General features: G+C 55.2%; 3 protein-coding genes across 3 annotated transcripts in view; 1 reads left to right on the top strand and 2 right to left on the bottom strand.

Moving 5' to 3' along the window:
• The window catches only part of LOC134154508 (olfactory receptor 14C36-like), a 951-nt gene extending 65 nt beyond the window's left edge, over positions 1–886 (top strand). The window contains exon 1 of the mRNA XM_062601182.1: positions 1–886. This exon is cut by the window's left edge and continues 65 nt beyond it. Coding sequence (XP_062457166.1) covers positions 1–886 — 886 coding nt within the window.
• An 8,745-nt stretch (positions 887–9,631) lies between these two features.
• On the bottom strand, positions 9,632–50,186 carry LOC134154507 (adenylate cyclase type 10-like). Its single transcript, XM_062601181.1, has 45 exons — positions 50,177–50,186; positions 45,096–45,205; positions 44,408–44,536; positions 44,046–44,200; positions 43,503–43,650; positions 42,874–43,061; positions 42,648–42,785; positions 41,816–41,930; positions 41,207–41,344; positions 40,447–40,623; positions 39,610–39,711; positions 38,481–38,572; positions 31,907–32,070; positions 31,283–31,387; positions 30,847–30,885; positions 30,176–30,319; positions 29,468–29,673; positions 28,922–29,018; positions 28,501–28,589; positions 27,796–27,987; positions 27,428–27,549; positions 27,104–27,180; positions 26,595–26,784; positions 25,766–25,818; positions 25,125–25,278; positions 24,153–24,345; positions 23,632–23,718; positions 22,920–23,203; positions 22,182–22,318; positions 20,735–20,860; positions 19,518–19,772; positions 18,456–18,800; positions 17,920–17,971; positions 16,707–16,929; positions 16,187–16,294; positions 15,639–15,817; positions 14,939–15,095; positions 14,248–14,452; positions 14,073–14,169; positions 13,728–13,843; positions 12,703–12,820; positions 11,574–11,769; positions 10,877–11,065; positions 10,233–10,336; positions 9,632–9,680 (listed from the first exon to the last, which is right to left on the bottom strand). Exons 1-45 carry the CDS (start codon positions 50,184–50,186, stop codon positions 9,632–9,634), a joined length of 6,354 nt encoding a protein of 2,117 aa, XP_062457165.1.
• A 2,203-nt stretch (positions 50,187–52,389) lies between these two features.
• Positions 52,390–53,325, bottom strand: LOC134154506 (olfactory receptor 14A16-like). Its single transcript, XM_062601178.1, has one exon. It carries the CDS (start codon positions 53,323–53,325, stop codon positions 52,390–52,392), a length of 936 nt encoding a protein of 311 aa, XP_062457162.1.
• Between the last annotated feature and the right edge of the window lie 15,939 nt (positions 53,326–69,264).

The following is a 69,264-nucleotide window of genomic DNA, read 5'->3' as shown; positions in this document are numbered from 1 at the left end:
CACACAGGAGCTGCAGCTCTTGCACTTCTCTCTCTTCCTGGGCATCTACCTGGCTGCCTTCCTGGGCAATGGCCTCATCATCACAGCTGTAGCATGTGACCACCATCTCCACACTCCCATGTATTTCTTCCTCCTCAACCTCTCCATCCTCGACCTTGGCTCCATCTCCACCACTGTCCCCAAATCCATGGCCATTTCCCTGAGGAACACCAGGGCCATTTCCTACTCTGGATGTGTTGCCCAGGTCTTTCTGGTTGTCTTCTTGCTTTCAGCAGAACATTTTCTCCTCACTGTCATGGCCTATGACCGTTTTGTTGCCATCTGCAAACCCCTGCACTATGGCACAATCATGGGCAGCAGAGCTTGTGCCAGAATGGCAGCAGCTGTCTGGGCCAGTGGCTTTATCTATTCTCTCCTGCACACTGGAAATACATTTTCACTACCCCTCTGCCAAGGCAATGCTGTGGACCAGTTCTTCTGTGAAATCCCCCAGATCCTCAAGCTCTCCTGCGCAGATTCTTACCTCAGGGAAGTTGGGCTTATTGTGGTTAGTGTCTTTTTAGTCTTTGGGTGTTTCATTTTCATTGTGCTGTCCTATGTGCAGATCTTCACTGTTGTGCTGAGGATCCCCTCCGAGCAGGGCCGACACAAAACCTTTTCCATGTGCCTCCCTCACCTGGCTGTTGTCTCCCTGTTTGTCAGCACTACAGCATTTGCCTACCTGAAGCCCCCCACCATCTCCTCCCCATCTCTGGATCTGGTGGTGACTGTTCTGTACTCAGTGGTGCCTCCAACACTCAACTCGCTCCTCTACAGCATGAGGAACAAGGAGCTCCAGGAGGCAGTGAGGAAACTATTCCAGCTGGTGCAAGCTCAGCAGCAATGAGCTGCCCATGTCTCCTCACAAGCAATTTACAGTTTATCTCAAGAAACTTTGTGCTCTGGGAGTTCTGTCTGTGATAGTCCTATTTGTGCACAAATATCTGAATTCATTCCATTTCTGCTGGAGCACAAATCCCATCTCTCTGACCCAGAAGCCTTCTGCATATCTGCCTATCTCTGTGTCAGACTTGATCTCCCAAGTAGCAATTCTGTAATAAAAGGGGATCTCTGTGCCTGAAGGCTGGGCTCTTCCTCCCAAGTTGGAGCCAAGAATGTGCTCAGGGAAATGCACCCAAAAGGATCCTGTTGTTGTGCTTGGGTTTTCTGTGGATAAAGGGGCATGAACTCTTTTGAGTGACACGTGAGGGAAAGAGGGCTGTATTCATCTGTCACTTGTGGGTGCCCAGTGTCCCTCGAGAGGATGAGTGGTCAAAGAGGTCTCTTCTGGGGACTGTGCCACATATTGGAGGGCTGATAAAAGATGCCCATTTTTCTGAAGGGGGTTTGGAGCCACCCAGAGAGCACAGGACATCTCCAGGGACAGTGTGTGCCTGGGATGTACAGTAACTAGAGACTCTCACAAACAAGTTAAGTCAACCAAAGGAAAGCATCAAATCAGGGCTCTTCATTCTCAGGAGAAGGAGTGGGCTGGGTCTAATGACACCCCCAAACATGCCCTGGGCAGTGTGAAATTCTGCCCCCACAGATAAAGAAGAACTTCTCTACTGCAGGATTGGCAGAGCTCTGGAACAGGTTGCCCAGAGAGGTCGTGGAGTCTCTGTCTCTGGAGATATTCAATATCTGCCTCAACATGATCCTGTCTAACATGCAACAGTTGACTCTGCTTTAGCAGGGAGGTTGGACTAGATATCTCCAGAGGTCCCTTCCAACTGCAGCCATTCTGTGCTTCTGTGTGATTCTGTGAAATGCCCTGTCACTTCTCTGTCCATCCCACCATAACAGATTGAGGGAGGGGGGAGGAGTTGTCAGGAGCAATGATACTGGTCCAGCTGGCTCTGGTATGACCAGCAAGGCCAGTGTGCAGTTACTGTGCAGACCCACGGAAAAGGCAGCTGCCTTGGACACCCCCAGGCATATCCTTGCAGGCTGCCATGCTGAGCATGCAGTCAGCCTGCTGGCAGGCAGAAACCTACTGGACTTTGCCAGCACTTCTCACTGGCTTCTCAGCAGCTCCAGGCAGTCAGGCAGAGGCTTTCAAGGCCAGCGTCATGGCTCAGCTGTGCACCTTTGTGAGGATGTGTGCCCAGGAGCCTTGTACATCAGGCAGTCAAGGCAGCCTGCGCCTTCGCTGGGAGCAAGCTGGGCTCTGGCTGTACTGCACTGCTGCGGGCAGCTGCTTCTGGACCACTTGTGGACAGGAGGACCCACAGGGTGAAGGTCGTTGTGTTGGAACAAGATAATATTAGCCTTTCTGCTAATATTCTGGAGAAACATATTTCAGCAAGAACTGTCTGTGAAAAAATAGAGGAAGTCGGATTTCCTCCAGAAAAAGACTGTACTTGCACACTGTTTCCACAATGAAGGCAGCCCATAAATCCTCTAGAAAAAGAAGAAGAAAACCGGGAAGAAAACAAAGGCAGAGCAAAGTACAAGGGAATCTGAATACACAAAAGTACTCTTTAAGGAACTGGAAGCCTCCGCAGGAGAGTCGAGTTACAACATGCAAACCCTGTCACGTTCCTTTTTCAAGAAAACATAGTAAGCCCACACCTTTTCATGGTTAGAAAAGCCTGAGAGCTTCCACTTTTAGCCCCTTCTAGTTTGGAATGCTCGTACTTCAGCATAAGCCAAAAAAGGGCATATTACACAAGTCAGACCAAGCTCATTGTTAGAGATTTCCTTGAGGTTATCAACATTTAACCAGTATCATTCAGTTAAACTGCATCACAAAATTCTGGGCATCCTGCAGTCATTTGGAGCTGTTCCCTATGCCTTCCCTTCCCCTTCCCCTTTCCCTTTCCCTTCCCCTTCCCCTTCCCCTCCCCCTTTTCCTTTCCTTTCTGTCCCTTTCACAGAAGCACAGAATCGGTTAGCTTGGAAGGGACCTCTGCAGATCATCTAGTCCAACGCCCCTGCTCAAGCAGGCTCACCTAGAACACGTTAGACAGGGTTGCATCCAGGTGGCCTTTGAATATCTCCAGAGAAGGAGACTCCATGACCTCTCTGGGCAACCTCTTCCAGTGCTCTGTCACTCTCACAGTGCAGAAATTCCTCCTCACGTTCAGGCGCAACTTCCTGTGGTTCAGTTTTTGCCCTTTGCCTCTAGTGCTTTCGCATGGGACAGCTGAAAAGCCTTTGTCCCCATCCCCTTGACACCCTCCCTTCAGATACTTACACACATTGATAAGATCCCCCCTCAGTCTTCCCTTCTCCAGGCTAAACAGGCCCAGCTCTCGCAGTTGGTCCTCGTAGGGCAGGTGCTGCAGCCCCCTGATCATCCTCGTAGCCCTACGCTGGACTCTCTGCAGTAGCTCCATGTCTCTGTTGTACTGGGGAGCCCAAAACTGGATGCAGGACTTGAGATGTGGCCTCACCAGAGCTGAGTAGGGGGGCAGGATCACCTCCATTGACCTGCTGGCAGCACTCTTCCTAATGCACCCAAGGATACCGTTGGCCTTCCTGGCCACAAGGGCACATTGCTGGCTCAGAGTCAATTTGTCATCCACCAGCACTCCCAGGTCCTACTCTGTAGAGCTGCTTTCTAGCAGGTCAGCCCCCAGCTTGTACTGGTGCCTAGGGTTATTTCTCCCTAGGTGCAGGACTCTGCACTTGCCCTTCTTGAACCTCGTGAGCGCTCTCTGAGTGGCAGCACAGCCCTCAGGTGTATCAGCCACTCCTCCCAGCTTGGTATCGCCAGCAAACCTGCTGAGGAGGCACTGTGTCCCTTTGTCCAGGTCATTTCCTTTCCTTTTGCTTCCTAAAGAAACAAGGAAGTTTCTTTGCTATCTGCTGACCTTCCAGCTTGTAAAGCGTAGGAAAAAAAACAGTGCAGAGGGAGGCAGCAGAAGGCATTTGTGGAGGCCTTAAAGTGCTGGAAGTGCCTGCAGAAAAGTGTTGTGTTGTCAGTGCTCCAGGGGAGGCTGGGCCCCAGCACAGGGAGTTGCTCAGCTCTGCTTAGTGCCTCTTCCGAGGAAGGTGCAAGTCGGAGGAAGCTTGCTAGGCCAGAGTGGCCTCTTACTGTCCTGATCTTAATTGTGTCTGGGTCCATCTGAAAGCCTTCTCCGTGAGGTTTCCTCCCCTGCAGCCCCTTCCAGGGAGAGTTCTCCCAGGCCTGTGCAAGTGAAAAAGAACCGCTTGGGAGCTCGGCTTGGTCTCTGCCCTCAGAGTGCTAGGAAGGTTTCTTGTGCCCTCTTCCCTAAAACAGCCTCCAAGCTGAGGAAGCATTTTGGATCGCTCAGGAACTTGGTGTGGCTGGAGTGCAGGAGTCAGAGCTGGCTTGCTCATGCCTCCCCACATGCTGCCTCCATGACTAGGCCAGGACAACAGAAAAGTGTGTCCCAGCGGTGAGAGACTGGGCAGACAGCAAATGGGCTTTTTCCGGAGGCCTTTTTTAGAGTTCTCTAAAATGCCTGGACAGCTCTGAAAGTATTGATGTTCATAACCCTCCCGTCCACGTCCCAGAGGAGATCCTCAGTGTCATACATTGGCCTGGAAATGGGAGTTTCCAAGGGCCGTGTACTGATGTTTGCCATCTGTACTGCATGCTTAGGAGTCACCGTTGAAAATGCAGATGCCGAGTGGCTGAGGCAGCAGGCGATGGCTCTGCTGTTTGCAGGTAGGTTACAACGGGCCTGAACAGAGCTCCAGAGGTTAGGGAGGACTTGAGAGGCCAAGCAGCAGCCTGTCAAAGTCCTTGTGCAAGGTGACCCGGCCTAGAGCAAATTCACGTATGGAGGAGAAGGGACTGCCACAGCCCCCGCTGGCCTGGGGAAGCTGTCCGCCTCCTGCTGCCCCACGCTGCCCCACAATCAGAGTTCCTTCCCCTGGCAGGCCCCGCAGCGAGCCTGGGCCTGGGCTCCCTGTCCTGGGACTGGTGTCACCTCCGCCCTCCCCTGAGTCACTGCAGATCTCTGGGGACTGCCGAGCAATGGGAACCCTTCAACACGGCAGGCAGCAGCTGAGGTCCTGCGTGACAGCTGGCCAGAAGAAACACTGGGAAATTAAGATCAGAAAGCTCAGTAGTGCAAGGCCTTAGGGAAGGGGAAGCGATAGTGATTTACAGACTCCCCAGATGAGGCGCTCCGGCCTGCTCCCCCCGGGCTCTACAGGGTTTAGCCGCTCTCACCCATGTGCTCCCAAGCACCAGGACATCTCTGCCCAGGGACCCTCATGTGCCACAGAGAGGATACAGGACACTGGTCATCGAGGCCTCATCTGCTCTGCAGGGGTCCCACTGACTGGCAACTAAAGACTAGTTTTGGGGTGGACCTTGTGTGCCCTTCGGGGTCCTTAGCTGTTAAGAGATGGGCTTTTGCCTTGGGATCTTGCTTACATCAGCGCCCACCAGCTCGAGGGCCAGCTGCTGCCCTGGCAGGTTTTCCTTGTTTGTTTGAAATCGGTGTGCATTTCCCTGCAAGGCTAAAAGGACAAGGCCTGGCGGGGGGGGGGGGGCACTAGCAAGCCTACAAAGCAAGGAGATTTCCAAACCTGGGAGCTGTTGCTTGAAAGTGTCTTTTGGGAAAGAAAAAACTTGCAGTTCTGAGCAGAAGCAAAACATACCTGAGAAGGAATGGCTGCTTGCCGTAGTTGGGGGAGAAGTCTCCTTTCCAAATGCCTCCCGAACCAGCTCGGAAGGAAAGCATTTCCTGATGCCATCTTTGGGCAGTGTCTCCTGGCATGTTGGCCATTCAGCAGCCTTCCTGCATTCCCCTCCACTCGAAATAGCTGATCAGGAAAGAGAAGCATCCACAGAGCCTTTCAGCGGCTGTGGGAGATACCTAGAGAGGCTGGGAAATGAGGCTGGGCAGAGCCAGCCCTGAGCAGCAGGCAGCAGTCTGGGCTGAGGGGCTGGGAGGAAGGAGAGACGTGCGCAGCCCCAGGAGCGGGTGAGGTGGGCAAAGGCGACCCAGGCGGGCGCAGGGCCAAGGGAGACCTATGGGATTTCAAGGGATAGAAATGCCATTTTTCTGTTAGTTTGGCCAAGTGCAGGCCTACCAAGTGCTACTGAAAAGTATTTTGCATTCTCTTGATGGGGTTCAGGAGGAGTGAAAAATCACCTTGCAAGGTGGCTGTGTTTTCTCAGCTCTGCTGGAAAGAGACGTCTCGTCTAAGAGACGCCCTTCCCCTCAGCAGTTTGGGCCAGATTGCTTTCCCCAAACTGGGTTCTGTTTCCCGGTATGCAAGCAACCAGTAGGCATAGAGCAAGGTCGAGATAGAGCCTTAATGAACTTACAGGCAGCTCCGGCTAATTCTGCTATTCTGGTCTTCTCTGCCCCTCACATTCTTCACAGTGTTGTGCTTTCCTCGAGGTTATTCGTCTGGAGCTGGTGGTCCTTTGCAATACTGATTTACGATACCCTCTCTCCCTTGTCCTTGAGTCCTGGCAGCTATTTGCAGGGTTTCCACAACATCGTTCCAGCAATTCTGCCCTTTGAGACTTGATAATATCACTTACCTAGCAAGTCTCATTAAACAACTTCAGTAGTTCCCGTATGGATGTTAAGTTAGGTCTAAGTGTCTCCCACGGCATGGGTGGTCTGGCAGATTTGGGAATAGGCAAGCAAGCAATAATCTGAGACATGCTATGGACTTTCCAAAGGCCTGTATAAGCTGCACAGTCAGGTTAGTTGTAGCAAAGGGCATGCATAACAAAAATTAACACTGTCCTCATTTTCCATCTGATTAGCTCCCTGAAAAGGATTAAACAAATCAGTATTCCTATAAATCAGTCCTATTATTATAAATAATAATGGTATCAGAACGTGAAATAACACCAATAACCCCTGAGAGCAGTCCACTTCAATGTAAGAGAGTTCCATTTCCCAGGTAGAATTCATCGATTTTGTAACTTCTGAGTGACTCAGTCTGGAGAGAGCAGCTCCCTCGGTGCCAGGGCAGCAGGGAGCTCCAGCAGCATCTTGCTGATGCTCCTTTCACAGCTCCTTTCTACAGTTCCTGCCGCAGCACCGGCCTGCAGCTGTGCACAGCACTGCCAGAAAACACCTGGATTTGGGGAGAAGCTTTCCACTCCTACCTGTAACTCAGATCAGCACCAGCACACAACCTGCTGCTGCAAGCAAAGGCAACCCCCTCTGGAGCCGCCCACTCCGGGGGCTGTACCGTGTTGAGCTCTCGGTTCTTGCCACCATGAGCCAGTCACAGTGGCTGTGGTTGGAGAGGAAGGCAGCACTGTGCACCAAGATGAAGGTGGACACAACCATCTGGGACAACCGCGCTGCCCTCCTGCAGAGCACCGCAGCCACCATGGGCACCCAGAGCCCATGCAGGTGGACCCCATGAAGGAGGAGGAGGGGAGACTCTGGAGGTGGATGCTGTGAGGGGGCGGCCTGTCTGATGCCCCAAGGCCGTGCTCTGGAGCCTAAGAAGGAGGAGGAGGAGGTGCTAGTCCAGCAGGAGGCCCCCGCTGCCCACCAGCCAGGGCACGGCCTCCCCCCAGCAAGACCAGGCTGGTGCTGGCACCTAGCCAGGGGAAGACGAGCCCAAGGCACCGGGCTTGGAGGTGCAGAGAGCTGCTGTGCGGCCCCTCCTCCCAGACTCCCTTCCACCTCCCCTGCAGCACGGACACAGTGCCCGCGATCACCTCCCACCACTCCGCCACAGCTCTCCTTGGACTGTAGGATATGTAATTGGATAGGACGGGTTATTTAGGATAAGCATTAGTCGGATTACAGTATTACGATAGCGTGGCGTTGGTTATTGAATTCTTAGCGTGTAGTTACTCTTAGTCACAGTTAGGTAGAAGGGACAAATAGGGCATAGCTATTTGTCTTCCTGAGGACAGGTGTTAGTTACAGTTAGTATGAGTGATATTAGCATTATTAGTGTTGCTATTAGTTATTAGGATCCAGAGTTTGGTGTTGGTTACAGTAGCCTTGGTGTGTAGGTGGTTACAGTAGTCTTAGGGCAGTTACAGTTGAGAGTTTGTTCTCTTCTTCCCGGTGTAGAGTTAGTGTCTCTGTATCCGTAGTGAGAGAGGGACTAACCTGGGCCAGACCCTCACCAAGGCTGGGCTTGCGAAAGATCCTGTAGCCCAGAGGCAGCAGCACTGCCACCGAGGACCGTCACACGCACACATGCATGGGGTCCCAAGGCCACTCGCAGCTGGTGGTAGGACTGAGGCCCCCAAACCATCCTCTTTGCCTCTAGGGAAGGCAGCAGGACTCTGGCATCTCTTTCACAGGGACATGAGACCAAGGCAGTTCACCAAAGATGTGCCTAACGCCAGGATTTACGTCCTGGAGCACGTCCCTCGCAAAGTGACCGTGGCCACAAGTGTGCGCTTCATCCCTGCCTTCCTAAGAAACCTCCTGCGGTTTCTTAGGCACAAAGAGCAGGAACCTGACTTCATGCCTCTCCTGAAGGCTTGCACCTCCTGAGTTGCTGTGGAGCTCTGCAGCGTGCAGGAATAGGACGACACAACGTGGCTGCAGACAGACAATTTCAGCAGGTGCCACCCCCAGGGCCCCCACCTGCTGCTCCTGCAAATTCACTCCAAGGTCACAGCACAGACACAAAGGACTTTGGCCCCTTCTCTGCTGGAGCCCCCCTGCCCCCTCTCACAACTGGTTGATTTTGCCTGTCTTCACAGCATTTCCTGATTCTCTCTGCAGTGGACACGGAGGATTTCTTCTGCTACTCAAGACCTGTGGCAACAGTCTGGGAGCTGATGAGTCAGCAGGTGTCACAGCTTGCAGGCAAGAGTGGGCCTCCTGGATAGCACAGCCCCGATCCCAGCAGCATGCGCTGGTGCCTCCCACCAGCGGGCAACCTCTGGGGCGCCTACGGCTTGAGGCACCACACTGCAGGGCTGTGACGGAAGGGAGTGATGAGAGATGAGATGGCACTGCAGAAACTCTCACTGCTGGTAGAACAGTGGGGAACTGAGTGATCGAAAGGAAACCAAGGCAGTTGTAGGCAAGACTGAATCCTGACTGGATCAACAGATGATTGGGCTTGCAATTGGTTTAAGCTGTGACTTCTGGGGAGAACAACAGTGCGAACTATGAAAGATTAATGCCACCCCCAAGGTGTGGACCCTGCTCTGGGCAGTGGGACTTCCCCCAAGATTCCACCCAGTGAGAAGTGGATACCTGCATCGCGATTCCCCCGTGACCGATGGGGCATCTTAATTCAGCCAGCTGGGAACAGGAAATTTGTCCTTTGGCTTCTAATGGGTCTGCAATCATGTATGTGGGATGCTTCACTTATATTTCTTTATTAATCATGGACGACTGCAGCAGCAAGGTACTCCCCAATTAAGGGAGGGCCCTGTGGCAGCTTACAGGGAGTTTATACAGGATGCCTTTAACCAGAGAATGTTACTTTAAAAAAAAAAAAAAAAAAAAAAAAAAAAAAAAAAACAACACCCACCATTTCATTAGTCAGGGACACGAGTACATAATACTCTTACCAACTTCCCTGCTTTGGTGGCTGTAAACTATGTCTTTATTTTAAAATGTTCTCTCTGCCAAGGACCTAACATCTGTGTCTTCTTAAGAAACACCTGCTGCAGGACATGAGTTCCACCAAGGACATGCATTTTGCTGTACTAACTTATCACAAAGGTGTAACCCTTGACATCCCCTTGTGCATAAAACCTGCAGAGAGAACAGAAGTTGCATTGTGCCTACCACCCCCAATCCCGTGGGGCTGCAGCAAGGAGAAACTCCAACAGGAGAACCAAACTGGCAAAGAGCTGGGCAGAGATGGCCTAAAATGGCCCGATGCATTACCTCTACCCAGGAGAACGGATACTACTTGGGAACTACTATATTACTATAGGAATTAACTAACCCCCCAGAGCTTTACCTTCTCTGGAGCGCTTTGTGCCTTATTTATCATATTCCTCACTTGATGGAAGCCTAAATGCTAAGTTCTTCAGAATGCTCACACTGTTTTGGTTTTTTTTGGTTTTTGTTCTGAGTATTGACCTTAGTAATTGTGTAGGTGTTGGTTCAGTTTGACTCAGGTTGTGCAAACATTGTTGTGGGAAAGGAGAGAACGAGGCAGAATACAAGCAGGGGGCCAAAGAATGATGCTGAGTATATTAAAGGAAGAAGGAAAGGAAGAAGTGCTTGGACTAGCAGTGTCAGAATTTAATTCCCGGAGAAGAATCCTCCCTTTGCAGTGCTGGCAGCTTCAGCAGGTACCTGGAGCTACAGACCTCTGGCTTTGCTTGGTTCAGGTGGGGAAAATGTGGGGCTGTCTTCAGCCACAAATCTCCCAGGGGGCCTTTTCCAGTGAACCAGCACTCCTAAAGGAAGGGGGGAAAAAAGGCACAGTGAGAGCTGAGAAGAGCACGTGACCTCCAGAGCCATGACTTCTGCCTGGGAAGGCAACTAAGGCCTCTCTCAGCAGCTTGTTCCATCCATCAGCCAATGAGCCATGCTGCCAAAACCCCTCAGCGAGCAGAAGGAGAGGCAAGGCCAATTCAGACTCAGCACACGTTGACCCTGGCCTCCCAGAGCTGCCTTAAGGAGCAGGGAAAGATTCCACTTCACCACCACTCTGCCAAGCAGAGATGCTGCAAAGGAGCAGCTGCAGGGCATACTGCTTCCTCACGTACCAGTCCAGCCCCACTTGGCAGAGAAGGATCACAGCTGCTCTCTACCTTCCTCTTGAGCGGGGCTGAGAGCACCTACCAGCTCTCACAGGACTTTGAGCACATGCCCCTGAAGCTCTCGGGGGGCTCTCTCTGGGGCTACCTGCCACAGTACAGTGCGGCCCACCTTCTGCTACAGCAGGCTCAACTTCTGCCCAGAAAGCAACTCAAAGGCACAGGTGAGCAACTTACAGTGCTCATCTCCAGCCAAGTCTTCTCCAGCAGGTTGCCATGGTCTTCACAGGCTTGGAGGCCCTGATTGAGGCACAGCAGGCTCTGCTCTTCATTCCCCAGCATCAGCAAAATGTAGGCTTTCAGGTGGTAGACTCTGGGGTGGAAGACGGGGCTTGTGGAGCACCGAGAGAAAACCTCTTCGGCGAGCTGCCGAGAAAACAGCAGAGAGGTACATCAGGACAAGTCAGAGAGCCCAGCAATGGCTTGGCACAGAGAAGGGCGTCAAATCCCCAAAGAGAAAAACCAGCCACAAAGAAAGGAGGCGTGCACAGCTAGCAAGGCTGAGGTACCACACAAACCTCTCCTGAGCCCTAACACCTCCTATGGAGCAGGCATTTCAGCAGGGCTCACTAGCTCATGGCTGAGCAAGGCTCTTCTCCTCTCCTGTTTGGGCCAAGCAGTCCCACAAGGGAATTCTCATGCGCCCAGGAAGACTGCCTTCACCTGACTGCCTTCTCGTCCCCCTCTTGCTGACACCTCTGTTACAGGAGTCTTTAGCCACGTTGCTCCCTAAGCCGCTACCCTCTGGCACTACCCTGACTCCATCCTGCCGTGGCTGCTTCTACCTGCACAGGTCAACCCACAGCTGCTAGCAACACAGCTTTCCCCAGAGGGCCCTTGCAGCATGCCCCTCCCCTTCCTCCACATCCCTCACCCTTAGAGCCCTGCGGCAGCTCTCACGGGCCCTCCACGAGCCGTGCTCCATGTCCTTTTTCAGCACCAGGCTATGGCACTCCAGGAGCCGGCTGCACGCTTGGCTGGCCACAAGGCAGGCGCCAGTGCTCTTCAGCAGCCTCTTGGCCTTTTCAAAGGGCTTCTGGAAGTTGTCCCACTGCCCGAGCCTTGCAAACCTACATTGTCCAGAGGAAGAAAGGAAGCACATACAAACACACACTCAGGCACATTTTGTAGAGATGAGCAAGTAACCAAGAGGTCTCCTAGGCCATAGGCTCCAGCCCCAACCTGGCTTCCAGAGGCAATGCATCCTCTAGGACAAGGAAGCTACTGGGGGTGTACTGGGGGGCTGAACCGCAGCGTGTTGTAGCTGCTCCTGATAAGCATCACTGAGAGCACTGTATTGTAATCAGGCAGCAGTAGCTCAATTCCTTCTCTCCCGCGTGAACTTGGTGTTCTTGTCTCCCTGCTACATCACAGCTGAGCAGGAATCTACTGCTGTCCCTCCCAACAGGGTTCTCTCCGCTCCCCTTCCCTCCAGTTTGCTTGACCTGTTTATAAACGTGTGCGCATGCGTGTGTGTTTGTGAGCCAGCGGCACTCAGCACTCCCCCACAGTGATGAGCGAGACCACAGGGAAACTGCAAGGACTGGAACCCAGTCCCTTGCAGGCACCCAGGAGACACAAGCCATGCTAGGCAGGAGACTGGGACAACGGCTGCCTTCTCCCACAAACACAGCATTGCTCCAGGCCCTCGTGCCCTCCCCGAGCCAAGCTCTTGCACTTAGGCAGCATTCAGCCTGCATCGCTTTCCTGCGCTGAGAGAGAGCCACACCAGTCCGTCCCCAACATTCAAGGGGAAAAGGAAGGCTGTGGCTGTATGCCGCCAAGGCATCCTTCCCTGGCAGGGCTCCACAGCAGCACAACCTGGGGCTCCTTGCCACCTTGCTCATCCTGCGTGGCCCCCTGGCCCCTTTCACCATCATGCTCCAGAAGCAGCCGCCTTGGTGGACACGGGATGGGGGCATGTGATGAACGCAGAGCTCCCCCTTTCCCGGCCACAACCACTGCCTGGGCCTCTCCCCACTCAAAGCAAGTCTCCAACTTACCAAAGAGCCAGAGACGAATACAGTCCAAGCAAGATGCTGCTCTGCGCCTGGAGAAGGCAGTTGGCTTCGTTCTGCTCCACGAACCTCCTGCACTCTTCAAAGGACTTATACTGCCACCCTGCAATACAAATGTCTCTCAGAGAAGCAGCGAAGCAGCACCTCCCTCCCTGGCCTCACCGTGCCTCAGGCATTCAGAGCAGCAGAAAGCTCCAGCACAGGCGGCAAAGTTCTTGGCAGGCAAAGCACTCACAGAGCAACAAACCTCACAGGAAGCATGCAAGGGCTGCACTTCTACCCTAGCTCCTCAGGGCTGCTCAAGTGCATGGAACTGCCCTTGAACGCAAGGGCAGAGAACATCAGGAAGGAAACAAGAGAACTCCCAGCTCCCCTGACACCATGTCTTACCCTTGAGAAATCTGCAGCTTTCTAGCACTGCACAAAGGCACGCTGCCACTGAGCAGCAAGGACAGCGACCCCAGAGCACAGGCTCTTAGGTGCCTCCTGCTCAGGCACATGCCAGCACTGCTAGCCCTGCTTCCTGGGGAGCCAGAGCAGAGTGAGGCGGAGAAGAGCTTTCAGAAGGGGCAATCTCAAAATACAGCTAGGAAAGAGCATAACTGAAAGCACTGTCAAATTACTCTTGGCTACCATGTTAGAAACGCAAAAGGGAAAAAAAATAACGAGGATGCAGGCGAAGAGAGAAATGCGCACAGCGGAAAGCTCTGTGGAGGAAATATAAGGATTGCTGGAGGCTCTGGGGTCATTGTTCTACCAGGAGAAAAACTGCTTTGGCCAGCACAACTGTTTCCATGTTTCCAGAGGACAGGGAAACCTGGCAGAACTCTTGTATTGTCTACTCCAGTCTCTAGAAGTCTTGTACTGACAGTGCACTTCTGCTTGTGCTGGGAGGGCTCTGCCTGTTTATACCGTGCACAAAGCCCCCAGCTCTGGCCCACAGCTCCAGGGGGGCAGCCTTGCCTGCCCAGCAAACAGGCTCTCGGGGGCCCTCCTCACTGAGCACTTACCAGCATCAAGCAAGAGGTCTAAGCAGCAGCAGAAGAAGCATGCCTGCCCAACGATCTCATCTGCTCCAGACACCTGCTTCTCTAGCCTGCGCAGCACTGCCTCACATTCCGGGTACCTGGGGAGGAACACAACGAGCCTCCAGGGAGCCTCTCCACGGGCTGGGAGCCCAGGCAGCACCTCCAGACACTTCCCACTCCCCTTCCCAGCACCTCTCTCTCCCTCGTTTTCCCTTCTTTGCTCTTCCTCCCAACTCCGTCCCACTTTCTCCAGCAGGCCTGTTCTCACCCAAAGGTCCCTGACCCCTGACACTGCGCAACCCCCACTCTCTCCAGCACCGTGATTACCTCATCTGCAGAAAGAGTGCCATGAAGAGGGTCCTGAGAACCACGTAGCCCAGGTCAGGCTTCTGCAGCTCCATGCAGAGCCTCTCAGAACGATAGCCTGGGAAGAGAACAAGCAGACTTGCACCGGCTCTCTCGGCAGAGATGCCTTCTTGCAGGCAGCGGGGGCAGTACCTACCTATGTCGACAGACAGAGGCAGATTTCCCAGGCTGAGGGTCAGATGGGACAGGGCCTGGGCAAAGCTGGCCGTGTTTAATAGCCCTCCTCCAAAGAGCTGCACCTCAGCACTAAGCTGCATGGCCACCCGCCCGTATTGCAGCCACTCTTCCCGGCAGCCCAGGTTCTGGCAGCACAGTGCATATTCCAGGTAGGACAAGAGGACCTAGAAGGGTCCAAACACGACAATGCACACGACTCTGTCTCTCCAGGGCAATTCCTTGGCCTGGAGGGGACAGGCCACAACCCAGCTGCCAGCTTCTCTCTTCTCTTCCACTCTCACAGCGCGCAGCCATACGACCAACTCTTCTTCCTACTGCCACTGCTAACTGCAGCCGTGCCAAGACAGGGGCCCCCGGCCTTGCACACCAGCATTATCAAGAGCCACGAGGAAACTACAGAATACACACAGTGGTGCTGCCTTAAAGCCAGAACCGCCTCCATGCTCACAATTAGGAAATTAATCCAACGCGAGGGACTACCCAAAGCAGCAGCAACCCACACCCTCTGGAAGTTCATCCAGAAAAGGGCAGGCACACGCACATCTTTGGGCTCTTCTTGCCGGAGGCAGGCCCTGCTGGTACTCTTGCCAGGCCATGGAAAAGGAGCCGTGTCAGGGACGGGTCTGCTGCTGCAGAGAGAAGGCACACACGTGACTCGCGTCCTCGGACTCCTTGGCCGTGTTCACCTTCATGAGTGCTGCCAGGCGGGAGAGCCTCCGACTGCCGGCGGCGCTCTCCAGGCTGAAGAGCTGCCGCAGTAAGGACAGGCAGTGGCTTTGCCGGAACAGCCAGGGGAGCCTCTGCCTCCTGCCACACAAGGGAAACTGCTGGGCCACAGCCGCTAGGCACACTGTGCCAAGTCCCACGGGGCGGGGGAAGCAGGGGGATGGAGGAGACGGCTGCACCTCCTTGCAGAGGGGTAGCTGACGCAGGCACGGCCGCAGCGATACAAGCGGCAGAACCAAGGAGCACCACCCAGGAAACGTGACTGCTAAAGATGGTGCTTGGCACTACAGCCTAGGCAGGCCAAGCAAAGCTGGCCACCGGGAGGAAAAGGGGCCTTGCACGGGAGGCCTGCGCCTGGCTACAGCCTCTGAGCTTCCTCCTTCTCACAGCTCACCTCCACTTATGCCGACAGGCCCACCTCCTGCTCCTGCCAGCACACTCCCATCGCCTCCCCACACTCTGCTCCCCACTAACACCTCCCTGCTCTCACCAACACCATCTCCCATGCCAGCACCCCAGTAGCTGCCCAATACAACCCACAGCTGCTCCACCCATTAGCCTCCAGCTCCCTCAGCAGCTTTCCCTCTGCCTAGAAGAGCCTTTGCTTTCCCTTCTGCTTCTTACCCTGCCTCCTGAGGAATGGAGCAGTCTCTGTTCTTCTTGTGAGAGGCATGCTCTGACTTTTCCAGGACAAGCTGCAAGGCGGCGCCAGTGGAGGTCGTGGGGAATTTCCTCTTCAGCAGGCTCAATGCCTTCCTGATCATTGTCTTCGCCAGCTCCGTTTGTCCCATATGGTAGCAGACCTGCACAGCAAAAGGGCTTTGAAGGCAGTCCCGTTTGGCACAAAAGCTCATCCCCAGTGCATCAAGCAGCCCCAGGCACAGCTGGGAATCCTGAGCCTCCCAGCTACTGGGAACGCTAAGAACAAGGATACTGGGAAGGCTCCCAAAGGGCTCCGATTCAGCACATAACCAATTGCATGTCTCTGGTGGAATCAAGGCCAGGACCTCAGCTGGTTTGGGCCAGGGGGCAAAGGGGCCCCAGGAAAGCAGGCTGAGAGCAGTCGCAGTTAGGTGGGCCAGGGAGAGCCTGCCCCACCCCACCCTACCCCACAGGAAAGCATTCAACTCCACCAACCGGGGGAGCCCACCAAAACCACCCTGTCACCTTACCTCTCCTTTGAGGCTCAGCAAAGTGGCTTCTTCAAAGCAAGCAAGCGCATTTCCCTTCTTAGCCACCGAGGTCCTCAGCACTTCTGCTTTTCTCAGGTTCCGGAAGGCCTTTCAACAAGCACACAGAGAGCAGCTGAGCATCGCTGCCAAGCTTGTCCCCAGCCCCAGCACTCCCAGGTGCCTCCAGCATCTTGCTGAGGAGGCCTGCACCTGCCCCTGGTGATGCCCACCCAAGCACAGTCACGCTGCCTCTCACACCACGCACACAAGCACTCCTTTGCACCACCTCCTGGGAGGTGCACCTTGCACCAAGGGGCTGCTTCACGGCCCTGTCTCTCTTGCCACAGGAGAGGCAAACAGGAGGCAAACGCTGGGTCTCACTCCCACCAATTCATCCCCGAGTCCCCACAAAGGCAGGCCCCCAGGCAGGCCCTATTGCAGTGGGGAAACTGGCTTGCTCAGGGCAAGGCACTTGAGAGGACTCCACGGGCAGTGGGCTCTGGCAAGCACGGCAACTCACCAGGTAGTTGTCGGAGACGTGCAAGTAGGCAGCCGCACCCTCCAGCAGATAATAAAAGGCCCTGGCGTCATTGCCCACTGCCATGTAGTGCTGAGCCAAGGGCACAAGCACCAAGTCCACAATGGCCTTGCAGCTGCAGGAACACTCCACACCCTGCGTCCAGTGGGTCTTGCTGGGCACCTTGGGCATCCATTCGGTCTTAGCCAGAAACTGCTTTGCCGCTCTAGAGACAAGATCACGGAGAAAGAAGACACCAAAGCACACACCAGTGTCACCAACACCGCTCCTTCAGCCTACGTTAAAGACACGTTCTAGCACAGCACGAGGCCACACGCACGAAGGCACCGCACGGGAGCCGTGGGTTGCACAGCCTTCCCAGGCGTGCTGAGGGAGCTCGCTCAGTCCTTCTTTCTACCCCACACAACAGTGACCTGCACCCAGAGTTCCCTGGGCCCTCACAGCTTACAACTGACACCACTGACTCCGGAGCGGGCTGCAGCCCCCCATCATTGCTATGACTTCCCCCATGCTCCTTCCTCCCTTCCGCTCTCGCCTTCCCTCCTCCCTCAAGACCTTTGGCTCTCCCCGCACGGCAAGCAAAGCCAGGACAACTCACTCACACAGCACACTTTGGCAAGATTTGTTCCCTGACACTGTGGGCACATTGACCAGTATATGCTGGGCACTCTGAGGAGCCCTGGGGCCCCAGAGCACAGGCACAGTGGACTCAGGCAGGGCAGAACCGGCACGAGAAGCAACAGCTCCCCTTTTCAGCAATGGCAAGCCATTCCGTTGGCCATAGCTATAACAAAGCAGCAGGAGCAGCGATCCTGTTGGCGCCTTTGCTGCCCCTGCTCTGGAGGAACACTGCTCTTTTAGGCAGGCAGGGAGACCAGCTGGCATTTCTGTCCCCTTCCACAAGCCACCCTGCCTCCAGGGGCTGCTTTGCCCCTGCACAGCTTGCAACACTGCTCTCTAACAGCTAGAAAGCCAGGGCTGCTCCCCTCCAAATCACCATCAGCACTGGGATCCCACTGGTTTTCCCAAAGATACGCATCCCCATGGCCATCTCAACCCAGCTGCCTCTCACAGGCCTGCTCTTGCCAATGCTAGACTCACAACGGGCAGTTCAAGCTGGCAACTCCGCTTATCTCCTCTGCACACCCTCACCCCACTGCCCCCAAAAATCATCTTCAAAACCTTGGCTCCTCACCGAAAAATCTCCTCCAAGAAGCTCTTCTCTTTTGGCACACCACTTGAAGCATCTGCAAAGAAAGCATGGCATTAAACACCTCCTCACTGCACGTGCCGTAGAGCTGCTTCTTGCCATTCTGTAGCACCAAGGGAGGAAGAGCAGAGCCAAAGGCACTGGCGGCAGCTCCCTCTCCAGCTCCTTCCCTGACATCTGCCTTCCATGTGGGGCTCGACTCCAGACTTAACCCAGCTTCACCAAGTGTACTAGACACACCAGTTAATACACCTCAGCCTGCTGAGCCATGCGTGCACCTCTGCCAGGAGATGGGCTGCCCTCCCGTAATTCTGGGAAAATGCAGGTGGACACGCAAGGGGAGAAAGGTGCTACGCTGTGGACACATCATCGCTCTCATTGTGGAGCTGTGTTCAGTGGAGAAATGAACTAGTCCTACAACAGTATCCGCCTTGCACTGGAAGCATCCCCACGCTTGCGTGAAACAAGTGTGCAGTAGGAGTGGGCAGGTCCCAGGCTCCAGAGCAGGGCACACAGCATACCCGTAGAGGCGGGGAGCTCGTCCGACTTCATCTCCTCGCTGGTCGCCAGGGAGGCCTCCCAGTTGCGCCAGGAGCAGTCGCTGCCATGCTCTTCTCCGCTCTCGGCCTCCTGCGTGCTGCCGAGGGCCAAGCGGTGGAAGGCAACAAAGTCGCCTCCCCCGCAGCACTGGCACTTGTGCGCGTGCCTCTCCAGGAAGGCCGCACACTTGTGGTGCAGGGCCACCCTCTGTCCCTTCGGCCACAGCTCGTACGCAGCCTCCTGCAGCAGCAGGGTGCAAAAGGCCAGCACGCCAGACTCCAGCCTCGCCCTCTGCTTGCTCTCCTCCACGGATGACTTCTGGGCATCTGAAAGGCAACGGGGCTTCCCATCAGCCAGAGCTGGGGCCAGAGCTGGGGCCAGAGCTCACGCATGCCATAGCTGCACCATGAAAGACAGGCCTTGGCGTAGGCCCTTGGCAGGAAACCAGCGCTCCTGCACTCAGAGCCTCCGGGCCAGACAGCAAAAGGGCCCACCTTGCCTTCCTCACACTAGCACGGCCAGCGCAACAGGCTGCTGGCCTGCTCTCCCTGCCAACAGGCTGTGCAGCTGCGCCCCAGGCGGCAGCTGGGGATGCTGCCAGCCGCAGAAGCAAGACACAGCCAGCTCTTTCTGCCCACTCTGCAAGACACTCCCAGCCTCCTACGCTCCCCCGGCGCTAGGGGACAATAAAGATCAACGCACACTAAATCCCTCATCTGCACACAGCGGGAGGCGGGGTCAGCAGGTCTGGGCTTTCGTACTCCCTCTCCTACGTGGGCTATGAGCCGTGCTTGCAGGCAGGGCAGCAGAGGGACTCGCAGCACCTCACTGCAATATTGCCCTCCAGCACAAAGCACAAAGCACAGGCTCCTCGGAAATGGACTTGTCAGAGCTTTTAACAACCCATCCCTAACTCCCCGGGGTGCCATGAGCATTACACACCTCCTCCGGGCAGGGAGCATTCTCTGGGGAGCCCCACCAGGGACACAGACAGCGGCAGCAGCAGCCTGCAGTGCTCCCAGGCTCCCCTTACCACCTCTTACCGCTCTCCTCCTCCAGAGAGGTGCCCGACCCCTCGGTGGGAACACTGCTCTCTTCTGCCCCCTTGGCAGCATTCAGCCACTTGAGGATGTTGCATCTCACCAGGGCATTCAGCGCCTTGTTCAGCTTGGCCCTGCTCCACCCGGGAAGGATGTGGAACAGCAGCTCCGTGCTAAACAGCGGCCCTAGGATGGCTGCACACTTCAGAACCATCTGCTCCGAGGGCTTCATGCTGTCCAGCTCAGCCAGCGCAATCCCTGCCAAAAGCAAGCCACACGTCTCTCCCTTGCCCACTCCCCACCATCACAGCCTGCATTAGCTGCAACACTCGAGAGGGTAGATTCTTCCCTAGGGACCCAGCCCCTTGGACAACTGCAACCCAGGGCACGTGTCTTCAAGATGCCTCTGCTCCTGCTTGACTCACAGGAAGCAAGGACGCGGGAAAGCAGAGATGCTCAGACAAACGCTCCCCCACCATGGATGAGCAGGGCAGCCTCCAGCACATGCATATGTCTGGGATGCAACTTGCCAGCTCTGCGCTCTATTTATGTGCACAGGGCACACAGACAGAGAGCTTTTCCTGCACTGCCGAGGCCAGCTCAGAGCTCCCCACAACCCCACATTTCCCTTGGTCACACAAGACTTTCCCCTTCTTGGACAAAGCAGCTCCTTCAAGAAGAACACTTGGGCACGGGGGACATTTCTGCCACCCGCATTCGGCCAGGGCTCAGCTCGAGGGCAGCCATGCTCATTCACAGCTTCCCATCCAGCACCCCCTCGAAATGGGGCGATTTCTGGGCCAGCCCAGAAAACAACGGGCAAAGAGAGATTCGTAAGACGGCTTTGGTTGGGCTTCAGTGCCTTGAGGCCCGCACAAGCAGGAGAAATTACAAACAGAACAATGAGGTGCGAAGCCTAGTTCAAAGCTCAGTCGGAAGCATGACAAATATCCCCCGGAAATGCATTTTCTCTTGCTGAGAACAGTCTGCTCCCAATACCTTCCTTTCTCCACCCCCTGCCCACCCCACCCCACTCAGAGCAGACAACATGCAGGTTTCTCTGCGGACAATCCCACGGCACCAAAGCAACGTGCCCAGCAGAGTCCCAGAGGGGAGAGGCTCAACTCTGCAGCACACCGAGGCCCACACTCTCCAGCTCAGGCCCTGGCAAAGGCACCCAGCACTGCTGCCAGCTGCCGCAGCGCGGCTCAGCCCCTCACCTTTCAATGTAGGGGGAAGTACAGTGTTCTGCAGGGTCACATCTGGCCTCATGGTGCACACCCTGCGGTCCTTCCCCGCGCTGGAGCTCCGTGCTGCTGCAGTGGTTGAAGCCTCCGTCACAGAAGCTGAGCGGCACAAGGGAGCAGGAGAAAGCGATTAGCAAAGGGAGACAATTCATGTCATGACTTCCTGCTTGCAAACACTCCAAAATCCACCTCAGCGGGAACAAGGCCTGCCTCAGGTGGGCTGATGCACTTGGCCTGCACCAAACATGCTCGCTAAGACGAGCAAAGCACTTCCCTTGCATACCTTTGTTTCATAGCCCTTCCCTAACATTAGCAGTTTCCAGGCAGTTTCCCCAAACACTCCCAAGTCAAAGGCTCCAGACCTCCTGACTGGGGAGGCAACGCCTCAAGGCAGAAGGCAGCAGTGTTGCTGTCATCCCAGAGGCAGGCACCTTGCCAGTGCAAATGCAAAATCGGGGGTCACTCAGGGCTGCTGCCAGAGCCATGGCAAGCTGGTCGGCATTCATCCCTAGGTCGTGTTACCACTGCCGCCTTCACTTAGTAGCACCTTTGGAGTCTCTCACACTTTGGCATTCAAGTTCCCAAGGCCTGTGCCTCGCCTCTGCTGGGTTTGATGTCCGACTTCTTGGCAAGTGACCTTCTTTGCCTTTTGCCCAGGGAAATACATGCACATTCCAACGCCTATTAACTAACACGCCTACATCGGCCAGAGAGCAGAGTTCTCCAGGGCATCCCAAGAATTTGGGCGGCGACTCAAAGGGCCAAAGAAGGGATTTTCCACAGGTCAGACAGCAGCACCTCTGACATCCCCATGAAAATCCACCCGCGTGGGGCATGCTACAGGCAGACATTGTGGACTCCAGGCATCCATTTGCCTTCCCTTGCCCTCAAGTGTTTTCGCTAACACACTCAACTTTTCAGGCCCTCTGTCTTGTCCTCTGAATGCCTCCCACCCAACATCCCTCAGCTCCCTCCAGCCTCAACCCTTCAGCATTCACCCCTAGCAGGCCTTACAGCACCTGGCACCATGTGTCACTGACAGACTCAATCCAGCCCTGTGGCTGTGCACAAGGAACATTCCAGCCACAGGACTCACCACACTGGCCCAGAAGAAGCACCTGTGTTCCTATGAGTTCACGACAAGACCAGCACTCATCTGAGTGCAGGCAGCGGCTCTGCTCCTCCTTTGAAATTGGCTGCCACGGCACCCTTACTTGTCCTCTCAAAGACACCAGAACTCCCCGGCCTCGGCTTGGGCTGTCCCAGCAGCAAGGCCTGTACAAACCCACACCTGATCAACACCACGCTCTCTATGGCTGTAAGAGCTGACAGTGCCAAGTTCCCAGGGGAAGCCTCGGGCAAGAATGCGCTGGGGAAAATGCACCACAGCAACTAGGCAGTCGGCCACAAAGGTGCTTACTGAAGAGGCTCTCCCACTTGTCCTCTCGTTTCTCATCCTTCCCCAGTGGGTGGAAGAAGAGCATGTCATGGCCAAGAAGGTAGCGCAGCAGTTCCTCACAGTAATAGGGGATGCCGTAGCTTCTTTGTGTCAGCAACCTGCAAAGGAGCACATCCAGCACTCACTGACACAGGCAAAGGCAGGCGCACACGCACACGTTTCAGGTGGGCGCTGAGCCACTCGGGCAGAGCACAGAAACCAACGTCTTCACCACAGCTCCACCTCACTTCTGAAAGGGCCACAACTCCCACGGGCTTTGGCGCCTGAGTCACCCAGAAGATACAGCCTTTGCTGGAATCCTCGGGAAAAGCAGTGCAGATAGAGCCCCAAGCAAGCCTTGTCCTTCGTGTCCCCAACAGCCTAGATGCTTTATGGCACCGGTGAGAACCTTTACCCCGGTGAATCACCCCGCAAAGCCTCACCACGCAGACTAATGCCTTTGCCACCCTTGAGCCATGCCAGCGTGCAGGACCACTTCCTTCCTGCCTTCCAGTGCAACACAGAAGGCTGGACACCTCCTGTGCTCTGTGCCTAGGCAGCTGCCCACTCGCAGCTCACGACTGCCAGTATGTCCCACTGGCTAGAGGCACTGGCCCTTCTAGAAGCTCTGCACTGCCTTTTCTAGGGCTTCATTCCCTTTGGCTCTCTGCACAGCTTCAAGCCCTCAGCAAGAGCTCACAGGCCCTGCCTGTGACTTACGTCTCTAGATCCTGGGGCAGGCTGACAACTCCAAGCACCTGGCAAGCTTTCTGCACTACAGCGGAAGGCTTCAGCTCTCCCAGACGAACACAACTGGTTTTCTGCAACTTCAGGATGTCTACGGCAGCTTGGCAAAGCCTCTGTCTTCTGCAGTGACTGGCAGTGAAGCTCATCACCATGAAGATCGAGACATCCCTGAGCACGCTCCGCATAAGACTCCAGGAGGGAGAGTCGATGCAGTGGGCGTTGTCGATGACAAATACAACGCCATCTTCTTCAACAGTCTGAAACAAACAGCTTGCTCTGGGGGAGTTCTGATGGGTTCTCAAGTTGCTTCCATAGCAGCAACTTTGGCCTCTTTCTCTCCCTCTCCAGACAGAGAGGGAGAGAGAGAGACGGAGAGAACGCTCTGAAGCCTCTTTCCTCTCCCCAGCTACTTAGGCATGCAGAATCTTACTGACTTGCACCTTCTCTGAGACTTTAAGGCCTCTTGTGCAAAGTACTACACAAGAACCTTGTTGCTCCTCCCGAGCACGTGCCCACCAACTTTATGGGAGGAAAGGTATCGGGGGTATGGGCAGGGGTGCTTGGGCTCTGAAGGGTAAGGACTCAGGTACGTCGTCCTCCCGCCAGCTCCCACCACTCTCCTCCTGAAGCCTCCGCCTGTGCCATTGGTGTCTTCCTCTGAGCCCCGAGGGAGAGAAGAGCTCACCTTCTGGAGCACTTTCGTCAAAACCAACTCCAGCTCCATTTGCCTTTGAGTGCCACTCATCTGGGAAACTGCCGTCGAGAGGGGAAACTGCCCAGAAAAGCACAGTCATAGAGAAACAGCCTTCCAGGGCTTGCAGCACAACTACCCACCACACAACACCAACCCAGCAAAATGCCTCTCCTGGCCTCACCATCAGCCCTCTCTCCAACACAGCTGCAAGGAGACAACACAGTGCCAATACCCCGGGAGCTGAGAACAGAAGCCCTCTGCTTATTCGCTTGTGATGGCAGTCCCGGGAGACAGCAGACCACTCACACAGCACTCAGCTCAACACAAGGTCATCAGCCCCATCTCCAACCTGCTCTTCAGTGCCTTTTGCCCACCGCGCTCAGGAACAGAAGCCTGCGCTATATGCCCCTGCTCTTCCCTCCAGGCAGCCAAGCGACTCCCCACCAGAGCCTCCAAACTACAAAAGCTCACAAGCAGCCCTTTGCCAGGGCCAGAGAGGGCCTCGCTCTCACCTTAACGAGGAAGACGTCGTTGAGGAGGCAGTAGCTGCTCTCTGCCATCAGCCCTTGGAGCTTTGCCTGCAGCACAAGCTGTCTGGCACTGCACGATTGACATGCCTGCAGGCCCAGGGCCATGGCCAGCACCATACGGAGGGCAGAGTAGACCTGCTTCAGGTCTAGCTCTGTCAGTTCCACGGCCACTACCCTGCCATGCAAAAGCAAAGAGGACCGAGATTCAGAGAGCAACGCAAAGAGCTGCAGACTTCCAAGGCAAAACTGTCAGAGAAGAGGCACGTCATCCAGGGCTGTCTACAAGGGAGCTCTGGACACACAGCCCCAGACGGACTCTTCTTCCACACACCTCCAAGTGTTTCACAGAGGGCCAAGCTTTTCCCGCATCTTACAAGGAAAAGCCACAGAGGGGCAATTGCTGCCAAGCCCCTGGCAGAGCCACCACCACACCCTGTGTCTCCACAGCTCTCAGCACCTCCCCCTGCACAGCAACTTGCCAGCTGAAGAAGCAAGGACTGAGCAAGTTGGGCCTTTGTGTTTGAATGCCACAGCTTTGCCATCTGCCTCCTATACTACGGGAAGGCTTGGCCGCCCCAGTGGTCTTTGGCAATAAAAGCCCAAGGGCAAGCAGCCTTTCTCTGGCAGCTCCACCACACCACTCCCGCCTCCCCCAGCATCTTTCTTCTCCTTACTCTCCAGCTGCATGAAAAGCATGCAGCTTGGGCTCTTGCCAGCCCTTGCAGCCTGGCCTAAGTTTGCAAGAGCAACAGCCCTGGCTCCACAAGCCACTTCCAGCTCCCGCGAGACCTAGTAGGAGAGCGTGCAGCTGCTCCATACCAGCGGCTCCAGGAGGCTTTTCAGGGATGCTGCAGGCCAACGGCCAGCAGCACTAGCAGAGGGGCTCGAGGATGCCACGAACATCAGTGGATGGGCAAGGGAAGTGTCCCACAGGTAGTGCTCCTAAACACTCACCTGTGGCCAGCAGCCTGGCCCAAGGATGCCAGCTCAGTGAGTAAATGGCTCTTTCCAGAGCCAAGCACACCCTCAAACGCTAGGATGCTGCTTTCGCGACAAGTCCCATAGGCTTTCAAGGCACTTTCAAAGAGGGCAATCTCTTTTTCACGACCTGTGAAGGCAGACAAAAAGCAAGCTGCTGTAGCGAGCTCAAAAGCCAACAACCTTGGGCAGCCTCCCCTCTTGCTGCCACTGCAACTTCCCTCCACCGCACCTGCGAGCCTGCCCGCACCCAGGGCTCCTTCCCACCCCAACAGCTACAATTCTGCAGCTAGGCCTGCCTTAGGGCACTCACAGCCCCACCTTCCTGCTGGAGCCTGGGAGCAACTGTATACTTGCACTGAGCCTGGCAGCAACTGCGTTCTTGAAAGCTCCTGACACGCTAGCGGTGCAGGAAGGCAGGAAGCACTAGGCGTCTCACTCTGATTCCCACCTCCACTGCTGGCCCAACTCCAAGCTTACGAACGAGCTATGAGCCCAAACCTGATGGCCACTGCAGGAAACACCATCCCTTGCAAAAGCATCTCCATTCCCAGGCTGGTACTAGCAGCTACCAAGGGCAAGAAATGGCCATACACAAGAGCAAGGCATTCACCTACCGAGCAAGGGGCCGTACTCTGACCTCTCCTCCATAAGATCCAGGCCAAATACGCTAGCAGGGGGAGAGAAAAACAAAAGTCAGTGAAGGAGGCAGAAGCTGGAGGACAGAGAGTCATGCGTGCAGCTGGGGACACACTCTTGCCTACCCGCTCTTCTTTTGAGCATAATGGCAGCCTGGCCACGCTCCCACCACCAAAGTTCACGCTCATTCAGGAGAGAGTGCAAACACCAAACAAGCACAGGGAAAACTTCCAGCACACAGAAGCCCAAGGGCTTCTGACCACACTGGCACAGCACACGCTATCAACGTGCAAGCAACAGAGGCCAAAACGTCATCCAAAGAGAACCTACAAGCCTGGCCCAGAGGAACAGCTCCAGTTTCACCAGCAAGTGAGCAGGAAGACAGGCCCGGCCACCCACATTTTCCCAGGGGACCAGCACAGACCAAAGTGCTTTCCAAGAGCTTCCTGCTCAGAAGCAGCCGAGATAATACCCCCTGGGTGGGTCACAATTGTCACTGCATTGCCACTTGCATGCCAGCAAGCAAGCACAGGGCAGAAAGCAGAGTTGCAAGCCCTCTGGGCAGGACTCCCGAGAGCCCTCTCCACCCCTACGCCATCACTCCCATTCTCCCAACAGCAACAGGCACCAAGGTGAACAGGCAAAAAGCACGGCCATGCTATGGCTTTCCCTCTTCTCAGCCACAGCGGTGGGAGGCCTGGGGAGGGCAGCAGCTTGGCCTCTTTCTGCACAGCTCCTCTTTTTGCCCAAAGCTGCACCCTGTGTGCCTCCACGCCCCCAGGCAGCCTGCTCAAAGAGCACACTCACAGCTTCTGCGACATCCCCAGGTACTGATAGACAGTGCCAGGATCGCCAACCCCCTTCATCTGGGCCTTCGGCAGCTCCTTGAAGTAAGACCGGGGCAGCCGGGACGCTGCGTAGGTCGCCGCATCGCAGGACACCAGCCCCGGGTAGTGCTCCATCAGCCGGGCAGCCAGGTTCACCTTCTGGCCAATGACTGCCACAGAGAGAGAGCATGCGTTGACGTCCTCAGGAGAGCAACCCGCACCACCCTTCCAGGCTGCCGGCTGCATCCCCCGCAGCACAGGCCAGCACAAAACCCTGCTGAGCACGAGTGAGAGCAGCAAGGAGGCTCACAGCCCGTCCCCCGTCGTACGGCGGGACCCGCCCCGCCTCCGCCGGTCCCAACGCGCCGCTGCAGGCCAAGCCCTCGTCCTGGCCCGGCGCCCAGGGCCCACAGCTTCTTCCCCGACACTCTGCCTCTTCCTGTCAGAGACGCGGCCCGGGCACCCGCTCCGCAGACGGACACCTCGTACCTGTGTACTCGTGCCTGACGCGGTGGCCGACGACTCCGCAGAACGCCGTCCCGCTGGTGACCCCCACGGACACTGCCCTGAGGCGCAGGCAGAGCAGCAGGGATCAGCAGCGCCCGTGCGCAGTCCTGCCTGCCCACCGCCGCCCCTTCCCCACGTCCCCGCGCTCTGCCGTCTGCCCTGGCAGCACAGGCCTCGGGGACCGGCAGAGCCCGGCAGCGGACACGCCAGCTTGAGCGGGCTGCACATGCAGAGCAGCCAGGCGCTCTGGCACCCCTCCGCACCCCCCGCCCCAGGCCGTCCCAGGCAGTGTGCCTCCCCACTCACTCGATTTTCCCCAGCCTCCCGGAGCAGGCGGTGGAGATTTTAATCGCGTTTTCCAGGGCGCAAACGCTCTCGCAGGGCAGCTTTCCTCCAGGGAGGCCAAACACACACAGCAGCGTGCAGCCCTGCCGAGGACAGAGGCAGCACACCTTGCCGCAACGCCTGCACCAAACCCTTCCCGCCCTGAGACTCCAGCCTCCGCCGACAGCAGCAGAGCTTCAGGGCAACCCCAGGACACCCCAGGGTACCGCTCCCAACGGCGAGGCAGAGCTGCTTACCCTCTCCCCACCGTGCGAGAGACAGAGCCGCTTCCCTCCTCTCCACCACCACCCTCGCCCTCGTGCGCGGGGGCACTGCTCCTCCACGCTCACCTTATCAAACATGGAGATTTTGTTGATTTCGCCCTTGTGAGGACGGAGGATCTCCGAAATCAGCACGCTGCTGTCCTGGATAGCCTTGCAGATTTGCGTTAGGTTGACCTTGGCAGCAAACTGCAGCTTCACAAAGAGGCAGGTGACCGGCCGCAGCTCGGATAGGCACGCCAGGGGCTGTCTGTCGTCAATCTGGAAGACAGCAGCGGGCCACCTCCACCAGCCAGCTCGCCCTGGGCGCTTCCTGCCTGCAGCAGATACCAAGGCAGAGCGCACAGAGCGGCAGCAGCGGGCGCTCTCAGAGGAATGCAGAAAGCCTCCTCGCAGTGCAAAGCAGGCGTCAGCCTGCGCGAGGCAGACACGCAATGGTGCAAGGTGGCACTGGGCATGGATGGACACAAGGGGCCACCCTCAGCAACGCTGTCACCACTCCGGAGGCATCTCTCTCTTACCCCGGGGCCATGGCCAGAACAACACCAGTGGAAAATGCAGAGGGCAATCCACCCCTCCTCACCCCCGGCGCTCTCTGCAGGAGCACACAGTCGGCAGGTTTCTGGCCCCTGCAGCACTTCTTTCCCAGTTTTATGCATACGGGGGCATTTTCTTTGCCTTACCTGCTGTCTGGAGAACTGCCGCTCTGCAACACACATCTCCTTCTCCCCTCCCTCTCCCCCAAAAGGCACCTCCCAGCACTCGTGGCCATACCTTGCGCAGGACACTGGCTGGGATGTACTTCCTCAGCACCTTCCCCTGAGCACGATGAGGGGCCAAGGTAACCGCAGGCCTCAGGACGCCTACGCAAGGAAAACACACGCGGTCACTGGCAGCAGGGTGCTACGAGCCTGGCTACGGGGGCCTTGCAAAGCAGGGGCTGGCACTGCAACTCGGGGAGCAAGGTCCTCCGCCCTTTGCCCGTGTGTTCCTCTTGCAGGTGCTCAGCCACAGCCGTCCCCTGGAAGCAGCAGGAAGCAGCCAGTGCCTCTGCTGCAGCGCAGCTGCGCCCCAAGCCCAACCACTAACTAACTGCAAGGGGGAGAGGGCAGAGGCCAGGCCCCAGCGGCCCCTCCACAAGCCAGTCCCCATCTTTCTGGGCAGGCACAGAACAAGGCAAAGCCGGGGCACTCACCTGGCATTTCTGGAGAACGGCAGTTCAGCTGGGCTCGTGTGAACTTGGAGAAAAGGTCTTCGCGCTCCGACACAGACATCCGCTGCACGCCTGTAACCTGGAGGCACACGCAGCAGAAGCACTGCCATTGGCCTCCCCAGGAGTCCCAGGGCACGCGTCCTACCCTCCCTCCATCCCACCCTCGCTTCCCAGAGAAGAGGAGGAGATCCCCGTGTAGCAAAGCCACCTTGCTGGATTTGCACCGGGACAAACGCTGGCATCAGCAGCACACGAGCTGTGCAGCCATCAGCCACGCACCCCGACGTCTACAGAACACCGCCACGACCCCAGCAGGGCCAAACCCTGACACTCCCTCCTGACCCCACCGCAAACCCAGCAAGCACAATCCACAGCTAACCCTCGGCTGGAAGGGCAACAGCTACAGCTCTCCACCTCCTCTTTACAGCTACAGCCCCCACAACGCCCATCTCCTCAGCCTTCGCACACCTTCCTCCCTCACCACCTGCTCCAGGTGCCCCAAACAGCTCTAGAGGCCATCTCACCCACCTTCACAGCTCCTTGGCCTTTCACTCTCTTGCTCTTCACCTGGCTCTGGTTACAGAGCTCCCAGCAGCTGGCTGACAGGATAACATCACTTGCACTTGCAAGGTTTTGCGCCTGCCAGACTTCACCCACGGCCTTGCCAAGGATCAGGAAGTGCTGCTCCTTGCGGTCTCCCACAGTCAGCAGCGACATGTGCCCTGCAGAGATCCCTGGGGAGAGACAAGCACAACTGAGGCACAGAGCACTTGCACCTCCGCAGCCTCCCGCAGCAGCAACTCTCCACAGGCTCCGTTTCAAGCTCAACCCTGGAGACAGGCTCCTCCTCTCAGCTGCTTCAGCTGGAGGCACCCGTCCTTCATTACGGAGTCCAGCTGGAGTGTCGATGGTGAGGGGGTACAAAGTGGGGCCTGCCAACAGAGGGGCCTGAAACGGGTGCCTGGAAAGAGGCACGTGAAGCTGACACTGACAAAGTCTTCACAGCCACAGCACCCCAGAGGCCCAGCACACCAGCACCTTTGCTGGCCATCTGCTCAGGGTGCGTGCAGGCAGCTTGTAAGCGGCTGCCTGAGAGCACACAACAGAATTCCAGGCAGAAGGTTTCCCTGGCCCCACGAGGGATCACCACCTCTCCCCCAGGCGGAAAAGTACCCTGTGGCCCTGCACAGGGCCATGGAGCCACACACGGCACGTCTAATCCAGCACACCCCGTACCTATCTTCAGTCGGAGCTTCAGACCCACGTCTGTGTCACGGACGCTGTACTTCTCCTGGATTTGCCGGCAGCACTGCAGCACCAGGCTGATGGTGTCTCTCAGCTGTGTTTCCCTCACTCTCCACAGCACCAGTACAGCATCCCCTGCAGAAAGCAAGGGAACGGGGGAAGGCTCTCGTGAGACCTGACGCGCCCTGAGCTGCACCCCCCTGCACGGACAGCAGGAACCGGCAGGCGTGCTGAGGAAGATGCACTCGTCGGAAGGCCTCCTCCTCAACTACAGCTCTCTGGCACAGGGATGCCTTCCCCTCGCCCAGGCCAGCTACAACAGCAGCCACAGAGGATGAAGGTGCACAGTGTGGCTACAGGAACACGGGAACCCCCGCAGCCAGTCCCACTCAGGGCAGAGATGAGAGGCCTCTCTCATCCCCTCCTTCCTACCATGCTGCCTCAACCCCCAAGCTCCCAGGCTGCCTCCCCAACACCTCCACACCAGCCCTGTCCCACTGCAGCTTCCCACTTGGGCACCGCGGTGGCAGCTCCCCAGGAGCACCTGCGTGCCAACAGAGCCTCCCCTCTGGGCTTTGCCAGCTCACAGCTCACTCTGTCCTCTCCCCTAGCATGCCTAAGATGGCAGCAGACAGAGATAAGTTTCAATTAGAAATACATACCTGCAAACTTCAAGATGTCTCCTCCAAAGCCCAGCAGCTCTGCAGGCGAAAGAAAGCAAGAGAAGAGTCACCTCTGCACCTTCTCCAAGCAAGCCACAGAAGTAGCCACTCTGCTGCCCGAGCAGCACAGGGGCAGTGGTGCCTGGTGGGGCACCATTCAGGAAAGCACAGCTCCAGCCCCGCCTCTACACTGCTCACAGGCACCACAGCACTGGTGCCTACGGTACTGGGCACTGCCCAAAGGAGCTAGTGAAGATAACACACCCGTTTCTCAGCACCAGTGTCCCCCAGCACAAGAGCCCAGCTGCTCTCGGTGGCCCTCAGCGCCCACAGAAACCCCCAGCACGCGCAAGGAGGCTGCCTAGCGCACCTCTCTGCTCTCCCAAAGAGCAGCCTCATGGCACCGTCCCAGACAGTCCTGCAGAACGGCACTTACCCTCCACAATGTCGCCCATGTAGTCATTGAGCGTTTGCGTTAGCTCGTCCGCACCCCGCTCGAGGCTGACGCTCTGGCTAAACTTCTCTGTCAGAGCAGTGAAACCTCAAAGAGGCACAAACAGGCACAGAGGAATCAGCAGGTGCCTACATGGCCGCCAGCTTCACGCTCCCACCTCAGAGAGCGTGCGCATTACATCGTGCCCTGACCTGGCTTGTGACAACAGGCCTGGACCACCCAAGAGAAACCACCACTCTCGCATTGGCCACTGCTCCCGGCAGCGTGCCTTCTCCCACACCACACAGCCTGGAGCAGGGGCCCCTGGCCCACGCGCTCTTGCAGCCCGTGGAGGAGTGCCTAGCACTGGGTACCTCTGCTGAGGCCAACTAGCCGACTCCCGGCCTCTTCCAGGCCTCTCCTCTTTTGGAGCCCCTTGTTCCTCCTAACGTCAGCCACCTCTGAGCTCTACTTCCCCCAAAGTGGAAGATGGCAGCAGCAAAGAGGCCTCCTCTGATGCAGTCTCCACCAGAGGTGGCACCAGGGCTCCCAAAGGCCCAGAAAGTCCCAATGCCTCATGTCTCTGACTTCTTCTCAACCCCCGCCCTTCACAAGCCTTGGACCCACCTGAGACGTCTGCAAAGAGCAGTACTCCATGAAAATTCTGAACGCAACGGGCTTCATGCCTCAAGTCCTCAGATAAAATGAGGTCGGGGACGTAAGCAGCTACTTCCCCGAGTTCTGAGCAGTGCTTGGACCTTCTCTCCCAGGCACAAGACATCGTCAGCGCCCTTGGGGTACACAGGGTACCTCAGGAGAAGACAACCATGCCCAACCGGGAGCAGGCTAGCACAGCACCGCGCAGGGTTGTGCAATAACCCGGGGCCTTGGGAGGGGCTGCTGGCCCTCTGCCACCAAGGGGCAGGTCACAGTCAGCCGGCAGTGACATCGGCCACATGTCATCGATTGCCTCTGTGCTGTCATCAGACAAGCGAGCCAGCTATCAGGGACAGCTTCTGCACGTCGTCACTTCCCTAGCAACTGCAGCACGCAGCGGGGCACGTCCTAGGTTGCTCTGTTGTAAAGAACAAGTGGGTCTTTTCCAGAAGGTGGGGGACAGAGCAAACCTCCAGCCACAGGGCTCCTGGCGGAGGCCAGGAGGAGATGGACAGGGCTGCACCAGCAGCACAGCGGACGGGCATATCAGAGAGGGGAGGAAAAAGCTGAAAGACACGGCAGGAGGCAGCTCCAGCCCCCTGCTCTGCGGGAGAGAGCTGTGTAAAGCTTCCACGCCGCAGGGACACCCCCTCACGCTGGGCACCCCAGCTCACAGGCAGCCCAAGGCTCACTGCTCCCTACGGGAAGGTGAGCCGGGGCTGAGGCTGACACCCACGCAGGCGGTGCCCTTGCCCACAGGGCGCAGTCCCGCAGAGGCTGAACACGGCATGCACAGCTGGGTGCTGGCCTCTAGCCAGGCAAATTACAGCTGGCGGCTCCGACTTGCTTGTTTTCTGCTCTGTTTTTCCTGGTTTCTCTTTTGCAAATAAACTCAAGAATCCCAGCTCCCTGTGCGTGCAGAGGGCACGAGCTGGGAGCCCCTGGGCTCTAGGGGCCAGCTCCTGCAGAGATTGCATGCCTAAGGCCAGAATGTGAAAGCGCAAGCGCAGAGCGGTTACCTGAGGTAATGAAATTGTAACCAATAGAAAGATTTGTATAAAATACTCCCTGAAAAGTGTGTATAAATGAAGAATGAGAGGGGGAGAAGGTTTGCTAGCTTTGTGGATTTACCACCTAGCCCCCATCTCTGCGCAGAAATGAAACAAATGAATTTCTCGACCCTGTGTGTCTATTGGTCGCTTGCACACCGGGTAACAGAACCCTGATTTTGGGACAACAAAACCCTTCCAGGAGCCCCCCTCCAAACCCCTGGAGCCCCCCCAGGATCTTGCAACTCCCCCCTACACCGAGTTCCCAACCACCCCCAGGAGGGCCCATAAAACCCCCTTTGTAGCCCCCCAACCCTCCAGAAGGCCCTCCCAAACCTGCAGCACTCGGGGTGGGGGGCAGCAGCCTATTTCTCCCCCTTCCCCTAGGACAGGGAGATCTGGGTGTTTATTTGCCCCAGGGATGGTTGTTTGCCATGGGGGGGGGGTGGTATTTACCCCCCTCCGCGCCAATGCCGCTCTCCCCCACAGCCTCACCCCAACATCAACCCATGATGTACGCCAAAACCCTGCTGCAGTTGGGCATGATGTGACCCCCTCCGAAGATGACACCACTCCCTCGAGGTCACAACACTCCCCGGGGGTGACACCCTCCCCCCCCCGCCCTGGGTGTCTCCCCTCCCCCGATGGCTTTTAATACACTGGATTATATTTATTCCCTCCCCAACTGCTGGGGGGCACTGGGGCAGTGGGGGCGCCCCACCAATTGGAGTGAGGGGCAGGAGGGACCATCTAGGGGGCACTGGCTCAGGAGCTGCCCCCCTGGCCTGGCCCCCATTTTACTGTCTGTAATCAAAGATGTCAAAATAAAGTAATTATTGGAAGCCTCGCGGGGGGCCCAGCGTCCGAGGAGGTGTGGGGAGGGGGGAAGGATGTGGCGCTGCTGGCCACAGACACCTGGGTCCTCTGTACGAGTGCAGGGGAGGGGCGGGGCGGCATGCCCGGATGCCTGGCACCCTCCCGGACGCCTGAGTCCCTTGGAGAATTGGGTTGTCCTGGACTTCATGCGTTGCCTGGACTCCTGGGCACCTCGGACGCCTGGGCCCCTCGCTCACCCAGGGGAGTGGGGTTGGGGGGGGTTCAGCGTGGGAGCCCCGGACGCCTGGGTCCCCTCTGTGTGGGGGAGAGCGGGGGGTGAGAAGGGGCACCCAGATGCCTGGGTCCCCCAAGGGACAGTGGTAGAACTGAGACTCGTGGCTGGATCTGGTTGATCATGTCAAACAAAATATTGAATCGGCAACAAGTTTCTATTGCTTAAGCTGTGGAACAAGAAGCTGCTCTGGGTCCTTCTTGTGCTCCCAGCCAAGAGGCACCTTATTTCTAGCAAGAAAACTTTTTTTAAAAAAAGAAAACATAGAAATCTTGACTTTTGCTGCTCCTCACTGGCACCTGCCAACGATCAAAAAGAGAACGGATCATTTTTATCCTGCCAACGCATCCAGGAAACGTCCTCTTGGTCGCTGACGGCAGGGCTCAGCGGCCGCTTCCCCTTTGGAGAGCGCGGTTTAATTTAATCTAGAGGGGATTTAGCGAAATGCTAAATGCGACATTGATCTCTAGGCGAGAGGCTGCTTTTTAAGCGTGGGGGGAAGCTCGTTCTGCGACGCATGTTTGGTCTTTGGTGGAAAGCTCGAAGCAGGTGGGAACAAAAAAAAGGGAATAAATCATTTCTACTCACATAAGATCGGTGCTTTTCCAAAATCCTAAGGACCGTGAGTCATGGAAACTTCTTCAAATCTTTGCTGCATTGTAGTGTTTTCATATTGGATTTAAAATTGCAGTTAAACGAGGGGATTTTTTTGCATGTAGCAGTGGGATGAAGACGAGCAGATCAGCGGAGACCTCCTCTCAGCGACCGTGAGCGTGTTGAGCGTGGTTTCATCTTGGCAGCCCTTGGTGGGCATGGCTGCTGCTAGAAGAAGCTTGGAGGCAACGCGAGTCAGTTCTACCCCCCCCTCAAAAAAAAGGGGGGGAGAAGAAAGGAAAGAGAAGACACACATTTCCAAGACATTTCATGGGACTTTGAGATCCTTGGGCTGAAGGAGATGCTGCTCCATGGAGCTGATCCCAAAGGATGAGCTGGGGACAGCAGAGCTCCTGCCCTACCCCAGGGCTCTCCGTGCCACCAGCTGCCGGCAATGACCGTCCTCTCCAAATTCAAAGGACCGGGGAGATGTTCACCCAAGGAGACCACCGGTGGTACCACCACACCTCACCAGCTGCAGCAGAAAACAGCCCAAGGCAGCTGCAGGAAATGGAGGCAAGTAGGAGTCCATCGCCCAGGTCTCCACAAACAGGACTTGCACCAGATGAGAGCAGAAGAGGGGAAACGGGTGTTTGCAACGGCTCTCAATCACGAATGAACGAGGCCAACCAGAGAAGACCGTATTCTCTCCACGAATCGTACAAGATTCCCAGTCCCAAGTTTAGGTAGGATTTCCATCTTTACGAACTTCAGCCGTAACCTCCGTGAGTTCAGCAACTTGTAGGAAATGTCAGGAAGCAGTGAGGAACAGTGGAAAGGGTGGAAAATATTGGAAGACGAGGCAAAAGCAATGGAAAAATGCATAAAGAGGAAGAAAACAGGGAAAATGATGGAAATTGGGATGAAACCCCCAAAGCAGTGGAAAATGCAAAAATACTACAAAATCACCTGCAAAATAAATGCCAAAAATCCCATTTAAAAAATAAAAAAACTTCAGCACAATGTCTCCCACAAAATAAAAACTACTAAAAAACCCCACAGAGAATGCACAAATAGCAGAAAACAGTAGAAGAATGCCAAAAAGTTGAAAATGTGAGAAGTGAAAGTAGAGAGAGAAAACAATAGCAAATGAAGTAAAAGAGAAAGAGAGATTAAAAAACCCCAATATATTCAACTGAAGGCTGAGTATGCATACAGAAGATCAGAAAATGTTTTAAAAAAACACAAAAAAGGTGGATGCAATGACACAGAATGGAAAGAAAAGCAACACAAGTGTGAAAAGCACATGAAAAAGAAAAGGAATGATCATAAATCAGAGGAAAAAAGCAGAAAATGCTAAAGAACATGAAGACAGTGAAAAATGCAAGAAAGATGGTTAATGCGGGGGAAAAGAAGGGTTGAAAACAGCAGAAAATGATGGAAAAAAACTGCAGAAAGCATAATGACTGAAAACGCAAAAAAGGGGCAAAAATGCAAAAAAAAAAAGGGCAAAATGCAAAAAATGGTGGCACATGACAGAAAAATTCAGAAAACATCGTAATACGCCAGGAATGGCTGAAAATGCAAAACCTACCAAAACCTGGCCTCCAAAATAATGGAAAACACCTAAAGCAACAAGGAACACACACACACACACTCACAAACAAACTCCAAGCGGAATTGAGTGGAAAAATGAATAAATGGTGGAAAGCAGGGGAGAATGTACCAAAAAAACAAGGAAGAAAATGCACAGAATTGCTGGAAAAAAGCAAAAATAAGAAGGTGGTAGAAAAAGTAGGAGTTGATGAAAACGGGCAGAAAAAAGCAGAACATGGTGGGAAGGACTTAGAGGAGTAAAAATGGCAGAAAACAGAAACACCAGAAAAGGCAAAAAAAAAAAAAAAAAAAAAAAGTGAAAAATTTGAAGAACAACTGAAAGCACCAGGGACTGACTAAAGAGCAGAAAATTCAGAAAAGGAAAGGAAAATGGTGGAAATCACAGAAGAAGATGGAGAAAACAGAAAGGATGGATAACATGAAGAAAATGGAACACCAAATACACTTAAAATGGTTAAAAATGGTTAAAATGGTTAAGCCAGAGATGTCAGAAAGTGAAAAAAAAATTGGAAAAACTGAGAAGTGGCAGAAAATCAAAAAAAAGGGAAAACCTGAAAATACTTCAAATGGGACAAAACGCAAGAAATAGAGAAAAATTCACATCCCCCCCCAAAAAATAATTGCCCAAAGTGTCCAACAGCAGCAGAAATCTTTGGAAAAAATATAAATAAAAAAGAAATAAATGTGGAAAATGCAAAAATCTCTATATGAAAACTGTGGGAAATGCAAAAAAAAGGAAAAAAAGTGTTAACCAGAGAAAGTATGGAAGAAAGAGGACACAAAAAAAGGTTGAAAGGGGGAAAAAAGATGGAAAATGGGAGAGCAGAAATGGTAGAAATGGCAGAAAAGGAGGGAGAGCAGCGACAGATGATGCAGGCACGGCAGAAAAGAGGTGGTGTAAAGCAAGAAGTGCAGAAAGCTGTGGAAAATGGTGAAGAGCACCAAAAGAAAGTGGAAGGTGGAGAAACATCAAAATGGAAAATGAGAAAAGCGGGTAAATTGGAGGGGAAAAAGCAAAAAGAATATGGGCAGATGGAGGTCAGAAAACAGTGGGGATGGCTGTGATGTGCCAGCAGAGGAGCTGCACCAAGGTCATCGAGGTTCTCCCTGGCTGTTGGCCTCGGGGGCCTCCCTGCTGCTGGATGGGTTGCTGGGTCCACCGGCCAGCTCGTGGTGAGTCTGAGTGCACACCAGAGCTATGCGTCTTGCTGGCTTTCATCCTTCCCGGGCTTCATTCACTCTCTGGTCGAGCCATGCCAGACCACAGGTACACAACAGACCAGATGGCCTCAGCCAGGAACAGGATGGTCGACAGCTAACAGTGCGGCTGGACGGCCAAGAGAGAACCCGGTGCACAGCTCCACAGCACCCAGGTGCTTCCGGTGTGAGCCTGCAGTGTGCAGGGGCCGTGGTGGGATTGCTGCTGGGGAAGCTGGACTGAACTGCTCCGTGTCCCTGAGCAGCTCCTATGGCTGGTTGACAGTGAAGGGACTGTTCTGCAGCGCTGAATTTGCTGAAAGGGACTTGGTCACACATGGCCCCAGCGCCAGCAGCTCCAGATTGCAGAGCGCCCCAGTGAATCAAAGCTGATGGCTCCTGGCTTTTGAGGTTTTTCAAGGGAAAATAAAAGCACATAGTCATGGGGAAGAGGGAGAGCAGAGGAAAGAAGCAATTCCCAGGGATGGCGCAGGGTGGGCAATGGTGATAGAAAGAGAGCTGCACAGCAAACCCCAGCCCAGCCCTTGCACAGCAGATGCAAGGCCTGAGGACAGCAGGTGTCTGTAGGGGCTACAGAGCTTCTCCCTCTTGCCCTTGTGTTTCCTGGTCCAGCAGAGCAACTGCCCTCTTCCCCCTTGCCTTTCTCTCTCTCCAAAAAAAATTACACACACATGGGCTGAAGAAACAGGACTTTATCTTTGAGGAAAGCAGAGCAAGGGAAGGAAGTGGTGGAACACTAATGGGCCAGGATGCACTTAGAGCTGTCGAGCTGTCCTGTGCTGCGGGAGACACCAGCCATGGCCCAGACCTTCCAGCACACTTGCGTGTCTGCGGTGTGCAGCCCCACAGCATTGGCACAGCTGTGGCCGTGCTGCTCAAAGAGAGTCACCTCCTGGCAGACAGGTGACACCTCTGCCATGCTCTCTGGAGCCAGTGACCCAGTGCTCCAAAGCTGAACCTTGGTGGCGACTGCTCCCGGGCAGTTCTCAGGTCCAGCACGGTCTGTGTCACCAGGCAACGGACGGAGGGTTCAGCATCAGCTTCCAGGGGCTGGAGGGCTGAGACAGAAAAGATCACAGCACATAACAGACTCCCACAGTTGCAGACATCCCTGATATCCTGCCCAAACAGGGCCTGTCCCACCCAGCCCTTCCCAGGCTGGGCAGGCAGCACGTGGGACAAAAGGATCAGCTGCAAGTTGCTGGTCAGGAATACCCCAGGTGACCCACAAATACTCACATCCTCTCCCCCAAAGGGGCAGACCACACCTGCCTGGCTTATGGCAGGGCCAGCAACTGGAGCTCCCTTCCTGGGCTCCCTCCTCCTCCCTGCCAGGGCTTCCTGCCACACCTGCTCTCACTCACCATTGCAGATCTGCTCCACCTTCTCCTTCCTCTGCTTCATTTGCTGCCCCGTGAGTCCTAGGCAAACACCTCCTGTCAGCCCTCATACTCCCCACCAAGACCCCAGCAGCACAGCTCCCATCCGGCCTTGCCAGCCTGCCCACTCATCCTCCTCCCCTTGTGCAAGGCTGGCCTCAGCGTGGTCCCCGGGCTGCAGGATGCAGGCATGCTGTGAGGCACTGCAGAACCTCCTCTCAGCCCACCTGCACGGTCAGGGATGCGACTGGGGTAGTGGCTCACCAAGGAACCTCACGGCTGCCTCCCGCAAGGATGCCTCAGGCTTCTCCAAGTATGGCAGGCTCTGGTGCAGGTATTGCTCCGCTCTGCTCCTGTCCCTCAGCACCTGGAGACACCGCAAGGCTGTGGGTTGGCACCGAGACTCCCTGGCGAGCCAGGCTTGACCCTCCTCCCACGACCGGCCTCCTCTTCCTTCCTCCTCATGACCCCCGGTGGCCTAGGGATGCTGAGATCCCCCCCAAGCCTTCTGACAAGGACAGCCAAGCCAGGGGCACCTTCAGCATCCCAGGGGGGACAGCAAGGGCAGAGGGGCCTGGAGCAGAGCCTGAGGCGGCTGGGGCTCTGGGCTGCAGCAGTGGGTGAGGGGCACAGCTGTGTGCCCTGCACACTGGGCAGCGGGGCAGGCTTCGTCCGGTCAGGGCCCTGGGACTTTGGCCTTGTCCTTACCAGGTACTCCCCAATCTTCCATATCTCCCCTGTCCTGGCCAGTTGCTTGAGCTCCTCCCACTTGAGGAGCTGTGCAGCGCTGACAAGGGCTTTCTGAGCGGCCTGCAGAGCAGCAGAGACTGGCAGATGCCACCACAGCCAGGACAAGGCACCCTGCCTCCCCCTCATCTTGGCCAGCCTTGGAGCATGTCCCAGCCCACAGTGGGGCTTAGGACCAGGGCTGCCCCTCCCTGCTGAAGGCAGCGGCACCTCTGCCTTGTCCTTGGCCACTCAGCAAATTGGACCTCCGGCTCACATGCACTCAGAGGCACACTTGTCTGCAGCCCCTGCCATGGTGCTCAGGCCTCCCCCAGGCCATGTCAGCATCCCTTCCCCAAAGCACTGCTCCATACCTGGGCCGCTCTCTGGTTCTGCTCGCTCATGTGCAGGAAGAGTGGGACCAGGCTCCTCTGCACGCGCTGCTTCATCCTCTGCTTGTTCTTCCCCACCACAATCTCCATCAGGTCCTTGAAGAGCAGCATGGAGAGCTCTCGCACTGTGCTGCAGCTCTGTGAGGAAGGAAGGAGAGCAGCGGAGGCCTCAGCAACGACTCCAGGAGCCAGGCATGAGAAGAAGGTTTTCCTTTGCGAGGCCTCGTCTTCTGCAGGCACAACTGTCCCCCTCCCTGGCCAGGGCTCCGAGCTGGGGACAAGCCTCTGCAGAGGCAGCACAACTGTGGCAGGAGGTGCCAATACACTGCCCAGTGGGTACACGTGCAGAAGGACACACAGCATCCAGAGCCACATATACAGACCCACCCACACGCCAGAGAGCCCCTGGCTCTCCCACCAGCCTTACGTCATCAAAGCGTGGCAGAAGCCTCTCCGCCAGCTGCAGAGCGATGGGGTTGGAGCCCTTCTGGTCCAGGTAGATGAGGATGTTTCTCAGCAACAGCAAGCTTCCTGCACGCACTTCCCTGCGGGCATCCTGCAGCCATTCCACCATGTCTGGGAGCAGGCTCTGCATTTTCCCTGCCTGTGAGAAAGACACAACTTCCTTCTGTGAAGCAAGGCCGGAGCCCCCTGGCCACAAGTGCTCTGGGGGCTGATTTCCCATCAGGGCTCAGGGGCCAGGGCCAGGGCTCTGCACACAGCCACGGCTGGGGCACAGAGGCTGAAGTGCAGGGCAGAGATCTCCAAGGGGGCTCCAAGCACACTAGGGCTTCTCTAGGGAGCAAGGCTCCTGCCTCCAGGACCAGCAGCAGCCGACTGCATTAGCCCAACCCTGTGATCTGCCTCATCGTCCCTCTCCCAGCAGGACTCTGGCCGCAGCGTTCGCACAATGGAGGCCATTTGGAAGGGGCTTGTGGCTGCTGGGCCTGGATCTCCGCCTGGCACAGCGGAGCTCTTCCCGAGGGCCATTGGTGCCTTTCTGCCTGTGCAGCACAGCCCAGGGGCTGCCATGAAAGACTTGGGGCACATCAAGAGGGCAGCGGGGATGTGGGAGCAGCTAGCACACCTCCTGAGGGCCAGCAAAGGCCAGGCCACTCTGTGACCCAGCACCACCTGCCAAGCCCCAGCCTGCCACCATGGCTTCACCCAGCTGCCCCCCTGCTCACCATCTCGGGCCTCTTCCGCAGGCTCAGGAGGCCTCTGAATTCCAGTCTGCGCAGCTCCAGGCCCTCAGCCTGCATGTAGCACCAGAGGAGCGGTAGCGCGGCATCGTCCATCTCGGCAAGGTCAAGGCCGCCCAGCAGCTGAAATGCACACAGCACTGACGGACTGGCAGAGCCACCAGCACTGCCCGCAGCGTGCAGCCCTGCGTCCCACCCACCATTCAGGCCAAGGGCACCAGCCCCTGACACGGCTCACGCCATGGCCAGGGGCCACTGTGGAGATACCCGCAGGCCCTGCTCCCAGCCCTGGGCGTCACAGCACACTGCACGCACTGCTCGCCTCTGCCCCATGGCCTCGGAGCTCTCTGCATCCTCTTGTCCTCAGCCCTTGGAGGAGCACTTGAACCCAGAGAGCTGCCGCAAAGGAGGCCCAAAGGGCAAGTGCTTGCGAGCAGTCGCCCAGCAGAAACGAGCCAAGGCCAGGGCTGCTAACAAGAGCGCGTGCATTGCCCCAGCTCCATTCACCAATGTCACCCACCAGGCACGCGCACAGTGCGAGCAGAGAGCATTCAGCGGCACCTCCAGAGAGGCACCGCTTGCCATGAGGCTCACCTCCACAAAGAAAGCCATGGCGGGCCTCTGGCGAAACTGGTCCTCCCCGCTCAGCAGCCTTGCCAGCTGGTGGAAGATCCAGCCACACAGGTGTCTCGGAGCTCTCCTCATGGCTCTGGCAGAAGGAAGAAGGCACTCTTGGTCCTCAGCTGAGCAGGCAAACCTGCTCTGGGCCTGCTTGGCCCCTCAACCACTTCCCCCCAGCACACTGAAGGCAGCTCAAGGCAGTGCTTGGCACGCAGCCACGGCAGCCAGCAGCATGTGCTCCTGGAGGGCCGCTCTTTCCCCACCACACCTTGCCATCAGAAAGCCAGGCTCAGTCACCATTATGTTGCTCTGGGTGGGAGACTGGAGAAACACCCTTTCTACCTGCAAGTCATGGCCTTCCCACACATGCCGTGTCCTCACCCCTTGGCATTCCTCTGCCCCGGGGGCCTTCCCAGGTCCTTCTGCTCAGCTTGCACTTTCCTGGGGCTCTGCTTTGGCTGCCACTGCAGCCAGACCCTCCCCAATCCTCTCTGTGATGGGAGCCCAGGCGCCACCGGAGGGCACTCCGGAGCTTTGGGAGGGCACCACTCCTGCGAGGGACCTTCTCGCACTACTCCTAACACCAACTACTCTCCCAACAGCTCTCAAAGCTGGGCAGTAGTGGGTCAGGGAGCTCCCATGGCCATTTTGCTGTGTGAGCCCTTGCAACAAGTGGGGAGGCTGCAGCCCCTTTCTTGGAGAGCTTGCCCCCACCCCCCACCCACCCACAAGGAAGGACATTGTGTGGGGCACCCCAAATCCATGGAAGAGGTGCTGGGGGGGAGCAGGGCGTAAAGGGCTCTACCTGGCCAGCATGGACACTCCCTTCTGAGATGTCTCTGCACGCAGAAACAGCTCCCAGCCGCCATTCTTCTCCACAGCCAGGGCTACGTGCCGATAGCCAGCACAGTGGAAGAGACCCTTCATGGCCTCCATGGCACACCTGCATGCAGAGCAAAGCCCAGGCCACACTGGCAGCCTGGCCCTGCCTCTGACTCCAAGGCCGAGACAGGAGGAGTGGGATCAAGCACCTGATGTGGCTGGGGGCACGGGACCCATCCCGCTGGCATTCCCTCAGGAAGATGTTTGTTTCCTGGCGGGTGAACCCTGCTGTGAAGACAATCTGAAAGAGCAGCGCCAGGAAGAGCTGGGGGAAGAAGGTCTTCAACACCTGTGGGTCGTAGGGCTTCTGGACGATCACGTGCAGTGCTCTTGTTGCCTGTGGAAAACACCCAGGGACACCTCTCACTCCTGAGCGCTCCCTGCCATTCTCCCTGAACCCTCGAGCTGGAAGCCTCACACACAGACTCGTGCTGTGGACAATGCAGATGGAGGGCTTGGAGAGCCTGACCAAAGCAAATGCCTGCAGGCTCTTTGGCCTCAACTCCTGTCCGTACACAAGGAGCCTTCCTGCATGAGGGACACTAGGGGATGCAGGGACAGGGGGAGATGGAGATTTCCAGGCCATGGCCAGCCTGAGTGTTTGTGTGCAGAGCAGCGCTCGGCAGCCCTGCGTGCTGGCAACGGGAGGCCTGGTGCTGGGCATGTTGTATCCCCATGCAGGGGAGGTGCCTGCCTGGGGGCACACAGGCAGGGCAGAGGGGGCCCACAGAGCCAGGCGACAGCCAGGGGACCAACGAGGCCTCGTCCCGTAACTCACAGCCAGGGGAAGGATGCAGCTGTTGTCCCTCTTGGAGGTGGGCTGCTTGCGCAGTGGCCGTTGCTCCAGCAAGCTCAGCAGCTCCTGCAGCACGTCTTTTGCAACTGCGGCCTTATCCAGCAGCACCTTCCACATGGTTGTGGCCATGCTGCAGACCCAGAGCGCTCTGTCAGTGGCACTTCCTCGGCCACAGCGCCAGAGCCCGGGCATGCCCTGGAGCTCCCTGGACATCCAGCAGCCCTGACCCTGCCCACCCCCTCCTCACTGGGAGCCCTAAAGGGGGCCTGCCCATGCAGGCTGGACAGCACCAGGCTGAAGTGCCTTGTGGGGAAGGCAGGGAGCATGGCCGCTGCCTGCTGAAAGCAGGCTCCCTTGCTCAGCTCTGCCTTCTGCAGAGCTACTTGATGCATGGGGACTGGGCAGTGGTGGGACAGACAGAGGACGCTGCCCCGCAGGCGTGTCCTGGGAGTCTCCTTGGGTCTGGCCCCCTTTGCGCCCTTCTCCCCATCTGCGATGAGCCCTCGAGCCTGACGGGCCCCATACTTGTTGCAGAGTGGGGAGCAGTAGAGCAGGCTCACGGTCAGCTCGTCAGGGTTCGAGCAGCACAGGTGGCAAAGGATGTTGTTCAGGGTGACCCGGGCTGACAACTCCCTGACGTACCTCAGGTTCCTGTAGAGGCACCTTATGATCCGTGGCACCTGGAAGACCCATGGGTGAGAGTGGGGCTCCTACCAGAGAGCAGCCATTACCCCACTCCCCACTGACATCCCCTTCCTTCTCCACACCTCCCAGTGCTCCTTGCTGCCTTCCAAGGCTCTTGGGTGCCCCAGACCCCTGGCTCTGGCAAGGTAAGACCACATCCCAGAGGGCTCCTGCCCCACGCATGCCACCTGCAGCCTGCTTACATCTTCCAGTGAAGAGACAGCGCCCACCACAAACATGTTCAGCATGTGGGTAGCCACCACCGTGCTGTAGTTGCTGCAGTTCCTCATGCCCTCGATGGCTGTGACAATGATGTCTATGCCTTCGGAGGGCTGAAGGTTTTTCAAACAGCTTATGGGAGAAAGGAGGTGAGGGAAGAAATGTCACGCTCTGTGCCATATTATTGGTGCTTAGCTGAGCAGTGGACGTGGCTCAGGAGAGGGGGGCGGGGTAATGCTGGCACTGTGGTCCCAGCAGAGCCAGGGGCGACTGTTGGGTTGTGCAGCGGCAGCGTGGGGCATGTGGCCACAGGGCCATCAGGGCACGAGAGGATGGTCGCGGTCAGGGTCACAGTGCACTGGCTCTGCAGGCAAGCACAGCTTGATGGTGGCCCTCAAGGCTGCAGCTGCTGCTGGGACTCTTGGAGTGAAGCCCCTGCCCACTCCCCACTCAGGCACAGTGGAAGCAGCACCGGGGGAGAGCTGGGCTGCTACCAGAGTGCAGCCTTACACAAGGTGCCACTGAGAGCTGCTTCCCTCTCCACCACGCCCTCTGCCCACTCTGCATGAACCGCAATACCCCCCCAGCCCTGCTCATTAGGCAGCCCTCTGCTCATCCAAGTCCCCTGATGACCCCATGGCCAAGAGTCCCAGCACGGGAGGTGCTCCTCACATTCCTGATGACACTGAGGTTGCTGGTCCATGACACGCAGAGCTCGTCGTCAGCTTCCCACTCCTTTCGGTTCTCCACATGCCCTTGATTATCCTGCAACGGCTCGCTGCCTGAGCAGGAGCGGAAAAAGAGAGCAGTCAGGAGGAGTGGAGGAGCCTTGGAGGGGGCAGACTGATGGCCTCAGGGAGAAAGCAGCCTGGCAGAGGAGAAGAGCATGCCAGTAACATCTGGGGAGCAGGATTCCCTGGGAGGCTGGGGGCCCCTTGCAGGGAACAGAAGGGGCAACTGCTTTGAAGGCTACCAAAGGCCTGGGGGGGGGGGGTTCAATGGGACTTTGTGGTGTGAAGCACCTCAGGATCCCTAGTGCGAGCAGGGGTTGCTGAGCAGTTTCCACAGCAGGGCAGTCCAGCACAGGCACTAACATCCTTCTGCCCTACTGCTCCATCAGCCCTCTTTACTGCTCCTGTGTCTCACAGAGCAGAGTGGCCGAGGCAGGCTGATGCCCTCCCTGGCCTTGCCAGGCTCTCCAGCTCCACGAGGATGCAGCCCACCACAGCTACTCTTACGTTTTCGTTGCACCACAAATCTGAAGAGGCAATGAAGAGCGTCCAAAGCCCCACGGCTGGTCTCTGCATCCTCATAGGCACAGCAAAGTATGAGATGCCCCACCAGCTGTCCCACTATGGGGACAGAGAGCCTTCTGTAGCCAGTGGGGCTCTCCTCAACTCCTCCAAAGGGGCGCCAGACCTGTGGAACGGGCGGTACAGCTAGAAGGACTAATGGCAGGCAGTTGCCACCAAAGCCCTGAAGCCAAGAGTCTGCCCAGGCATGCATGCCAGGTGAGTCAAAGCTCCGGAGGACCCTGCAGGCCTGGCCTCCCAAAGCAGCAAGGCAGCACTGCCACACCTCGCCTCACATCGTGCTCCCTGCACACTCCTGCCCTGCACAGAGCTGGGGCACAGCTGGGGCCTCAGAAAAAAACGCCTGCAGAGAGAAGCTCATGGCAAGAGGAACAAAGAGCTTTTGCCTCAGGGCAGGGCCTTGCCAGGGATCACTCCTCCCACTCAGAGCTTCTCCCTGCACTGCTGTTGGGAGTCTCCTGGACAGGCTGAGCGCTGACCCTCAAGGGCAGCAGAGTCACTGTACCGGACACACAGCACTCTGAGGTGCAGGGATATTGCTCTGATTTACATCCCTGGGTAGAGCTGGATGCACTCTCTGGCTTCACATCCCTGCAGCAGCCCTGGAAGGAAGTAGCTGTGATGTCCTGTCCCTCTGACCATTTAGCAATGAATGCCTGCTCTAAAGCACCACCTCCTCCAAACAGCGGAAGCTGGGAGAGCTGCCCTGAGAGACCCTTTCAGCTGGGGAAGGTGTCAGCTCAGGAAGAACCCAGTAGGAACCACAGCAGCAATGTGGCCCTGCAGCCAGAGACTTACTGTGACAATGGCTGTGAAGATTCCTCCCTGAACAGAGCTCTCCGCTGTTTTCCCTTTCCCAACTCTCTTTAGTTTCTGAGTTGCTCATCTCATGCTGGTGCCTGCAGGCAGTGCCTTCAGTCTTGCTGCTCCTTTAAGAGGAGCTGCTCCTGGACAGAGCTGTCTCTCTGTAGAGCCTGCAAGGTTCCATGGGCTCCTGTTGTCCCGGGAGCCAGACCCAGCTCCGTAGCTGAAGATCAGCTGAAGACGTGACTTTGTCTGTCCTCTGTGCACCCTTACGATGTTCCTCGGGCTCCAGGGCTGCCAGTTGCTGAAAGGCCAAGAGGTCACCCCCGAGAAATGTTCACTGAAGTAGACTAAAGTAATCACCAATGGTCCCTGTCTAAACCGTGGGGAGAAACTGAGTCCAGCACTGCAGTTTGTCTCATACAGAACAGTTTTCCAAGAGAGGTGGAAATGTCTCTCTCTAGAAGGCCCTCCTCCCATCTCATAAGAAGGCAGGACACCAGCACCAGGGCAAGAAGGGAGTTCATTTCCTTGTGCTTCAGGGTCTGATTTACAAGAGTTAATCAATACATCTAATGCCATTGAGAAATCGCAGGGATGGATAGTGGTTCAGGTCCCTCCCATGCACTCCACAGACTCACAGGACATGGGATTCTCCTTGCCCAAGCTGTACAGTGCACTAAAAATGCCTGTCTGCATGGGACAGAGGGCCCTGGACAGGAAGGAGGAATGAGCTGCTAGCAATCTCATGAAATTCAACAAGGATAAATACCAGGTTCTTGCACCTGGGACAGACCAAGACAGTGCAAAGATACAGGCCGGGGACTAGGCAGTCATGGAGCAGCTCTGCTGAAAAGGCCCTGGGGGTCCTGGTGGGCAGAAGGCAAAATATGAGACAATCATATGCCCAGGTAGCAAGGAAGGCGAAGGGTGTCCTGGGCTGTGTGAACAGGAGCGCAGACAGATTGGTAGAAGCGGTGACCCCTCTCTATTACTCACTCCTTTAGAGCAAATGTACACTACTGCATCCACTTTGGGGCTCCTTGGTCCTAGAAAGATGGGGATAACTGAGAGCGAGTTCAGCAGAAGGCCCCAAAGGTGGTCTCAGAACTGGAGCACTATCTTTGTGAGTGAGCAGGGCTTGTTCAGCCTGGGGAAGAGATGCCTCTGGAGGGACCTAATAGCAGCCTTCCAGTACCTAAGAGGAGGCCCTGAAGAAGACAAAGGAAGGCTATTTATCATGGTCCAGGCTGCAAGGACAAGAGACAATACCTTCCCATATAAACATTCCATCCGTATTTATTCGTCCCCGTTGGCCCTGGTTTTGTTTGCTTTGTACCCTCACTTTGTATTTCTGAAATGATTGCCCTGTTAAGTCCTATTTGAGGCAGGAATTGCATTACATTAGAACATCCTTTTATTACTTGTGCTATCCTGTGATTCTGTTTGTTGTTACCATCTAAGAGGTACTACAAGTTAGGGTGAGCCATCTGCACACACACATTACGAGCTGGCACACGAGAGCTACATTCTGGAGGACCTTGAGAAACTTGTGGATTTGGCCAACAGAAACTTTGTGAAGTTTTGCAAGGAGCAGGGATAAGTCCTGCTCCTGGGGCAGGATAACTCCATGCTTCAGGGCAGGCTGGGACCTTATAAGGAGAGAAGTGTCCCTGAAGAGAAGGACCTGGGTGTTGTGAGAAGTGTTACATGAGCCAGTGAGGCACAGTCATTGTGAATAAGGGCTGCATGAGGAGGAGTGTGGCCACCCACACAAGGGGAACCATTATTCTCCCTCAGCTCAGCCCTGGGTTGACAACAGTTGGAGTAGTGTGTCCCAGGGTGGGTCTCCCAGGCACTTTTTCTTCGTAGTGAGAAGCAGCACAAGTAAGGGAAAGTCACAGTCTGCAGCTTGGGCGGTTCAAACCAGACAACAGGATGAACCAATGTCACTCGAAGAGTTGTGCTGTGGTGCTATAGGTCACCCAGAGGGAGTCTGAGATCAGCCCCTGGCTCTGTGTTTCAAGGAACAGCCAGTGGGGACAGGGAGGCATTGGTAAAGGGAGGGAGATCCCAAGGTAGGAGCAAGGTGGGGGAGCATCTTGAGTATCTGCAGTCTGCAGGCACCCAGCTGCAGGCAAAGGACAGTGCAGGACCGCCTGTGGTGGAGAGAGTCAACAGCACTGGCATGCTGAAGAGCCTGAAAGAGCAGAAATCTTTTTTCTATAGCTGTTGTCTCTATCACTGAGGCCTACCAGGAGACAGCAGCGCGTCATTGTCCCCTTACCCCCTAGGGGACCCCAGCAGCTGCCATGTCATTTCATGCACTCAACATTGCACACCTCCACCTGCTCCACTGCTCCCCGCAGCAGCCCTGACCAATGCATGGGGGAAACGATCTCCCTTCGCAGGAGCTGGCTGTCTGCGATCGGCCATTTTGCTTGATAAAACACATCAAGGGTTGACTCAGCATCAGAGCCACCTGCTCATTGTCTTTGCCTACCTATAATGAGTGGCCTCCAACTTTCTGCTCTAATCAGCCCCCAGGGAGTCTTTCTTGCTAACGGCCCTCAGTGGGACCCATTAATGCTGTGTGTAACTTTGGGCTCTGCTTCTGAATTTGTCTTTTTGAAAGTTTTGTTCAGTCTCCTCTCAGTAGCTGAGGTTGGTGGACTCAGCACCAAGTACACTATGTGGCTTATTAAAATGTAAAAATCCCTGAGGAACCTTTTCTCTCTCTGTAATTTTCTTCTAGTCTTGTATAGCTAATTGCAGATGTTTCAGGAGTGTAGTGGAAAGATGGAAAATGTAATAGTATGAAAACATTTTTTTTTCTTTTAAATTATTATTATTATTATTATTATTACATTTACAGAATTAGTGACAAAAACACTCTACAGTTGATCTCAATCCAGAGTGTTCCCTCATGAAGTCAGGACACGTAGGAAAAGTAGTGTCCCAGAGGTCAGGAATTGCTCAGTCAGTCTTCATCTCCATCTCCCCAACCCTGCCATTGCTCTCTCAGTCACCAGAGACTTCCATCACTCTTTTTAAAGCTAATTTTCTTCTGCTGAAGTCTGCAACTGAGTTGTACAGCTCATATGTTCCAATTCCCACCTGCAAAGGAAACTTAGACAACTACCTGCAAGTAGACACAGAGGTTTGTGGTGAATTTTTAATTGTAAACAAAGAAAGACTAAAGCATAATAGAGTTTCAAAAAAACCCAATACACTAGAGTTTCAAAAAAAAAAAAAAAAAAAAAAAAAAAAAAAAACCACCCCTCAACAGCATACTAAGTCTGAGCTACCTCCAATGAGACCCATTTCCCACAAGAGATAGCCTCACTAGAAATCTTTTGGACTGATAGTAAATGGTAGATAGAAACACAACTAAGGACTTGGCTAGAGGGAGAGACGTCTGAAAGATGGATCAAGGTGGAAACTCCCTGAAGTGCAGATCAGCAGTTCAGTGTCTGAATGAACCAAGAATAAGGGAAGGGGGAAACTGGAAGCAATAGGAAGTTACAACGTCCCAGCCAGCATGCTGTAAAGGTGATATTAGAACTTGTCCATTTGATCAGGGCATGTGGAAATAGAAGAGAGAACCACGCAGCTCCTGGGGGTCCTGGGCCTTACTGGGGGCCATGGTGCTCTTGGGGATACTGATGGCACTGTGCTTCTGTACAAAACTCTGTGCCGAGACAAGGAGGAGCAGGAAGGTTGGTTGTAGGGATGTTCCCAAACTCCAGCAGCTGCAGAGGTGGGAGCTGGTCACCTCACAAATTTCTGAATAGGCCAAAATGCAGATCCTGAGGCACTGCACTGCCTTACAGGCTCTGCACTGGAGCCTGGGCAACATCCCTGCAGCATGTGGGTATGTCCCGAGAAGCCCAGAACAAAAAATATGGGAGATGCAGGGAGTCAGGGCTGTACAGTCCCTCAAGAGAGCCAGGGCACTGGGGAGAGGAGGGGGGAGGATGCAGGGTACCAGGGAGAAGCATTGTCCTGAGGTGATGCTGAAAAGCCGAAGGACCAACTGAAGAGGAAAATACCTTTCCGCAGGCTCAGCTAGAAGGAAATCTGGGCAAAATTCATGGGTAATGGGAGAATTCCCCCAGGTTTGCTGCCTGGCCTTGCCCATGACTTTGGTCCTGAAGAAAGCCTTCCGATGGATGTGTGATAAGGACATGTTTACTGTTTTCTGGCTTATGATCAATATTTTAAGGACCCCAGACCCAGCTGAGGACTTCTGAAATGAACGAGCCTGCTTTGATGCCAGTGCAGGAAGGCTGCGTCCTGCTCCATATTGTCCTACCTCCTGCTTCTACGAGGACAGCAACCCACAGCAGAAACACATGATTTTTGGAACATAATTGGGATGAGGAGAGGGGAAATGTCCCAGCTCTCTCCCTGGCTGTGCCATCTCCATGGCAGTGACCTGTGGAGCCCCCTGATGATACAAGCTGAAGTCACAGTGGGATGTGCCGCACCACAGGGAGGTCTCCCCAGTGACAGGGCAGTGCCATCACCTCCCTGAGAGTACCCAGGGACCAGGTGGGCACTGCTCATGTGCCCCCCAGTGCTGCCCTTCGGAGCTGATCCAGGGTGAGGAGTGGGGACAGGAGGGAGCAGGAGCACATTGGGCTGCTTGTTCACAGGCAGAGGAGCAGGGACACATTGGAGAGGAGCTGGTGGCCTCCAGCTCCTCTGGCCAGCCCCTCTCCCCAGGACAGCACAAGAGTCCTGACCCCAGCGTGCCTCAAGCAGCTCCAGTGACAGAGCAGCCTGCCTCAAGCTGACAAACATAGAAACAGGTCTTCATTTATTCCTCCCCACAAACACATCCTTGTTCCTTTGGTCTTCTCCAGAGGTGTCTCTGCTTCCCAGAGAGCCTTTCCCCAGGTGAGTGTGTCTGTGCCAGCCAGGCTATCCATTCCTGTATCGCTCCCCTGGGCTCCGCACAGGACCCTGGGCTGGTGGTGCTCCTCTGCAGGGCAAGGGGGCAATAGAGCCCCAGGGTGACTCTGCATTGGACATGCTGGTCAGGGCAGAGCCAGCTGTATCAGCAACACTGCAGCTGACAACCTCCTGCCCTCGCCAGAGTCTGTGGCTGCGGAGGATGGATGGAGCAATCACAGGGCATTTCCCATTGCTCAGCATGTGTTCAGAGGCGTCATTAGACCCAGCCCACTCCCTCTCCCCAGACTGAAGAGCTCTCATTTGATGCATTCCTTGGTTTGGCCCTTTACCTGTGGGTGACTCTACTCGGCTTCAGGAGTCCTCACTCACTGCACATCGCAGGCACACGCTGCCCTTGGAGATGCCCTGTGCTCTCTGGGTGGCTCCATATTCCCTTTCCAGAAGGATAGGCATCTGTCACCAGCCCTATAATATGTGTGACAGTCCCCAGCACATACCCATTGACCACTCACCCTGTATAGGGACTCTGGGCACTCACAAGTGAGGGCTAAATCCTCCCCACATTCCCTCACACATCACCCAAAAGAGCTGAGACACCTTGGCCCATGGAAATCCCAGGCATGGCAACAGGGCCTTCCTGTGTGCAATTCCCTGAGCACATTCTTGGCTTCTGCTGAGGAAGAATAGCCCAGCCTTCAGGCACAGTAGTAAGGAGATCCCCTTTTATTACAGAGATGCTACTTGAGAGTCCAGCTCTGACACAGTGATAGGAAGATTTACAGAAGGGCTCTGGGTCACGCAGCGGGGATTTGTGACTCTGGAAAAGCAGCATGAATTCAGACATTTGTACTTAATTTCAGAGAGAACTCCCACAGCACAAACGTTGCCTGAGGTAGACTGTAAGTGGCTTGTGAGGAGAAATGGGCAGCTCATTGCTGCTGAACTAGTACCAGCTGAAATAGTTTCCTCACTGCCTCCTGGAGCTCCTTGTTCCTCATGCTGTAGATGAGCGGGTTCATGGTTTGAGGTACCACGGAGTACAGAACAGTCAGCACTAGATCCAGAGCTGGGGAGGAGACAGAAGGTGGCTTCAGGTAGGCAAACAGGCCAGTGCTGAGAAACAGGGAGACCACGGCCAGGTGAGGGAGGCACATGGAAAAGGCTTTGTGCCGGCCATGCTCAGCGGGGATTCTTAGTACAACTGTGAAGATCTGCACGTAGGACAGCACAATGAAAATGAAACAGCCAAACATTAAACAGGCACCAACCCCTGTAATCCCAACTTCCCTGAGGTAGGAGTCAGAGCAGGAGAGCTTGAGGATCTGGGGGATTTCACAGAAGAACTGGTCCACTGTGTTTCCTTGGCAGAGTGGAATGGAAAATGTATTAGCAGTGTGCAGCACTGCACAGAGAAACCCACTGGCCCAGGCAGCTGCTGCCATTCTGACACAAGCTCTGCTGTCCATGATTGTGCCATAGTGCAGGGGTTTGCAGATGGCAACATAGCGGTCATAGGCCATGACAGTGAGGAGAGAATACTCTGCTGAAAACAAGAAGACAACCAGGAAGACCTGGGCAGCACATCCTGAGTAGGAAATTGCCCTGGTGTTCCAGAGGGAATTGGCCATGAATTTGGGGACAGTGGTGGAAATGGAGCTGAGGTCAAGGAGGGAGAGGTTGAGAAGGAAGAAGTACATGGGGGTGTGGAGATGGTGGTCACAGGCCACAGCTGTGATGATGAGGGCGTTGCCCACAACAGCAGCCAGGTAGATGCCCAGGAAGAAGGAGAAGTGCAAGAGCTGCAGCTCTGGTGTCACTGCAAGTGTGAGGAGGAGGAAGCCGTTGAGGGAGCTGCTGTTGGACATTTGCTCGGCTTTGGTTCAGGGCACTGTCCAAGGAGGAAAAGGAACAGACAAGTCAGAACAGGCTTCTCTGAGTAAAGCCCACTGCACTCCTCATAGCACTCCCCCCACATTGCTTCTCTCCTTTACCTTGTTCAGCTTCTTTTCTGACCTGTGGTTTGTGCTTTGTGTGTAGTGCCAGGGCCTCTGCCCATGGGCCCCAGAGGAGCCAGCCCTGCTCTGTGCGGGGACACAAATGGAGGTGTCAGACTGCCCTGTGTGTTTGCTGGGGATACCTGGGGATGGGCACCATGAGCTGAGTGAAGGGAAATCCATTCTGGTGACCGGGGAGGAACATTCTCTTTTCAGCACTGAGAGAGATGAATACAGCACTCAGGGCAGCTGTGTCTGAAAGCCAAGTTTGTTGTGAGGGATTCATGTTCCCCAAACTTGCCCTCTTGAACAAGGGTGTCTGTATCTGGATCAGTTGCACCAGCTTCCATTCCAGCAAGGAAAAGACACAGTGCAGAGAAGGCAGGGGCTGACCCAACCCTTCCTAGACATCTCTGTCCCACTGAGACGGAATCTGCCCTCACACCAGTTTACCATCTTCATTCTTTCTCTGGACACTGTATTTGAGTGGGAAGTCGCTGCCTCCTTAACCCCAGAGAGCAGGAGAGCAAGAACTAAACTAACACAGAGAGGTGAAGAAACAAGGAGCAACAAGGTGATGCTCCTACCAGAGGGAAAGCAAGGAGCGAGACACAGATAAGCACTCATGAAAGCTCACGAAAGTCTTCACCCTCCTGAGCACACCACTTCCCAGATGGCAACATCGCAGGACAGTCGCTCTCGGCCCCTTTGACACACAGTGGAAATGGGCACACTGCAGGAGACATGCCCCTACCCTCTGTAGGAGTTGTGGCTGCTGAGGAGGGGGCTCATGCCCTGGACCCCCCGACCTTGAGGGTAGGGGCTCTGTAGGTGGTAGAGCAGACACAGGGGGCTTAATTAGAGGAAGCTATCTGCAATGAAGGGGAAGACAGGGAGATCTCCAAATTGTCCCCCCAACACACACACACGCACACACATTTATGCTTCCAGTTTTCTCCCATTCGCTGATCATATCTTAACCACTCAGAGCTTTTCCTCCTGGGAGCTGTCTCTCTCTCCCATGTCTTTTCCCTGCCAGCACTCTGCAAACAGTAGGTAAATGAAAGCACAGACTCAGCAGAGACCTTGTCTTTAAGGTAACCCTTGTCCCTGCCTTGACTGTCCTCTAGAAAAGGCCTGTTGGACATATTGTGGGGGTGAGCTGGAGCTGAGAGCACTCCTGACCCACGCAGCACCCTCTCAGCTGGAGAAGGAACATGCACTGCTGAGGGTCACTCCTCTCACCTGGAGCTTCTTCCCACAGCACTGTGGGGAGCCCCCTGGGCAGGCTGAGTACTGACCCTCGCAGGTGGCACAGTCTCTGCCCTGGACACACAGGACTCTGGGGTGCAGGGTCACTGTTCTGAGTCACAAACCCGGGCAGATCTGGCTGCACTCCCTGGCTTCACAGCCCTGCACCGTCCCATCTTGCCCCATCCCTCTGGCTGTACACCAATGAATGCCTGCTCTAAAGCACCACCTACTCCACACAAGAGAAGCTGGGAGAGCTGCCCTGAGAGACCCTTTCAGCTGTGGAAGGTTCCAGCTGCAGAAGAATCTGCCAGGAACCACAGCAGCAATGTGGCCCTGCAGCCAGAGACTTACTGTGTCAAAGGCTGTGAAGATCTCTCCCTGTAGCGAGCTCTCAGCTGTCCTCCCCTTCCCAATCATCTTTAGCTTCTGAGTCACTCATCTCATCCTGGTGCCTGCAAGCAGTGCCTTGAATCTTGCTGCTCCTTTAAGAGGAGCTGCTCCTGGACACAGGTGTCTCTCTGCAGTGTCTGCCAGGTTGCCATGGGCTCCTGCAGTCCCAGGAGTAAGGCCCAGCTCAGGAGCAAAGATCCAGCTGAAGACATGACTTTCTTTGGTCCTGCGCACCCTCGTGATGTTCCCAGGGCTGACAGTTCCTGCAAGGTTGCAAGGTCACCCTGGAGAAATGTCCACTGAAGTAGACTAAAGTCATCTCCGGTGGTCCCTGTCTAAACAGCAGGGGGAGACCTAGTCCCGCACTGCAGTTGATCTCATTGGAAAATGGTTATCGGTGAGAAGGGGAAATGTCCCACCCTAGAAAGTTTAACTCCTACCTCATAAGAAGACAGGACACCTACATCATTTACTTGCTGGGACTGACTTGGAGGAGTTAGTCTAATCCACCTATGCTGTTGAGAAGTCCCTGGGTTGGAGTGGGATTTAGTTCCCTTCTGCGTGCTCCACAAACTCATAGGGCATGGGATTCCCCTTGCCCAAGTTTTGAGGTGCACAATATGCTTGCTGCATGGGAGCTTCTTGTCTAAGCTGCCATTGTAATTAGTGGAGAGGGAGCATAGGAGTCAGCTGTGCACCAAGAAGTGCCTTCTCACATCTGAGGTGCCAGAGGTGGTCCAAGGCATGTGCCACTGTCTGCCTACACCTGATGGAGCAACTATGAGACCCACATCCTTCTAGAGCGTCAGCTGGCGACCAGGTGGAGATTCTCCTTGGCCATCTGAAAGGATACCTGCTGCAAGAGCTCCGCTCACTTTGAAGCCCAGATACATGCAGATCCCAACACTGCAAAGACCTCATGTAATTCTGTGCACACACTTGATTCAATGCAATGGCAAGAGGCCTGCAGGGCCATGTCAGGTGCAGGGCGTGCAGCACAACCACCATGTTTCTAGCAGGCACAGCACAGGACCTACAGGAAAATCATGCCCTTTGGAGAGGTTGCTGGGCAAACACCCCATGGCACCTTGGAATTCCTACCTCTTCCCAGATTCCCACCACTGCCTTCAGACAAAGTCCGTCCCATCTACATCCCAGCATGCTGCAATGATGGAAGGCACATCACGCCGAGGTCTCCATACATATGTCTATACTCTCCTTTCTGCAAACCTTTTCTGATTCCCACTGATATGAACAGGGACTGTGCTAAGGATGCAACCACACCACGGCTTGATTGCTGGCTGTGCAGGCCCAGGGACTTTCCCAATGGCGCCTTGTCCTTCCTGGACATCCAGTCATTCCATCACAGGGCCTAAGGCCAGGCCTAAAGTCATGGTGGGCATCAAATACCTCTCCTGCCACAGCTGCACAGCTCAACTCTGTTTCTGCCTGGCCTCGGGTACTGCAGGGTTTACTCTCTTAGTGGGCGCCTCATCATTACATCACTACTTGCTATCTCTGTCAGCAGGTCTCTGCTTTGAAGTGGGACCTTTGCATTTGGTGTCCTTGGCTCACAGAGACAAGTCTGTGCTCAGCCCTGGTGCCACAGCTGAGGCTCTGCAGCCCAAAAGTTTACAAAAGCACAAAGCCTGGGGCAGAAACAGCAGGAACTAGTGATGCCCAGGCTGTCACAGAACTGCCACATTTTGAAGCACCCTGAGGAAGTCTGTGGATCACAAACCCTGATTCTCATGGGGAGACTTTAAGCTCCCTGATTATCAGTGGGAGGATAGTGCAGCAGAGGTCAAACAATCCAGGAAGATTCTAGAAGGCTTGGAGGACAATTTCCTAGCACAGCTAAGCCGGATATATGAACAAGGGTGATGCTTTCCTGGATCTGGAACCTGCAAACAAGGAAGGACTGATCAGAGATGACCTGCTCAGTGTCAGCCTTGCCTGCAGTGGCCCTGAGTTAGTGAAGTTCCAGATCCAGAGGGGAATAAGGAGGAAGAGTGGCAGAGTCCAGACTTTGGATGCTAGAAGAACAGACTTGACCTACTGGAGGGACTAGTAGGGGTGTCCCATAGGAGGCAGCTTCGAGAGGCAGTGGAGCTCTGGAAAGCTGGCAGGTCTGAAAGAACAGCATCCTCTGAGCTCAAGAATGGCCACACTCATGCCCAGGACAACAAGTAGCTATCTCAGGAGACAGGCAGCTGAACAGGAAACTCAAAGCTGAGCAAGGATTGAAAAAAATGTGGCACACAGGAATGGGAAGCAGGGAGAGGCTGCAAAGGAAGAATTTAGAAATATTGTCCAGGGAAGTCAGGAAGTAGATAGAAAAGCTAATGTTGCTCTAGGCAGACACTTGCAAGGGATGTCAACGGTACAAAGATGAGCTCCTATTGCTTGAGCAGAAGACAAAGAATAACAAGGGAAATGTTGGTGCATGGCTGAATGGGACAGGGAATCTGGTAACAGCAGATGCAGATAGGTCTGGGGAACTCCAGGCCTTTGCTTCAGTCTCCACCAAATAGGTCTGCCAGGCCACGGTGCCTGGAGTCAGGACTCCTGAGGAGAAAAACAACTAGCAGTACTTAAGGCTTGAGTCAGAAATTACTTGAAAGACCAGAAATGTATGGGATTGGATGGGCTGTAACTGAGGATGCTGAGAGCTGGCACTATCTTGCAAGGTCTCTCTTTATCTTCTTTAGGAGGTTATGGGGATAAGGGAGGTGCCAATGACTTCAGAAAGGCAAGTGTCACATTTAAAAAAAGGCCGTAAGGATACCTGGGGAACTACAGACTGTTCAGCTTTGCTTTGATGAAGAGAATGTCCTGGAACAATGTCATGTTCTCTCTGACCACATTTCTGGGTAAACGAAGGAGAAAAGGGGGAAAGGGAACAGTCTGCATGGATTTCCCGAGCATAAATCATGCTTCACCAGCCTGATGGCCTTCTATGTTAACAGAATTGTATTTGTGCATGAAGAGAGAACACTGAATGCCAGATTCCTTGACTTTAGGGAGGCTTTTGACATTTTATCCCCTAGTACAAGTTAGGACTTCATGGTCTGAATGGGTGGATAAACAAATGGTCAAAGAACTGGTCGCATGACTGGTCTCAGAGGGCAGTGGTGAAGGGGTAGTATCTCCTTCCGGGAGAGACCTGTCCTTTTTAAACCTTTGTGAATGGCCTGGAAGGAGCAACTTTCATCGCATTCATAGGTGACTCCAAACTGGGTGAGGGGCACCAGTCTTATGCTGGAGGCCTGCCACTGAGAGGGCCCAGGACAGGCAGGAGGAATGGGCTGTCAGGAATCTCATGAAACCCAGCAGGAGAAATGCCAGGTCCTTGTACCTGGGCCACACCAACACCCTGCAGAGATACAGGCTGGAGACTGAGTAGACATGGAGCAGATCTTTGAAAAAGGACACGAGAATTCTGGCAGAGAGAAGGCAAAATATGAATCAGTCATGTGGCCAGGCAGAAAGAAGACCAACAGTATCCTGGGCTGTACAAACAGGAGTGCAGCCAGCAGGTCAATGGAGGTGATTATCCCTTTCTGCTCGGTACTTGTTATACAATTTGTACAATACTGTGCCCAGTTTTTGGCCCCCAGTAGGAGGTCCTTGTATGAGGATGACATCAAGAAGATGCAGCCACGCTTTTCATTATGGTGACAATCTGAAGGTTGAGACAATAGCCGTATGTTGAAGCCCAAGAGGAACAGACTAGAGGGATTGAAAAGTTTTTCCCCTGACCGGATGGTCAAGCATTGGCATGTGTGGCCGAGAGGAGCTCTGCTGCCTCCATCTCTGCAGGCTTTCAAGATTGGATCAAGTGCTCGGCAACCTCCTCTGAACCCATAGCTGAGGTGCTCACCTGAGGTGAGCACAACATTGGGTTAGAGGTTTCCTGAGGTCCTGTGCAGCTTAAAAGAATCCCTTCCACCAAGGGTCTTCTTTAGTCAGTGTTAAGGAGAGCACTCAGCTCTCCTTGACCATAGAAGTAACTCAGAGAGAAGCAGGCTCAGATCAACTAGCTTTGTGGTCCTGCTCCAGTCGGGGATGTTCTGATACAAGGCTACTTGGCAGGAATTCAGGCCTCCCTGAACTGCCCTGATCACTCCATTCCTTCACTTTTTCTTTGTTTTCCTGTTTTTCTCTCCTACCATCCTCATACTTTCCCATACAAACACCTCTTTTAGCCCTTCTTTCCCTTTAGGCCCTTACTGTGCTTGCTTAGTACCTTCATTTCCCGTTTCTGAGATTATTGCTCTTGTAATTCCTACTTTGGTAAGGAGGTCCCTTAAACTAGTACCTCCTTTTATCACTTCTACCATCCTGCAATACCTTGCGCTCTTGGGTTGTTAGAGGCACCCCATCTCATGCACTTTGCGTGAGCACATACACACTAAGAGCTGACACAACGGAGCTTCAGGCAGAGGGATGTGAGAAACTTGGGGATTCTGCCAACAGAAACCTTGTGAAGTTTTACAAGGAGGAGAGCAAGTCGTGCACCTGGGGAAGAGGAATCCCATGCATCAGAACACATTGGGACCTTGTTGTCCCAAAATCTGGATTCTGTTACCCGGTGTGCAAGCAACCAGTAGACACACAGGGTCGAGATATTTGTTTATTTCATTTCTGCGCAGGGATGGGGGCTAGGTAGTAAATCCACAAAACTAGCACACCTTCTCCCCCTCTCATTCTTCATTTATACACACTTTTCAGGAAGTACTTTATACAAATCTTTCTATTGGTTACAGTTTCATTACATCAGGTAATTGCTCTGCGCTTGCACTTTCACATTCTTGTTAATTAGCATAGGAAGCGAAGAAGAGGCGGTAACATCATTCTCATGTCATTTCCATCTCATTATTCATTTAGGGGTGTGAAGTTTAATATGTTAACAAGCCTTAATGAACCTAAGGTCACTTCTGGGTTATTCTGCTGTTTTTGTCTTACCTACCCCTCGCAATCTTCAAAGCGCTGTGGTTTCATCAAGGTTCTTTAGCCAGAGCTGGTTATACTTTGCAGTACTGTTTTTCTCTCCCCCTTGTCCTTGAGTCTTGTTAACTATTTGCAAGGTTTTTTTCTCACAGTATTTCCCTAACACCACGTGCTGCTCCTGCAAATTCACTCCAAGGTCAACAGCACAGACACAAAGGACTTTGGCCTCTTCTCTGCTGGAGCCCCCCTGCCCCCTCTCACAACTGCTTGATTTTGCCTGTCTTCACAGCATTTCCTGATTCTCTCTGCAGTCGACTCTGAGGATTTCTTCTGCTACTCAAGACCTGTGGCAACAGTTTGGGAGCTGATGAGTCAGCAGGTGTCACAGCTTGCAGGCAAGAGTGGGCCTCCTGGATAGCACAGCCCCGATCCCAGCAGCATGCGCTGGTGCCTCCCACCAGTGGGCAACCTCTGGGGCGCCTACGGCTTGAGGCACCACACTGCAGGGCTGTGACGGAATGGAGTGATGAGAGATGAGATGGCACTGCAGAAACTCTCACTGCTGGTAGAACAGTGGGGAACTGAGTGATCGAAAGGAAACCAAGGCAGTTGTAGGCAAGACTGAATCCTGACTGGATCAACAGATGATTGGGCTTGCAATTGGTTTAAGCTGTGACTTCTGGGGAGAACAACAGTGCGAACTATGAAAGATTAATGCCACCCCCCAAGGTGTGGACCCTGCTCTGGGCAGTGGGACTTCCCCCAAGATTCTACCCAGTGAGAAGTGGATGCCCGCACTGCGATTCCCCCGTGACCGATGGGGCATCTTAATTCAGCCAGCTGGGAACAGGAAATTTGTCCTTTGGCTTCTAATGGGTCTGCAATCATGTATGTGGGATGCTTCACTTATATTTCTTTATTAATCATGGACTACTGCGGCAGCAAGGTACTCCCCAATTAAGGGAGGGCCCTGTGGCAGCTTACAGGGAGTTTATACAGGATGCCTTTATCCAGAGAATGTTACTTAAAAAAAAATAAAAAACACCACCTACCATTTCATTAGTCAGGGACACGAGTACATAATACTCTTACCAACTTCCCTGCTTTGGTGGCTGTAAACTATGTCTTTATTTTAAAATGTTCTCTCTGCCAAGGACCTAACATCTGTGTCTTCTTAAGAAACAGACATGAGTTCCACCAAGGACATGCATTTTGCTCTACTAACTCATCACAAAGGTATAACCCTAGACATCCCCTTGTGCATAAAACCTGCAGAGAGAACAGAAGTTGCATTGTGCTAACCACCCCCAATCCCGTGGGGCTGCAGCAAGGAGAAACTCCAACAGGAGAACCAAACTGGCAAAGAGCTGGGCAGAGACGGGCCTGAAATGGCCTGATGCATTACCTCTACCCAGGAGAATGAATACTACTTGGGAACTACTATAGAACTATAGGAATTAACCAACCTGCCAGAGCTTTACCTTCTCTGGAGCGCTTTTTGCCTTATTTATCATATTCCTCACTTGATGGAAGCCTAAATGCTAAGCTCTTCAGAATGCTCAGACTGTTTTGTTTTTTGGTTTTTGGTTTGAGTATTGACCTTAGTAATTGTGTAGGTGTTGGTTCAGTTTGACTCAGGTTGTGCAAACATTGCTGTGGGAAAGGAGAGAACGAGGCAGAATACAAGCAGGGGGCCAAAGAATGATGCTGAGCATATTAAAGGAAGAAGGAAAAGAAGAATTGCCTGGACTAGCAGTGTCAGAATTTAATTCCTGGAGAAGAATCCTCCCTTTGCAGTGCTGGCAGCTTCAGCAGGTACCTGGAGCTACAGACCTCTGGCTTTGCTTGGTTCAGGTGGGGAAAATGTGGGGCTGTCTTCAGCCACAAATCTCCCAGGGGGCCTTTTCCAGTGAACCAGCACTCCTAAAGGAAGGGGGGAAAAAAGGCACAGTGAGAGCTGAGAAGAGCATGTGACCTCCAGAGCCATGACTTCTGCCTGGGAAGGCAACTAAGGCCTCTCTCAGCAGCTTGTTGCATCCATCAGCCAATGAGCCATGCTGCCAAAACCCCTCAGCGAGCAGAAGGAGAGGCAAGGCCAATTCAGACTCAGCACACGTTGATCCTGGCCTCCCAGAGCTGCCTTAAGGAGCAGGGAAAGATTCCACTTCACCACTCCTCTGCCAAGCAGAGATGCTGCAAAGGAGCAGCTGCAGGGCATACTGCTTCCTCACGTACCAGTCCAGCCCCACCTGGCAGAGAGGGATCACAGCTGTCTCTACCTTCCTCTTGAGCAGGGCTAAGAGCACCTACCAGCTCTCACAGGACTTTGAGCACATGCCCCTGAAGCTCTCGGGGGGCTCTCTCTGGGGCTACCTGCCAGAGTACAGTGCGGCCCACCTTCTGCTACAGCAGGCTCAACTTCTGCCCGGGAAGCAACTCAAAGGCACAGGTGAGCAACTTACAGTGCTCATCTCCAGCCAAGTCTTCTCCAGCAGGTTGCCATGGTCTTCACAGGCTTGGAGGCCCTGGTTGAGGCACAGCAGGCTCTGCTCTTCATTCCCCAGCATCAGGAAAATGTAGGCTTTCAGGTGGTAGACTCTGGGGTAGAAGACGGGGCTTGTGGAGCACCGAGAGAAAACCTCTTCGGCAAGCTGCCGAGAAAACAACAGAGAGGTACATCAGGACAAGTCAGAGAGCCCAGCGATGGCTTGGCACAGAAAAGGGCGCCAAATCCCCAAAGAGAAAAACCAGCCACAAAGAAAGGAGGAGTGCACAGCTAGCAAGGCTGAGGTACCACACAAATCTCTCCTGAGCCCTAACACCTCCTATGGAGCAGGCATTTCAGCAGGGCTCACTAGCTCATGGCTGAGCAAGGCTCTTCTCCTCTCCTGTTTGGGCCAAGCAGTCCCACATGGGAATTCTCACACGCCCAGGAAGACTGCCTTCACCTGACTGCCTTCTCGTCCCCCTCTTGCTGACACCTCTGTTACAGGAGTCTTTAGCCATGTTGCTCCCTAAGCCGCTACCCTCTGGCACTACCCTGACTCCATCCTGTCGTGGCTGCTTCTACCTGCACAGGTCAACCCACTGCTGCTAGCAACACAGCTTTCCCCAGAGGGCCCTTGCAGCATGCCCCTCCCCTTCCTCCGCATCCCTCACCCTTAGAGCCCTGCGGCAGCTCTCACGGGCCCTCCATGAGCCGTGCTCCATGTCCTTTTTCAGCACCAGGCTATGGCACTCCAGGAGCCGGCTGCACGCTTGGCTGGCCACAAGGCAGGCGCCAGTGCTCTTCAGCAGCCTCTTGGCCTTTTCAAAGGGCTTCTGGAAGTTGTCCCACTGCCCAAGCCTTGCAAACCTACATTGTCCAGAGGAAAAAAGGAAACACAGACAAACACACACTCAGGCACATTTTGTAGAGATGAGCAAGTAATCAAAAGGTCTCCTAGGCTATAGGCTCCAGCCCCAACCTGGCTTCCAGAGGCAATGCATCCTCTAGGACAAGGAAGCTACTGGGGGCGTGATGGGGAGCTGAACCACAGTGTGTTGTAGCTGCTCCTGATAAGCATCACTGAGAGCACTGTATTGTAATCAGGCAGCAGTAGCTCAATTCCTTCTCTCCCGCGTGAACTTGGTGTTCTCGTCTCCCTGCTACATCACAGCTGAGCAGGAATCTACTGCTGTCCCTCCCGACAGGGTCCTCTCCGCTCCCCTTCCCTCCAGTTTGCTTGACCTGCTTATAAACGTGTGCGCATGCGTGTCTGTTTGTGAGCCAGCGGCACTCAGCACTCCCCCACAGTGATGAGCGAGACCACAGGGAAACTGCAAGGACTGGAACCCAGTCCCTTGCAGGCACCCAGGAGACACAAGCCATGCTAGGCAGGAGACTGGGAGAATGGCTGCCTTCTCCCACCAACACAGCATTGCTCCAGGCCCTCGTGCCCTCTCCGAGCCAAGCTCTTGCACTTAGGCAGCATTCAGCCTGCATCGCTTTCCTGCGCTGAGAGAGAGCCACACCAGTCCGTCCCCAACATTCAAGGGGAAAAGGAAGGCTGTGGCTGAATGCCGCCAAGGCATCCTTCCCTGGCAGGGCTCCACAGCAGCACAACCTGGGGCTCCTTGCCACCTTGCTCATCCTGCGTGGCCCCCTGGCCCCTTTCACCACCGTGCTCCAGAAGCAGCCGCCTTGGTGGACATGGGATGGGGGCATGTGATGAACGCAGAGCTCCCCCTTTCCTGGCCACAACCACTGCCTGGGCCTCTCCCCACTCAAAGCAAGTCTCCAACTTACCAAAGAGCCAGGGACGAATACAGTCCAAGCAGGATGCTGCTCTGCGCCTGGAGAAGGCAGTTGGCTTCGTTCTGCTCCACGAACCTCCTGCACTCTTCAAAGGACTTATACTGCCACCCTGCAATACAAATGTCTCTCAGAGAAGCAGCGAAGCAGCACCTCCCTCCCTGGCCTCACCGTGCCTCAGGCATTCAGAGCAGCAGAAAGCTCCAGCACAGCTGGCAAAGTTCTTGGCAGGCAAAGCACTCACAGAGCAACAAACCTCACAGGAAGCATGCAAGGGCTGCACTTCTACCCTAGCTCCTCAGGGCTGCTCAAGTGCATGGAACTGCCCTTGAACGCAAGGGCAGAGAACATCAGGAAGGAAACAAGAGAACTCCCAGCTCCCCTGACACCACGTCTTGCCCTTGAGAAATCTGCAGCTTTCTAGCACTGCACAAAGGCACGCTGCCACTGAGCAGCAAGGACAGCGACCCCAGAGCACAGGCTCTTAGGTGCCTCCTGCTCAGGCACATGCCAGCACTGCTGGCCCTGCTTCCTGGGGAGCCAGAGCAGAGTGAGGCGGAGAAGAGCTTTCAGAAGGGGCAATCTCAAAACACAGCTAGGAAAGAGCATAACTAAAAGCACTGTCAAATTACTCTTGGCTCCCATGTTAGAAACGCAAAAGGGAAAAAAATTAACGAGGATGCAGGCGAAGAGAGAAACGCGCACAGCGGAAAGCTCTGTGGAGGAAATATAAGGATTGCTGGAGGCTCTGGGGTCATTGTTCTACCAGGAGAAAAACTGCTTTGGCCAGCACAACTGTTTCCGTGTTTCCAGAGGACAGGGAGACCTGGCAGAACTCTTGTATTGTCTACTCTAGTCTCTAGAAGTCTTGTACTGACGGTGCACTTCTGCTTGTGCTGGGAGGGCTCTGCCTGTTTACACCTTGCACAAAGCCCCCAGCTCTGGCCCACAGGTCCAGGGGGGCAGCCTTGCCTGCCCAGCAAACAGGCTCTCGGGGGCCCTCCTCACTGAGCACTTACCAGCATCAAGCAAGAGGTCTAAGCAGCAGCAGAAGAAGCATGCCTGCCCAACGATCTCATCTGCTCCAGACACCTGCTCCTCTAGCCTGCGCAGCACTGCCTCACATTCCGGGTACCTGGGGAGGAACACAACGAGCCTCCAGGGAGCCTCTCCACGGGCTGGGAGCCCAGGCAGCACCTCCAGACACTTCCCACTCCCCTTCCCAGCACCTCTCTCTCCCTCGTTTTCCCTTCTTTGCTCTTCCTCCCAACTCCGTCCCACTTTCTCCAGCAGGCCTGTTCTCACCCAAAGGTCCCTGACCCCTGACACTGCGCAACCCCGACTCTCTCCAGCACCAGGATTACCTCATCTGCAGAAAGAGTGCCGTGAAGAGGGTCCTGAGAACCATGTAGCCCAGGTCAGGCTTCTGCAGCTCCATGCAGAGCCTCTCAGCACGATAGCCTGGGAAGAGGACAAGCAGACTTGCACCGGCTCTCTCGGCAGAGATGCCTTCTTGCAGGCAGCGGGGGCAGTACCTACCTACGTCGACGGACAGAGGCAGATTTCCCAGGCTGAGGGTCAGATGGGACAGGGCCTGGGCAAAGCTGGCTGTGTTTAATACCCCTCCTCCAAAGAGCTGCACCTCAGCGCTAAGCTGCATGGCCGCCCGCCCGTATTGCAGCCACTCTTCCCGGCAGCCCAGGTTCTGGCAGCACAGCGCATATTCCAGGTAGGACAAGAGGACCTAGAAGGGTCCAAACACAACAATGCACACGACTCTGTCTCTCCAGGGCAATTCCCTGGCCTGGAGGGGACAGGCCACAACCCAGCTGCCAGCTTCTCTCTTCTCTTCCACCCTCACAGCGCGCACCCATACAACCAACTCTTCTTCCTACTGCCACTGCTAACTGCAGCCGTGCCAAGACAGGGGCCCCCGGCCTTGCACACCAGCATTATCAAGAGCCACGAGGAAACTACAGAATACACACAGTGGTGCTGCCTTAAAGCCAGAACCACCTCCATGCTCACAATTAGGAAACAAATCCAACACGAGGGGCTACCCAAAGCAGCAGCAACCCACACCCTCTGGAAGTTCATCCAGAAAAGGGCAGGCACACACACATCTTTGGGCTCTTCTTGCCGGGGGCAGGCCCTGCTGGTTCTCTTGCCAGGCCAGGGAAAGGGAGCCGTGTCAGGGACGGGTCTGCTGCTGCAGAGAGAAGGCACTCACGTGACTCGCGTCCTCGGACTCCTCGGCCGTGTTCACCTTCATGAGTGCTGCCAGGCGGGAGAGCCTCCGACTGCCGGCGGCGCTCTCCAGGCTGAAGAGCTGCCGCAGTAAGGACAGGCAGTGGCTTTGCCGGAACAGCCAGGGGAGCCTCTGACTCCTGCCACACAAGGGAAACTGCTGGGCCACAGCCACTAGGCGCACTGTGCCGAGTCCCACGGGGCGGGGGAAGCAGGGGGATGGAGGAGACGGCTGCACCTCCTTGCAGAAGGGCAGCTGACGCAGGCACGGCCGCAGCGATACAAGCGGCAGAACCAAGGAGTACCACCCAGGAAACGTGACTGCTAAAGATGGTGTCTTGGCACTACAGCCTAGGCAGGCCAAGCAAAGCTGGCCTCCGGGAGGAAAAGGGGCCTTGCACAGGAGGCCTGCGCCTGGCTACAGCCTCTGAGCTTCCTCCCTCTCACAGCTCATCTCCGCTTATGCCGACAGGCCCACCTCCTGCTCCTGCCAGCACACTCCCTTCCCCTCTCCACACTCTGCTCCCCACTAACACCTCCCTGCTCTCACCAACACCATCTCCCATGCCAGCACCCCAGTAGCTGCCCAATACAACCCACAGCTGCTCCACCCATTAGCCTCCAGCTCCCTCAGCAGCTTTCCCTCTGCCTAGAAGAGCCTTTGCTTTCCCTTCTGCGTCTTACCCTGCCTCCTGAGGAACGGAGCAGTCTCTGTTCTTCTTGCGAGAGGCATGCTCTGACTTTTCCAGCACAAGCTGAAAGGCGGCGCCAGTGGAGGTCGTGGGGAATTTCCTCTTCAGCAGGCTCAATGCCTTCCTGATCATTGTCTTCGCCAGCTCCGTTTGTCCCATATGGTAGCAGACCTGCACAGCAGAAGGACTTTGAAGGCAGTCCCGTTCGGCACAAAGCTCATCCCCAGTGCATCAAGCAGCCCCAGGCACAGCTGGGAATCCCGAGCCTCCCAGCTACCTGGAACGCTAAGAACAAGGATACTGGGAAGGCTCCCAAAGGGCTCCGATTCAGCACATAACCAATTGCATGTCTCTGGTGGAATCAAGGCCAGGACCTCAGCTGGTTTTGGCCAGGGGCCAAAGGGGCCCCAGGAAAGCAGGCTGAGAGCAGTCGCAGTTAGGTGGGCCAGGGAGAGCCTGCCCCACCCCACCCTACCCCACAGGAAAGCATTCAACTCCACCCACTGGGGGAGCCCACCAAAACCACCCTGTCACCTTACCTCTCCTTTGAGGCTCAGCAAAGTGGCTTCTTCAAAGCAAGCAAGCGCGTTTCCCTTCTTAGCCACCAAGGTCCTCAGCACGTCTGCTTTCTGCAGGTTCCGGAAGGCCTTTGAACAAGCACACAGAGAGCAGCTGAGCATCGCTGCCAAGCCTGTCCCCAGCCCCAGCACTCCCAGGTGCCTCCAGCATCTTGCTGAGGAGGCCTGCATCTGCCCCTGGTGATGCCCACCCAAGCACAGTCACGCTGCCTCTCACACCACGTGCACAAGCACTCCTTTGCACCACCTCCTGGGAGGTGCACCTTGCACCAAGGGGCTGCTTCACAGCCCTGTCTCTCTTGCCACAGGAGAGGCAAACAGGAGGCAAACGCTGGGTCTCCCTCCCACCAATTCATCCCCGAGTCCCCACAAAGGCAGGCCCCCAGGCAGGCCCTATTGCAGTGGGGAAATGGGCTTGCTCAGGGCAAGGCACTTGAGAGGACTCCACGGGCAGTGGGCTCTGGCAAGCACGGCAACTCACCAGGTAGTTGTCGGAGACGTGCAAGTAGGCAGCCGCACCCTCCAGCAGATAATAAAAGGCTCTGGCGTCATTGCCCACTGCCATGTAGTGCTGAGCCAAGGGCACAAGCACCAAGTCCACAATGGCCTTGCAGCTGCAGGAACACTCCACACCCTGCGTCCACTGGGTCTTGCTGGGCACCTTGGGCATCCATTCGGTCTTAGCCAGAAACCACTTTGCCGCTCTGGAGACAAGATCACGGAGAAAGAAGACACCAAAGCACACACCAGCGTCACCAACACCGCTCCTTCAGCGTACGTTAAAGACAGGTTCTAGCACAGCACGAGGCCACACGCACGAAGGCACCGCACGGGAGCCGTGGGTTGCACAGCCTTCCCAGGCGTGCTGAGGGAGCTCGCTCAGTCCTTCTTTCTACCCCACACAACAGTTACCTGCACCCAGAGTTCCCTGGGCCCTCCCAGCTTACAACTGACGCCACTGACTCCAGAGTGGGCTGCAGCCCCCCATCATTGCTATGACTTCCCCCTGTGCTCCTTCCTCCCTTCCGCTCTCGCCTTCTCTCCTCCCTCAAGACCTTTGGCTCTCCCTGCATGGCAAGCAAAGCCAGGACAACTCACTCACACAGCACGCTTTGGCAAGATTTGTTCCCTGACACTGTGGGCACATTGACCAGTAAATGCTGGGCACTCTGAGGAGCCCTGGGGCCTCAGGCAGGGCAGAACCGGCATGAGAAGCAACAGCTCCCCTTTTCAGCAATGGCAAGCCATAGCGTTGGCCAAAGCGGCAGGAGCACCGGTCCTGTTGGCGCCTTTACTGCCCCGGCTCTGGAGGAGCACTGCTCTTTTAGGCAGGCAGAGAGACCAGCTGGCATTTCTGTCCCCTTCCACAAGCCACCCTGCCTCCAGGGGCTGCTTTGCCCCT

Source organism: Rhea pennata, unplaced genomic scaffold (genome assembly GCF_028389875.1).
Source record: "Rhea pennata isolate bPtePen1 unplaced genomic scaffold, bPtePen1.pri scaffold_32, whole genome shotgun sequence".
Lineage (NCBI taxonomy): Eukaryota > Metazoa > Chordata > Aves > Rheiformes > Rheidae > Rhea > Rhea pennata.
The sequence above is the reverse complement of the archived record's forward strand: the minus strand, read 5'-3'. Positions and strand labels throughout refer to the sequence as shown.

Coding starts and splice junctions, on each gene's coding strand:
- LOC134154507 (XM_062601181.1), bottom strand. Junction 22,319..22,919: donor CTGCCCCAGGATCTAGAGAC/GTAAGTCACAGG, acceptor GCTCCTTTGCAG/GTTGCTGACACAAAGAAGCT. Junction 17,972..18,455: donor CGAGCTCCCCGCCTCTACGG/GTATGCTGTGTG, acceptor CTTTCTTTGCAG/ATGCTTCAAGTGGTGTGCCA.
- LOC134154506 (XM_062601178.1), bottom strand. CDS start 53,325: ATGTCCAACAGCAGCTCCCTCAACGGCTTCCTCCTCCTCACACTTGCA.